The sequence below is a fragment of the Rosa rugosa genome, chromosome 1 (genome assembly GCF_958449725.1).
Source record: "Rosa rugosa chromosome 1, drRosRugo1.1, whole genome shotgun sequence".
Lineage (NCBI taxonomy): Eukaryota > Viridiplantae > Streptophyta > Magnoliopsida > Rosales > Rosaceae > Rosa > Rosa rugosa.
In genome coordinates this window covers 61,351,565-61,408,389 of record NC_084820.1, presented here as the reverse complement: position 1 = coordinate 61,408,389, position 56,825 = coordinate 61,351,565, and the positions used below count along the sequence as shown (strand labels likewise).

Sequence of the window (56,825 nt, the reverse complement as noted above, 5' to 3'; positions counted from 1 at the left end):
CTTTTTATTTATTTACCAAACACAATAAAATCTAAAATTTTAAACAAAAGCTGATTTTTTTAAAAGTGAAACAATTCCAAACGGGACCTAAGTCAGGCAACAAGGAGTGTTTTTCTAGTGTGCTTAGCATCGCTCTACTGGGTGCCTTTCGATCCTGGTGATGGTGCTGCTTGTTCGGCTGCAACCTGCGGCGGTGGCGGTTTGCTGGGCTGTGATGGCATAATTAGGGTGCCCATAACAATCTCGCCCTACTGGGCCTAGAGCTGGTTGGAGGGACTGACGCATGGCTGGAGGTGGGTGGGTTGGGTCCTACAATTGTTTAGGGCCTGGTCTGCCTTTGAAATGGGGAATGAGGGTAATTATTCCCTTTCTACTCCCATTTCCAATTGGGTCTCTATGGCCCATAGTATTGTTTAATTCTTGATTGGGTCTCAAAAACTAGTGCCTTAGTTGAACCTATTTTATGTCTGCTTCGAGGTTTCTAAGTTTTTGTTAGAATAATAGTGCGTGAATTCCTAAAAGGTGAGTGTACTGAGGATTTATTGGGATTTTATTCTTATTGAATAGGTATTTCGAGAGGTTCTGAGGAACGATTCTTTCTGTCGACCTCATAGGGGTGTTTCGTTTATGTACTACTTACTGAACTTAATGAAAGGGCTGACCTATTTCGATCAAAAAAAAAATTTCTCTATTTGATCAGGAAGAAAAGAAGAAGACAAAAAAACAAGAAAAAAAAAAACAGGCAACTGTAGTTTGGTCGTTTTCTCGAGTCATATGCATACATATGTTTGAATTGGTATTAGGTTGGAAAAGAATACATTAGTAGAAAACAAGACAAAACCGAACTCACGGGAAAGAAAGACTTTAAGGAAAGACAGAGAACAGTCTGAGATTAGTTTCCTGACTTTCCTCCTACCTATCGTAAACTGGCTGGTTGAACCAGTGAACCAACTCTTGACCCAACCAGCCTGCATTTCAATGATGAGATCACTGCTCTTCTTACAATACCTATAGGATCCAAATTTCTTACAGAGAAACTCAAGTTTCTATGGGATTAATACTGTTGCTTTTCGCAATTCGAACGGGAGCTTGAACATTTACACGATGCCTATAACCAGTGACAACCCAGCTTAAAGGTTTCAAACAAGTCTACTGAATATGCCAATCGAGAGAGATGACTGTATTTGCTGTTTCTTGGTCCGTTAGATGGTGACACTACAGTCAATCATGTCTAGCAGGCTGAGAACTCAGTTGGAAACAATGTCCCTCAGACTCACCCAACTTATGGGCCAAACACTGAATCAAGCAATTTTCTGACAGGATAGGAACTAAAGGATTCGAGAACTTTGTTGACTTGATAGAGTCAAGAAGAGTCTGAAAATCTTACATGCGTAACACTCTGGATCACACTAATGTCTATTATAAACACCAAAAGGTTTTTACCAAATACAATAAAATGTGACTAGATTCTCCAGATGATAAGAAGATTACAACAATAGCAAACAGGACCAGCAGGAGTAAGAAAATAAGTAAATTAAAAAAGGGTGAAAATGGATATGAGAAGTAACAGACAAGTTAGATTGATCTTCAATATGGGATTAAATGTTAGTTTAGCCCTAATGTTTATGTGTAGCCTGTTCAGTCTAGCAACCTCAAACCCTTTTGGCATACAAAGCACTAGGGTGACAGTTGATTTGATAATGGTATGCGAAAGTAACCTGAATAGGTAGGTTATTGACAGTTAGGTATGCATAACCAAGCTACCCATCAAACGCAGCAGCTCCTCATGCTTGGCCTTTGTTACATTTAGCTCCAATGTCACCTATATGTCCAGAAAATATGTTAAATTGGATAGACGGAGCTCCAAGACTGAATTAGTTTACAAAATTAACCAAACCGGTAAGAAGTTTTTCTCTTCCAGGACATTTTCCACTCTTGCAGATTTTACAGAAATCAGACAAAAACCAATTGCTAAAATTATCAAATACAAATTTGGGGAGAGAGTTTGATGACCAGAAATTGATACAACTTCACCCCTATACTCTATATGGTTCTTATTCATTTCACAACAAATACCAGGCCTTCTGAACAACACAAAGCTATTAACAAAGTTTTAATTGTGAAGCTACTGTATAAGATGTCCACTATCGCATTAGTCGGAGCCACTCCAAGGTTAGAATTGAAGTAAGAGTATTAACATGAGTATTCCCTTAACAATCCCAAGACAAGAGAATTAGTAGCTCCTAAGTCCACATAGACATCCCTCCAAACAACAAAAGTCTACATAGAGTTGCAGACCAACTAAAAGCCAGTGCACATTTGTAAAGAAAAAAATTCGGCTCACCTCTTTGAAGATTTCACTACGAGAAGTCTCCTCAAATCCCTACACCAACCATATGCAAGTTTAGTCAACCTTTCGGAAAAACAAGTGCATGTCTATTTAAGTATTTAATATTTATACTAGGAGAGGATAACATTGCATCATAATTTGTAGGTGTTTGAGAGAGACAGAGAAATACCAATTTCTGGAACAAGCTAAGAGATGCACCATTTGATTCTCCAATTTTAACACGGAAGATGTGAATCCCCAAATTCACAACTGCAAATGCCATCATCATCAAGACAGATTCCTTCCCATGTCCTTTACCACGACTATGCTAGCAAGAGCAAGATGTTCAAAAATTAGATCAAGATGGAAGACATATAGTTTCAAAAGTAAATTTAAGCAAGTGCTAATAGTTATAAATTTCAGATGTTGACATTGATTCAAATAAGCATCCACAATTATAAGGAAAGGGGATTGGCGACAAGTCAAGAACTCCAGACAGGTACCTTTTGGGTTCAGCTATCATTATTTCAACCTCTCCCATTTGGGGATCATCCAGGTCATTCATATATAAATTCACATCACCTACCATGGCTGGCAAAGAGCACAGCGTTACTCACTCATAAATCAAAATGCAAAACAAAGTCCAGCGTGCAAGAAAGCTAATCACAAATCTATAAGATGTTTACAGCTACAACCACACAACTCATTGGACAACATTTTCTTTCTCTTTGCTTTTCATTTGAGGCCTTGAGCTTCTAATACATAAGAAGTAACAAACATGTACTAGGTAGTAGTAATTTCATGAAAAAGCGAGAAACTTTAGCTAACCTTCCACATGGGCCTCTCCGTGTTTGAACTCTCCCACCACCAATTGCTTATCTAACACAATGAAAGTCTGCTCTGCAAAAAACAAGTTCAACACTTTAATCATTCATCAGACCAGAAATATAACAAGTTAACAATGCAATCATACATATAATCCTCAATCATTAATCCAGCTAAACACCCTTTTCACTATTGTCCTGAAAGATCAAACCTTTACTAACCCAACATTGGATTCTGAACTTTTGTACCAAAACCAAGATGACCCAGTTCAGTAATTGTTATTGAAAATAGAAATGAATCCGCAAACCCAGAAAAATGAGAGAGAGAGAGAGAAGTAACTGTTGGGGTCTTGGGTCCAGGTGAGCTGCATCTGGTATTCCTGGTCGAGAGTGAGGGGCTCAGAGCCGGTGGCTTGAAGCAGAGCTGGGTCTTGCATCCACTCATGGTATTTGGGAACATGTTGTTTCATGTAAGGGACAAGTATCACTTTCCCTCCTTCCAAGCTCACACTCTCCTTCTCTTTCTCCATCTTCCTTTCCTCTCTGCTCTTTCTTCCTGTTTTTAGACGTGTTTCCCTAATTCTCTTGCACAGATTCGCGCACACAGTCAATGAATCAGAGATATCAATAACGAAACGACGTCGTTCGGAGAAATGGTGGCAATCAAAACCCTTTATGAACACTTTTTTTTTTTTGTTAACAACTGTTGTACTAGTTGCTCTAAAAAGTCTTGTGAACACTACAGTGTGCCAGTGTTATACAAATGATCATATCGAGAATTTTATGCCATAAGAGATGGTTTGTGTCACAACTCACAAACCTAGCTTGATGGTGAGTATGGGTGCAATATAAGTTGTCAATTGCACTATATATAGACACATGAAACATCGTTCGGTGACTCTTGTAAAAAATATTTAATTTATCATATTTCGACTTTTCGAGTATGTATTTTTGTGAAGCAAATTTAATTGCGTGTACTTCATAACTAGCTAGCTTCTTCGATTAGTTTGGATTGGGGGTGCCTGTATGGGAATTTAGTCTCTAGCTAGTAATAGTGTTTATCTCGTGTCATGTTAAGAAATTCAATAATATGATTATTAGATGCTAGAACCCATCAAAAGCATCACTAAAGTTCTTTGCTATTCGTTGCTGGAGTAACTAATTAAGAGAATTTGCTGAAAAGAGGATATCTCCTTAATAAAGCAAGGTCTTGACTCTTGGCTTATATAGCTCCGATCCAACGCTTAGATTAAACTAAAAGCTGCATTAGTCATTCCCTTTGCTTCAAAGCCAAGCACAATCTTACAAAGTTACAAGAATCTATCCATCTTCAAACAAAAAACCCAATGTATGATGAAAATGTGCCAAATAATCCATCACACTTCACAAAAGACACTTCCAGTCCCACCTGAACCTTCATTTTCTACTCCACCAAACGAAACACTCAGCCTTGCCTTGCCTTCAAAGTTAAGCACACACTATCAGCCATGATGAACCAACCATCAGCCTCACATCATTACCAAACCCCATAAATATTAACAAAAGCCTGCCAACCAACATTAAGCTCTCCCTCTCCTACTCTCATTAATCTCACTCTTCTTCCGATTCACCATCAAAATGCTCTTCCTCTTCTGCCTCTTCTTTCTGTTTTCCCTCCCCAATGTCACATTTTGTGCTCATTGTACCACCACCACACCCACTAGAACCTTTGATAAATGTATCACCCTCCCAACACAACAAGCCTCCATAGCATGGACATACCATTCCCACAATTCAACCCTCGACCTTGTTTTCTTCGGAACCTTCATATCGCCTTCCGGCTGGGTTGGGTGGGGCATCAACCCTACGTCCGCCGAAATGACAGGTACGCGTGCCCTAATTGCCTTTCCTGACCCTAACACGGGCCAAATAGTCCTACTACCTTACATCATAGACCCAACAGTCAAACTCCAACGTACCCCTCTCCTCTCCCGCCCACTCGACATCCACCTCATTTCCTCCTCTGCCACCCTATACGGCGGAAAACTAGCCACCGTCCATGATGGCGCCGCAGTCCAAATCTACGCCACATTGAAGCTCACGCCAAACAAGACAAAGCTCCACCACGTGTGGAACCGCGGGCTCTACGTCCAAGGCTACTCCCCAACCGTACACCCAACTAACCAAAACGACCTCTCCTCCATAACAACCTTTGACGTCAGGTCAGGCTCAACCGCCACACGCCACACTAACATTCTGACCCTCAGATCAGCCCATGGCATCATTAATGCTGTTTCTTGGGGGATAATGTTACCCATCGGAGCAGTGACAGCTCGCTACCTTCGACACGTCCAATCACTCGGTCCCACGTGGTTCTACGTCCACGCTGCGATCCAACTGTTTGGTTTTGTGTTAGGGACGGTAGGGTTTGCTATTGGGGTCAAGCTTGGTGATATGTCACCTGGTGTACAATATAGTCTGCACAGGAAGCTAGGGTTCGCTGCATTCTGCTTGGGAGGGCTTCAGACTCTGGCGCTGTTGTTCCGGCCGAAGACTACGACCAAATTCAGGAAGTACTGGAAGTCTTACCACCATTTTGTTGGATATGCTTGTGTGGTGCTTGGGGTTGTGAATGTGTTCCAGGGTTTTGAGGTGATGGGAGCAGCAAGGTCTTATGCTAAGTTGGCTTATTGTTTGGGGCTTTCAACATTGCTTGGTGTTTGTATAGCATTGGAGGTGAATTCTTGGGTGGTGTTCTGTAGGAAATCTAAGGAGGAGAAACTGAGGAGGGAAGGTCTGATTGGAGGGTCTGATAAAGGCAGTGGAATATTCCACAATTGACACATATAATTTAGTTACACAGATTTATAATTACATTTTTGGCTAAAGTATGGTTTTAGGAAAATATAGGATTTTTCAGAAACTTTTGTTTGGGAACTTTGCTTTTTGCAAAGAAACTAAAGTTTTGATTTGCATCATGTTTCATGCTTATGTAGGGCTTGTCATCATAATTCAAAAACAAAGATGTATTATGTTCTGTTTTGAAACTTTTTCTTGATTTGAATTAGTACTTTTTCATTCTTTGTGCTTGAATGAGTGCTACATGGGTTTGATGGCAAACTAATGATGTTGTTCCACACTAACTTAATTAATTGAGGATTTTTTTAAAATTTGAAGAGAGAAAGAGAGATCGAGAGACTTATATGAGTGAAAATAAAAATAAAAAATAAAAAAAAGGAAGAGAAAACTGGGTTTGAATTTTGATGGAAAATTGATAATGGAACGACGACACTTAACTAATTAACACAATAGTAACTTTACAACGTATATTTTTTGCTAGGCGTATCGTTATGGGCTTTTTTTGTTTTTTGAGAAAAAAAAGAAAATTCATTTAATCACCGAAATCATACATTGCGGGGGCATAGACTAAAACCCCAAGAGAAGACAATTATAGGTATCATGAGCTGATAAGGGCTCAACTATAACCGCAATATGCTAATTTTCAAGGTTACTTAGATCAAATTTACCCGAGATTCTCAGTAAAATCTCGTAATCAACAGCATAAAAGACTACGTCCTCTTCAACACCGTGTCTCAAAAATGCCAAGACCACGTGCAATGATCGGATGTTAGCATATTGACAACAAAAGTAAACCGAACATAAACCTAATTGTCTCTGGTTTGACACCATAACTATGGCACCACAAAATAAACCAACTCTAGCTCAAAAGAGTGGGAACTTATTAACCCTAACAAAAACTAAAACCCTAATAAAAAAATAAAAACCAGCTGCCGCCCTTCCCTTCCTTTCTCCAAAGCTCCAACACCAGCCTAAGAGCAATCTTAGAGAACCAAGAATTGCCCAATTGATCTTCTCATCTCTAGGCACTGAAAATAGTGGGCATGACCACCCTCCACTCACCCAACCATCAACCCATTGTCATAGGGCCTGACCATCACCAACATGCATGCCCCATCCATGGTGAATTAACCATCGACTCTGATATCCATCACTGCACCACTAGCCATAGCCACCACACATCCAAATTAGAGAAGCCCGACCTTTGAATCCTTGTCTCCCCGTCCACCATCGTGCTCCACGAACCGCCTCCATCACCAAACAAAAGCAAAGGAGATCCCGCACGACACCACTGATGTGTTTTAAAATGTTGCTCACAAGTGCACGAATCAATTGTAGCACAGAAGTGCAAGAGCGAGGTCAAACCCACAGAGACTGTATGAAATAGGAAAAACTAATTTAACCGAAATTAATTTAACACTAACCTAGTTGAATAAAAGTTGGATGTGATTTAGCTAAACTTGTAAAAATTAAAACAAAACAAATAGAAAATGATTACCTTGATGACGAAATAACTAAGGTATCAGATTCCACCACATTATTACTCAATAAATCTCTAAGTACTATCTACCAATTCCTAAATTAGGAATAGCAATCTAGAAATCAATCTACTACTTGCTTAAGATTTAACGATGAATCACACATGAAATGGATCTAAAGAAGACTCTTCTTCGCTTCTTAATTATGAATATCAAAGCATTACATGTACACAAACTTATTGAAACTACAAGAGATCAAAGTGAGGGCTAAGCATCAAATGTGAACCAAGTTTGAATGACAAGAGATCAAAGGAGTTCATATTTAATATTTTACAAAGCCAAGCATGGATTAATAAAAGTAACATCCAAACTACCAAAAATGCATGACATTAGAGGTGAAGGAACAAAGATTTTATTAATGCATTTTGAAGCAAGAGTCATAGGCATGAAAAACATAATTATGGAATCGATAGATACCTAAATGAAACTTATTTCATAATGTGGTTTCCTCCTTAACTAAGGTTAAGGAAATTAGCAATACAGAGTACAAATTGAAAACATGCTTAAAATAATGCAATACATCATACAAAGGATAGCTAAAGAAAGGGAAGAACAAAGATCAACAATGTGTCTCTAATTATCCTTTCTCTCCAGCTCTCTCCCTTAATTATTCTCTTCAAGAAGGCTCTATTTATAGTGCAACCTTCATCTTCATTCCAACTTGATCTCCATGTGAATATGACTTGCCTTCCGTCCAAATTGTCAAGCTTGATGGCAAATTTCTCTACAAGCTTGACAATTTTTCTCCTTCCATACATAGCTTTTTTCCTTCCACTTTCCATGTGCAAGAGAAAGAAGTTACATACACAATTTTTGAAGGATTGAAAAGTTCGTTCCTAGTTTCATGCAAGCTTGCTTCATGCAAGCTTGTCTCATGCAATTCTTCATGTACTCTTCATCCATTTGTATCAATTGCTGCACATACCTATGAATCAAACAAGCATAAAGTGAATTCAACGATTGATGACCAAGGTGAATAATCAACACAACACAACTAACGTAATGGGAAAACATTGCATCAATTTAAAACGTGCATGTAGGCTACACATGCTATTGGAACAATAAGAAAATGTGTTGAACTTATTCAACTAATTAAAGAAAAATGACTAATGTTAAAACAAGGACTCAATTTAATTATTATATGAAAATAGATAAGTTGCTTCCATATCTTTAACATTGTATTTATTAATTTAAGACGAACACTTATAAGAACACAATAACGAACTACATAACTCAAACTAATGAAAATAAGTTACTAACAAATATAAATTAGAGATGTTAACATGATATAAATCAACCGCGCCCAAAGCAACTACATACCTACCCGGTTGTAGCCACTATACTCCGACTAGGCAGAGAGCCTTCGTCGGCATTGGGGCGCCGCCGGACTAGAGAAACCACCGCAACAAAGAAACCCAAAGTTTTACTCGGACTTTCCTGGAGCTAAACCCTCTCCCCGCCGTACTTAAAATGTTGTAATTATTGATAAAACCATATTAAAATCATATTGATCATAGAGAAAAAAGAAAAGAAAAGAAAAAAGCAATATTGTAATACATAAAATATACATATTATACATATAGATAGCACAATGCATGTACTCCATATGCTTAATTATATCATACAATATCGATCTGAGCATCTTGGTTTCCTCTTGAATCATTTCACTTTTGTTTCGAACCAGCAGCATCCCTCCTGCTCCACGCTACTAACTTTGTTTGACAAAGCTTTTCGGTTCTTCTGAAACTCAGTCGGGAGCTTAACGTCCGTTGCTAAACCAACAATCTCAAGAAACCTTATTAGATACCAAGTAATATCAATTTGCCACCATTCGAAACCCTGTCGAGCTGAGTACTCAAAAGCATGGTGGTTATTGTGCCAACCTTCTCCATGAGCTAGCAATCCAAATAACCTAAACAACACAACATATTAAATTTCATTGCATTAATCACCATCAGTAGCCAATAAACATATCATTAACTATGTACGTAGAGAAAAATAGTATATAGGGAAAATCGTCCAAACAGTGCTTGAACTTTTCTGAACTATTAACTTTTATACCTATATTTTGAATAATATCAAAATGGTACCTGACGATTTAAGCCCGACCCAATATTCATACCTAGGAACAGTAAAAACGTTACAATTTTAAACCCATACCTGACCAGTTCAAAACAATTTTAAAAAAATAAAAATAAATGTCAAGAATGGGATTCGAACCCATGCCCTTTCGGACCAGTACCTGAAACTGGCGCCTTAGACCAACTCGGCCATCTTGACATTGTTGACAGGCTATTAACTAAGAGTAATATATATGTGACACCTGAACCATTAAACTTCATATTTTGATCTTTCTGGTTTTTTGTCCCATCAGATTTCAAATCATATGCTTCTTTTCGCCCATCAATTTCAGCATTAGGATGACAGCAGTTCCTAAATTAATTCTTTTATGGATAGAAGACTTGGACTTGAACTTTACGAAACACCAAACCAATTTTTCCACCTTTTTTTTTTTTTTTTTTTTTTCCAAATACAGATTACGAAAATCGCTTCAGTTAACCAAAGCAGAACCTTATTGCTGGCCATTTTATGCCAGTGATTACATGCTTTACTAGTATGGAATTTGCATCTTGAATATTGACTGCAGCTCATAAAGGTTGAAATAGATTAGACCACACAGTTCCTTGTAAAAGTCTACAAAGTTCAAAAGGTCTCAGTTCCCATCCTATTCTATTTTGAACTTTTCGGGTGTTATATTCGAGTCTCCATTTATCTCCACTATTCCCATCAGAGAATGATGCAAAGCAAAAAGGAGCAAATGACAGTAGCAGGAATATTGGTCCGTCTTTAAGGGTTCTCTATCATACAAGATAGGGCATTCAAAGTCGAGTCATTGCTTCCATTTATAGTGCCTTCATCTCATGTTCTTAATTTGCCTGGCCACAATCCACCATAGACATATTCTTTGGTGGGAAAGAAGAGTACTGCATGGTTGCCCTCACTATCATCCTCTGAGGAATTGGTGGACGGTACCGGCATGCATTTCTTTTCATTTTCTTTAGTTCATTGAATTAGAACCTCCGCAGAGAAGCACGGAAGAATCAAACGCTTAATCTGGATCAATACAGAAATAAGTGCCCAATCACTTGTGCAATTACCAAGTGAGTAATACTCATACCTATTGAAAAGGAGGTGCAAAATAACCTTCTTTCTCTGTTCATTTTGAGAACTGTTGAAGTCTAGAATAACTGAACAGGCTTCTTTAGACACGTCTATATTCAAAAAGCCAAAGTACTAGATGTTTCTAATCTATTTCAAGTGAGGTAGTGACAAAGTGTCAACAAGAACCTGAAACACTATATCACCAGCCATTAGCACAGCAAGAAGATTTTGTCACTAAGACGACTAGTATGTTTGCCAGCTCCCGTTCCGTGCAAGGAAAAGGCTTCATTTCCAACACTATTCCCAAAGAAAAACAGAAACAAGAAAGAAAAGTTTTACAATGTTGCACAGAGAATCCTTAAAGACTAAGAATCAGAATATGCAATTACTTATTAATGGGGTCCCTAGATGGGTAAACCCTTAAATGTTTCACACTAATAAATCAACAGTATTCTCAGGTACAAAGAAGAACAAACCGGAATGATGGGAGAAAAGAATTAAAAAAGCATTCCCTGACCAGAACTCACATCTTTGCCAGAGATGTTACAGATAAAATTCTAAGGAAAAAAATATATATCAGTCTATTTCTTGTTTTTTTTTTCTTCTTTTTTTTTCCTTTTTGGTATCACCGCCTCACCGGAGATGCATGATACATGTCTGACTATATCCCGCAATCTGATTTTACATCTCACTCAAAGACCAAAACGAAAAAAATAAAAAACCTAAAATGATAACTCAAAACTCAAACATTAACACAAAATCCATTTTAACTTCTACTCTAATTTTAATTCTTCAAACGGGCACTCCAGTTAGCTCTTACTAACCAAATTTCTCTTATCTGAGCTATATGAATGAGGGTGGTGTGCAAAATTCACAATTCACCTGCTTCACCAGATTATCTTCACCTACAATGTCGTGATATCAGAAATGATATTCCTAGGCAGCAATTCCTGAAAGAAAAAAGGAAAGGAGTTTTTAAGTATTGATAATTAATCCAGTGAGCAACACATTTTCAGTTATAATCTAAACTATGAACTTTTCAGTGATGGCAAATTGGCAAGACAGGGTGGCAAATCTGACTTCATATGAAAGAAGTACGAGGATGAAGATATATATTTCAATCAAAAAAATTCTCTACCCCTATATCCATTTGTTAATTGCTAATTATCGTGATTTGTACTATAAAACTAACACAATAATCAAGACCCTACTACAAGTTTATGAAAAAATTGAATACAAGAGCAACAGTTGCTATTTTGGTGGAATATATAAAGATTAAACAAACAAATTTTATCATTATGTGAGGAAATGCACAGAAAGAACCCACACTAACAAACTAACAATTCACTAAGCTGAAATTTTATTTGCAGATTCAATAGTCTTCGTTTTGGAATTCTTTATATTTCTAGATTTCTCTCATTATCTTCCTTAAGTGAATTAAAATAGATAAAGAGATAAATCTTGGTGAATCATGCTAAACAGCACTCAATTTTAATTTACCATTGAGTATAACTGTATGTCTTGTGTACTCTATTGTGTCTGTGTAGAAACAAAGCTTATGATTAAACATGCACTGCTTCAAGATGAAATAATGAAAACCAAAGACCATTTTACTACTAAAACTATTCTAGAAGGGAGAAGAAAAAAGCAACTTCTGGCTTTCAAAAGCATATGCTGGGATTCTGCAAAGACACTGTCAAAAACTCCTTGCACAAGTGTTCTACTTGATATTTCAACCATTAAAATGGGAATTGCTGGAAAAAAAAAAAAAAAACATATTGCAAAGATATATAAAGTTGCTTACAAAAAGAACTTTTATAAGTGAAAAAAAAATATACACAATCTTCCTATCAAAAAGAGAGAGAAAACATTGGTCAAAAATGTGCAATCTTCCTATCAGAAACAAAGGAGCAAAAAAATCTGTGGCATCAAATAAAAATACGAGCACAGGAGACACCATAATGCCCCACAACACCATGTGACTACATGAACATGGTCGAACGTCTCTTTGGCCCTACATAAGCAATAACCGGTTGGCAGTTGGGACTGTCAAACCCCAGATTACCAAGAGGTTGATAGTCATATAAAGCTAACCAGACAAGAAGGCCACTGGCCAGCTGCAACTTCCTCAACACCATAAAGTGTTGAATCAAATGATTGCACCAATACACACTCGAAGCCTTTTTCTTTTACGACAAAGTTCCACTGTTTCTTCATTCATCAATAAACTCACATAACGCCTGATAACCCTACGACACTTAAACTGAACTAAACTCAGCTCAATCTTCCACTAACAGGATTGAACTCAATACAAATAAAAGGAACCTACCACATGATGTATACATTTTTTAAAACAAGGAACTGGCTGTGAAAAAGTTCTCTAAATGATGTGAAAAGGTTAATAGCCACCATCCCAGTGGTACAAAATTTAACATCCATAATAAGTGTGGACGTGCATGAGGTAAATAACCATCCCAGTGTGTCGTGCAACAATCTAAACTCTATCAATGTCACGTAAAAATCTAATCCTAAATATAACATCGAAAACGCATTTTGGTCAATATAATCATTTGGAAGGCTTCATAAGGTTAGGCTTAAATATTTAGATGAGCACAAACTACAGAATATGCATTATAATCCTTGATCCAGTGACACTGACCAACGACTTGTATAGCACAACCATGAACTTAATAATAGCTTCCCCCATTTATATTGTTACAGTTAACAACAAGAACCATAACCCAAAAATCTTATGTACTAGACTCTTGGACAAATTCTTCTCTTAGATTGTATCTTAAACCAAATTTAACATCCAATACTATAGTATTCAATGTCATGGATCAACAGCTGAGTAAAGTATATAAACACGAACTATTACTAGGATGCAGCATTTCAAATCACCTCATGCTTATGATGCAGTGCAGAGACACCACAAAGCAAGCAACTTCAACGAAAGGTTTAGACTATGTCATAAATTATCAGTATAAAATGGGGGAAGTGGAGTCCACACTCCCATATTACAATCGACACTCCTTTCCTTTTTTCAGTATACTTAAAAATCTTGGTTTTTTTTTTTTTTTTTTTTTGTGACTTCAACACAATAGAGGAAAGGAGTGTGGAATGGATCCAGATTATTCTGCACAAAATTAATTCTCAACACCCAACAGTATTTTGGAAATTAAAAGGTTTCTATGGACAATTTAACTATCTATATCTTTCAACCAGACAATGAAATCACAAAATATGAAAAAGATGAAAAACAGATGTTGAGTGAGATATTAGGCAGTTAAGTCGCTATTACCTGTATTTGACTGTCTCTTATTAACACTATATCCACCAACATAACCAGGAGAACTTTTAGCTGAAACGTCAGAAGCTGCACTGCCAAGTCCATAACCAAAGGGTCCAGGCCCATCTCGCTCGGAATTTGAGGATCGCCAAGTGGGATCTCCATAAACTGAACCACTACTGTAAAAGTCATTGAAGGCTCCATCAAAACCACCATTTGATGCATTAAATGAAGAAGCAGGGCCTACACTTGTACCACTGTTCCTTCCATACCCTCCCGTTCCCAAACCATAAGTGTTATCACCAGCTCCATAACCAAGATTCCCACTATTGTTAGAAACATTATTTCCTCCACCTTGAGGTGAAATTGCCGAAGACCGCCAGTTAACCCCAGTATTGCCAAATGTGCTTCCTCCAATGGTCCCACTTCCTGAACCCATGTAAGCACTCGAATTTGCAGAATTTGTATTAAGCCCCCCATTCCCCCACAAACTCCGAGTCACGGAGCTGAAAAAAGATGAGTTTCCTCCATTACCACCATCATACCCAACGGGACTGCTAAACCTATTTGAATTATTCATATAATAAGGGCTCACTCCACGCCCATAGCTGACATTACTATTATAATTTGCACTTCCTCCAAAACCTGGGTTCAAACCAGGCTCAAAATTCATTCCCACTCCATAACCTGAACCAAATGGAGGAAACCCACTTCGACCACCAGCAACTGGACTAAATCTACCAAGACCAAAGCCTCCGACTGTACTTGGAGTATATCCCTGAGTATAGCCATTAAGGAAGCTGTTGACCCTACTCAGACCATAGTTATATCCTCCAAGTGGGCTGCGACTGGGTCCAGGTGATAACTCTTTAGGAACCGCACGCTTGACTTCAACCATCTTCCCATTCAGTTCATGAAAAGTCTTGAGCAAAACCTTATCCACTGCCTCCTCTGAGTCATAAGTGATGAATCCAAAGCCCCTAGGCCTCTGCGTGTTATGATCATACATCACTACAACATCTGTGATTGTCCCAAACTGTTCAAAGTACTTCTTGAAGTCACCCTCTGTGACAGTGGATGCTAAACCTCCAACAAAAATCTTTCTTGTGCGGCCTGGACCTGGAGAACCTTGGATGCTCACACTGCTTCTACTCAAAATGTTCTGGTCATCCCTAGGGACAGCCTTTTTCGCCTCAACCTGAAAACAGAGATGCAATCTTAAAACCAATGATCAAATTACATAAGATCTAGGATTAACTAATCAGCTTAGATGAATACAGTAATGCATTACCCAATCTTACTTTCAAGAAAAAGTGAGTTTCTGCAATTATAATATCAGACCCTAACTCCTACATTTAGAATGCTTCAGACAGAAATGCTTAATCATGCATTCATTTGTGCGAACATAAAACCACAGCTGAAGGATAAAACTACATTCATTCAAAAATTCAAAGAAGAGCATTTTGATTACCATCCTTCCGTCAATGTTGTGCTTCTCCATTATGACAGTATCCGCAACAGTAGGGTCAGCAAATACTACAAAACCAAAACCACGAGCACGGCCTGTGGTCCGATCCTTCATGATCACTGCTTCTACCACCTCCCCAAAAGTACTAAAATACTCTTTCAGACGCTCTTCATTTGTGTCCCAAGATATGCCACCAATAAACAATTTACCACTATCGGATTGCATTTTCTCTGCAACACAAGCCACATGAATTCAAACCTTAGCAAAATTCACAAATGCAAAGCAAACTTTAATCCAACTCAGACGAAAGATGCAAACTTTATCAAAATCTGACAATCAAATTTAAAAAAGACGGCTTCTTTAATCATTGAACCAATATAACTTGATGATAAACAGAAAACTCGATGAATTCAACATAATCAATGCAGACATATATATCCAATCTCGTAGCTAGCTGAAGTAGAATCACCATAAACAGCCCAAGCTAATTGAAATCAAATGCGGATTAATACATAGCAAACCAAGCTAGACAGAACACTACCTTTATCTGAAGTATTACAAACACAGATTGTAATCCGATTCAATAACAGGTAATCCTGGATTCAATTATGAAGTATCCGATCCTTCACCGATCAAAAACTGGACCCTGAATTAAGTACACATAAGAAAACCCAGAAAGAATATCAATCAGAAAAGTTGAGCAGGATCCAAATCTACACACAATTAGACAAAAAAGAAAAGAAAAAAATAAAAATAAACATAAAGCAATCCAAATCAGATTCCCACAAATACCAACCGATTAAAGAAAACCCAGATGCCAAATCTTGAAGGAAACTAAGATCTGAGAGGAGGCACTGTAGGAATAAGAACAGAGGGCATGCTCAACCTCCTCTCTTTATATGCCCCCTCCAACCTTTTTATTTGTTCTTTCAATGGTGTTTATTTGATTACCAAATGCAAATTCAGTTACCAAACAGATGGGTAGGAGATTAAAAAAAAAATAAAAAAAATGTATATTTCTAGAGAGAGAAACAGAAATTATAGAGAGAGAAAGATAAGGTGTTGGGAGGTCTGGAAGGAATATATATAGGCACCCTGTAAATTGGAAGATGAAGATTTTCACCCTTTATATTTTCCTATTTTTTAACTTTTTGGTGGATTTCCTGATTTTGTACAATGTGACTTTGATTTCAAATTTGAGCAAAAATGTCGTCTGAAATGCCCAAACAAAGAGAGATCAGAGAGACTTGGGCAGTGAAAAATGTGGTTTTCTCCTCTGATCTCTGATCAAATGGGAAGATTTACTGGACCTTCTTCCCCCCTCTGTTCGTTTTATACTTGATGGAAAACATCACCATTAATATAGCCGAGTATAGGGTGTCATGTATCACATGAGGCTGCATGAAATTTGAAACCAGCTTAGCCCTTGATTTCCATCACTTTTGATATGGTTCCCATGATCTCAGTTTTGGTTTGTAGATTTATATATATTTTTTGCTATATAGTTTGTAGATTGCATGTGATCAAGTGTTATGATTCATTATTTCACTTTTAGTGGTGCCATTCAAACCAATAAAAGAAAAAGATATGAGTAGCTACTAGCTAGTACCATCCTTGGCCAAACCAAAAAAGGGAGGGGGGACTAAGAGTTAACCTAATTTTGCTCTAGCAAACATATCATTAAAAATGAGCTAAACAACAAAATTTTAAGAGAGAAAAAAGAAAAGTAACACGAGTGTCATTTAAACCTACTTATTCATTACGACTGAGGTATAATGACTCAAGTTAACTTTTGGGGGAAAAAGCCAATGACGTTTGGCTCAGTTGGTAAGGGCGGACTAGTGCTGGAACCCCTACCCGAGTTCGATCCCCACTGTCAACAAGCCTCGTTGGTTCACGATCTATAATTCCCCTACGGAAATCCATACATGTGGGCTGTGCAACAAGTACGTGTCACACGTAAGTCCTTCAGGGTTGAGGTTGTAAGCTTGCCCTGGCGATGGTGGTGTAGCGTAATTAAGCTCTCACCTAAACTTTTTTGTACAAAAATAAAAGTAAAAATACACTCCTCTTAGACTCTCTCTCTCTCTCTCTCAAATTTGCCTCCTCACCCAAACCACCGTCATCGATCTAGCAACAGCTTCCTTGGCGACTTCTTGGCCATCACCGCCGGCTACTCCATCATCGAGCCCTAGGCCGCCATCATATGCGGCTTCGTCACCTTCGTCGCTCTCGTAATTGGATTTGGATGACGCATTGGGGTCGTAGAGGGAGAGGAAGGAGAGTCAGGAGATGGCGGCGAGGAGGTAGGATTCGGGTCGGGCCTGGACCGAGCAGAGGTCCTGGACGGCGAGGCGGGAGTTGTTGGTGGTGTCGGCGTCGAACCAGAGGACGAAGACTTGTGGGGAAGGTCGAGGAGGGCGATGCGGCCCTGGCAGTCGCCGGTGACGAGGAGGAGACGGCAGTTGGAAGGATTGGTAGAGAGGAAGTCCCGGCCGAGGGGGAGTGGAAGGCTTCATGGTTTGCTCCGATTTGGTGCCCATAGCATTTTCTGGGCGGCCAAATAATTTTTTTTTTTTTTTTTGGTAAATTGTGAGCTCTGAGAATGGAAGGGAAAAAAAAATTGAAACTGATGGTTGGATGAACACTTGATGGTTAATTTGATAATGGAGTTAAGCTTATGATAACACGTGGAGTGAACATGTAGAATTGAACATATACATTGATCAATTGTGTTTGTAGTGTATTCATTTTGGTTTTGGGAGTTTATGCAATTCACTGGAGGACAATAATATGATTATTGGGGGGCAATAATATGATTATTGGGAGGCAATAATATGATTATTAGGTATTACTAAGAGGCAATAAAATTGGACGCCGGAATCCGGTCACCGGTCCGATTGCCGGATTCTGGTCACCAGTCACCGGAGTCCGACAAGGTCTCCGATGACTTCTCTCTCCAAGTGAGAAAGAAGGAGAGGGCAAAATTGTCCTAAAAATAAATAAAAAGCAATAAAAAAAACTTAATTGGGTATTAGGGTAAAATATATGTAAACTATTGGGTAAGTGAGCAATCTTATAAGATGTGGGTTAGTGTAGCTCAAAATTGGGTAAATGGATATTTTCCCAAAAATATATAAAGCTCTCCCAAGAAAAAAAAACCAACAGCCGGCGAGGATCGACTCTAAGATGCATATACTTGGAACCAAGTTTATTTATTTATTTTCTTAGAAAAGATGGATGTCAATTCATTAATAATGAAAATGTAGGTAGCATCACAAAAAAATGGCTCACCCAAAAGTTAGGCTACGACAAGATTGAGTCATTCTTACATAATCCTAAAATGCAACGTCGCCATGTGAATAAGTCCGAAAGTAACTAGTATCCTGACACTATTAGAGAGAGCTTCAAAATAGCTCAAGAACTGACCCTAATTCATGAAACCTACGACCACCCTACATAGAGAGGACATCCTTACGACAATCGATAAACCTACTGGCTCGAGATAGAGCAGTAGGCCCAGCAGTAGACGTAAGCACAACTAACTATTGGGTTAAAACATAGACCCAATAACAAAGACCAAAACATTAGCCTATACCCTAACCCTAAGGTGGGAAGCGACTGAACACCATAAAACAAATACCTAAGCCCAGCAGCACGAGGCCTAATCCCATCCATACCCTAACCTGCAATCATATCGTCTCTAAGCCGAAGATCACCGCCAGCATAGTCGTCGCCATAGTCACGATTAGTAGAGACACCGCCGCTATGAAAACCAACCAAACCCAAAACATCGTGCGCAAAGCCACCATCAACCACAACATGACCCACACCACCAAGCATCTCATTAATAATACATGTACATACCAGCCAAGAATCAAGATGAACTAGCACATACTGCAGTTCTTACCATGGTTAGCATCACATACAGAGACACTTAGGCCAGGTAGTGGTACCACGAGCAACAACAGCAAGACCTGTCACCAAGCTTGTAGACTTTAAGCAATAACAAGGCTGCCTGGAGATCGAGATGTTTCAGCCTAGATACAATCTCAGCTACGGAGTACATCTTCCTCACATCGAAAAAAGGAGAAACTCACTCTTACTAATGGCCATTTAAGGGTTCCAACCACCTTCATTAATAGTAACTACTCAATTCTTATTGTCGTTATTTAGTAATTAAATACAAGGTACTAACTTAGGCATCAGAGTGGTCTAGAGTCTAGACTGACTCGCTTGGTCTCCTCCCTGGCACCCCTTACATTTCTCTTGACAGGAAGTGGCATCACTACCTTCACCGAGTAACCTAACTCATTTGTGCTTCTACTATCTCCGGCAGCCCGGATATAACTTTAAATAACATGAGATTAAAGGTGTTGATAGCCCAAATCGCAACAACCTCAAACTGAGGAAGGTCCATGTCTCCGCCGCTAGCATCTACCTCCAAATCGAGGGTAGACCCATGACTCACAACGGAAGTCCACCACACCCAAGATGATCGAAAGAGCATCAGCAAAGTAACTTATCAGAGGCGGCACCGTAGTCTGGAAAACCAGCCATAAGAGAAGCGTGGTGAGGAGGCCGAGATGAAAACAACCCTCAAGACGAGAGCATCGAAAGCCTTCTCCATGCTCGGCAACTTCAAGGGGAGACATCGCCGTTAGAGTTCCCCCAGAGAGGTTAGAAAAGAGAGCCAATGTTTTTCATAATATAATTTGTTAGAATCAATTTTTTTAGTTACTAATAACCAAGATTAAGACCTCATCGATAAATTTCCATGAGATATGTTAAAGTTAGCGCATGTTGGTGGGATAGAATATTTTAATTTATCCAATTTAAAAATATTAATTAATTTAAGACAAAGTTCCTTCTTTTTTTTCTTTTTTTTTTTTGCTGGAAAAACGATGGTACAATTAAGAATTGTTTTTCCCTACTTATTGCTTCAAATAAGTAGGGGAAAAAATTCGTACAACAGCCACCGTTCTTAAGGGGGCAATTTAGAACAGCCACCGTTCTTAAGGGGGCAATTTAGAACAGCCACCGTTCGACCTCTACTGACCATCACAACGCCATTTCATGCGGAGCTGTAGGCCATGTTCGAAGTAGTGAAAATGGCCATAGGTTTGAACTATAACCGGGTCATTTTCCAAACTGATTGTTCTATGCTAGCAGCTGCACTGGAACAAGAAGAAGAAGATCTCTCTATGCATGGTTTTCTGATTGAGGATGTAAAGAAGCTCCTGCGCACTCAGGAGGAGTTTCAAATTAACTTTGCTTCACGTGAGGCGAACAAGGTAGCCCATAAACTAGCTAGTAAAGCATGTAATAGTGCCATCTAAACTTGGTTTGGTTCTGCTCCCGACTTTATACGGGATGTCATTCTAAACGAGTGTACTCGTTGATTTGTTTCAATGAAACTCATCTTTAAAAAAAAAAAAATCGATTAAAATTGAATGGTTTGATACAAAATATTCTTTGAGGTACGGGCAGAAAAATCACTACTTCAGTAATTTTTTTTTTTAGTTGCTCCACCTTCCTTCTTTTTCTTGGGCTTTTTATTCTCTTATGGGGACCTACCACGACATTTTATCATCTAACGATAAGAGCCACGCACAAGCTAAGTCGGGTGGTGACTATGTTGAAGAAACAAATATAATCGTTGCAATTCTCTAATTCTCGAAGTGTCTATGTTTTGATCGAAGCATTCAAACCGTAACCGCACCAAAAGATCAATCTTCCACCGCCAAAGCCATCATAACCACCAGAGACAAGATCTAGACCACCAATTAAGTCACGAAGTTACCAAATAAGAACAACAATCGAACAATTCACCTATCTACATAATTCACCACAACAATGTCTACAAACACCACCTGCTCCGACCAAATAACCAGGATACCAAGATACACCAACGGGGAACAAATTGGTGAAGCATATCACAAAGAGAATACATAAAAGGATCGAACCCCAAAACAAGCCCATATAGTTAAGAAACACAATCCGAAACAAGGAAAAAAAAAAAAACGAGTAAAGATAGAGACTTAAGAGACAAACCCTCCATGCTAGTTCAAGTTAAGAAAAACTAAGGATTCAAACAAAGAGTTTGATTCACCATTAAAAATTCTAAGAACACACTCAACAAGGTGCTTGCGAAACCTAACTCTAACAACAAGATAACAAAATTAATAGGGGATAAAAATGCATGTAATTTGTCAATAAATTACAGTATAGATCGAGTTCACCCTTTATGTGTATAGCTATAACTTTGAATAACTGGAATTTTTTATTTGCTTACGATTAATCAAATAAATCTAACTTCCACTTGTACGTGTTTCTTTTCTTACAAAAAAAAAAAAATTATATTTAACGTTCAATAGTAGTCCAACAGACCAACACTTTGAATACATATTTGCTTTTTTATATAAATGTACAACATTTGAAGATACAACCACCATTGGGTTCATCATCCGGAATTACGACCAGCATTATTTATCATTTAACGTTACCATCATCATCATCTAAGACTGCCATCCAACAACACCTTCAACCAACTAAAATTGATGGAGAAAAGAAAAGAATGAACAACTGATGGTTTAAAATCAAAACAATATTGGTCGTACCCGATCGGGCTATATACCCCTCCAAAGTCCAAAGTCCAAACTCTCTCATAAATTCGGTAATTAATTAATTTGTGGATGATTCATGGAAGGTGATTAACATTAATCGTGCGTGCCCTCCACGAAAAGAGAGTTCTGGTCTTCCTCCACTCTTTAGCTAAGGTAGCTGGCGCAGTAGAAACCGTCAGCCTTGAGCTACTTCTCACCTACACCCATATATAGGTTTGCCCTTTTCTTACATTTCTGCATTTGACCTACGTACGCACTCTCTTAGGGGGGTGTATTCAATTAGGAGTCTATTGGATTGTTTTGGATTCTGGAAGTCAAGAGGTATTCAATCAAGATTTTAAAAAGTCTTTTAAAATCTTGAGGTATTCAATTCAGATTTTAAAAAGTTAATATAAATCTAGTGGTATTCAACAGTCAAACGATTTTGAAGGATTCTATTAGGTGATGGATTGTGAAGGATTTTAGGACCCTTGGTATAAATAGCAAACCCTTTCAGAAATCTGCTCTCTAGAGCTGAGATTTCGACGTCTTTTTTTTTTTCCTCTCTCTCTCTCTCATCGAGAAGATGAAAATACGAACGGCAATCTGGAGAAGACGATCAGCCATGTCCAGCTCTGCCGCAGTCGACGGCGTCGCAGCTACCGCGCTCCGCTCAATTTTCTACCCCATCCATCTCAGCCGAAAAATCCAGTCGTTGCGCCGACGAGATCCAAGTGGTGGCAGTGAGCAAGACGAATCTGGCCGTTGTCCTCTACCAAGTATATGACGCCGGCCACCGCTGCTTAGGCGAGAACTACGTCCATGGAATCGTCGAGAAAGCTCCTCAAGTTTCTGCTCTAAGCAAGATAATTGAAATAGGTATGATTTTGATGACTATTGGTTTTGGGTTTTTCAGCTTTCTGAAGATATAGAGAGGCCTTTTTGTTGGGAATTTGCATAGCAATAAAGTAAAGACTCTTTTGAGTATAAATTTTTCATATCTAACTCTGAATTATAGTTGATGTTGATTATTCAGAATCATACATAAAGTTTGTGTATTAAGCATTGGTTTCTAGCGAAGGAAGGAGCTTTTTGGTCATGTGTGATTGCAATGGTGCTTTTGAGACTATCCCATTTAAATTTCATCTCAATGCTTGACAGTTTTAAGTGTTCAGAACTTTTATTGTACTACATTATCTTGTTTGAATCATTTTTTTTTTCAAGTGCAGTGTCTACTTGCTAGACTTGATTAGCTTGAGTTGAGGTTCTATCAAGGTCTTTCTCATTCGTCGAACTGTTTGCTTCTCCCTTTTTTCTTTAAGCACTTTGCCAAATGCTTCTGCTGTGCAGCTTAATGTGTTTATGGATAATGTGTAATCTTTCAGTTGAAAAGGAAAAGCATGGTTTGTTATGAGTAATGACTTTGTATTTGCCAATAACGTAATAGTTCTTGCACCAGTTCTGTTATTCTCATACTTGTTCGGGGAAGCAGAAACTCTTTTCTATAGGAGGACATGTAAAGCTCTAGATGCATAGTGCAGTAGATTTTGCAAATGACTGGTTACTATAGTCTTTTTGTGCCATTTTAGTATCTTCTGCCTAATTCTCCAATGCAATGCTATTTCCATATTGACTCTGATGTTGCTCCCTATTTTCTATGTGATACTTTATTTGCATAAGAGGTATCACTTCGAGCCACTTAGAATTCTCATCTAGATTATGTGGAACAATTCTTGATTTATATGCAATTTGTAGAAAGGGAACCCAAGAGCGCATAGTTGGTTATCTTTGTGCAAGTTTATTTATTTGTAGTTCATGACAATCATGGATAATTATCTTTATAGTTGAATCAAGGCCTTCCAGATGCCTTCAAATATTTTATACAGGTCCTAATCTGTATTATATCTAGCAAATTTTCAATTATAGTTTCTGACTATCTCTCTTGTGTTTAAAACCAGGATATCAGAGTTGATTAATTGAGTGGATATCAGTCGTAAATCTACATGATAACACACATTGGAGTATGTGGGGTGGCACCAGAATGCTGCAACAGCGAACAAATTCTAGATCAGCATTTTAGAAGCTTCAGATCTAACCCCTCCCTTAATAAAGCCTCTAGTCGTTGATGAGATTAGAATTAGGTTTAGATAATATTCTTTTCAATAAACCTATGACCTAACATTTGCGGGTTGTTGTGATTCATTGTGAGAACTTTATTGTCATTCTTCCTCATGTACCTTCAGAGCCATATTTGACTAAAGTGCTTACTACAAGTGTTACAATGATGGAGATATTTTGTTACTTATGAGAGGAGTACTTTGTTTCTGCCTTCCTGGTTCTACACTGAACTTAATTATCTTGCATATAACATTACAAAATAAGGAGATGCATTAACTAGTTCGAGTGTAATTAAAAAGGTAAATAGCTGGGTTGAAATGCTAATACATGTTGTCCAACAAATCTCATCAAGCTATATTGTTTATCTCAATCTCATCATGTTCAATTGTTTATCTGCTTCAAAATTTTCTTTTAGTCGAGCAAAAAAATGCAGGAGTTAAATTCTCTTTTGATGTTATGCAACATGCAAATTAGGAAAACCCTTCAAAGTAACAATCCATGAATTTATCAAAATCCAAACAAATCTTGCAAAATACAATACATTAGAATCTGTTTAAATCCATATGGAATAAAAACAATCCATGAATTCTGCAAAATCCATGACAATCCACGGATTATAAAAAATCAAACAGAATCATTTAAAATCTAGATTGAATACACCCCCCTTAATCTTTGCTCAATTTTTACACAAACAACACCCTTATTTTCTTAACAAGTTATAAAGGGTGATCGAGCTAGCGCTAGGTTAGTTACTTAGTTTGGTCATCGTCTTATCCAGATTTGATGTAATGGTTTAGGTGAGTGGATTAGATCGCTCCGTGCATATATATGTATATACGGTTGGTCTGTGCAGCTAGCGAGCTATAACCACTAGTTGGTGCACGTGCTGATCATGATCATGGAGCTAGATCGACCGAAATTAAGAGGGGCATCATGCTTGCACATGCAGCATGTAATATATGGATCATATGAAGAAATAAACATAAACTATTAGTTTTGTAGTTCAAAGAGGAATTAATATGTATGCATGCCTTGTGTTCCACTGTCCCCTTCATCCCATCACCTTCATTCTAATCACCCAATCATCTTCTTAATTATTGATTAATTACTTGCAGTTTACTTTCTGGGTTCAGATAGATCCATCAGCTATGTAATCTTCGAGAGCTTTTGCTTGCGGTTTAACAACAGTCAACAGAGTTCATAGTCCAAGTAATTCATTTGCGTATGTGGTTCTTTGGAGTTCGATCGGTAATGATACATTTGAATTAATTTTGTAAGTTAATAAATAAATAGAAGTCAACAATCGGTTGTCGATCTTCTTAGGCTCGTAAACCAGACTAGCCCTAGGTGGACTAGGCGTGGGCCTATGGTTCCCAACTCAATGAGCCCCAAATAGTTTATGTATAGAAAATGATACATCTTTATCAATAACAAATTTGTCGTTAACTTATAAATAAAAAAAATTGTCATTAAAAGCCTATATAAAAATTACCACACGTTTATTCATCGATAATAGTCTTCCATACAAAAATAAATTAGTGATACACATTTGCCAACAAATGTATTATACTTAAAGTCTCTTATAAATAAAATATAAAATAAAAAAAAGTCTCCCATAATGTTCACCCAAGGAAGATAAACACAAATAGAGGCAAATTTCTTCTGTTTTTTGTTCAAAAGAAGAAAAAATTGAGTCAAACATTTCGCTAGTAATATATCAAGTATCCCATGTAGAATAAAATGGAAAGATGACACACTATACCGACCGGTAAATAAATCATCATCAAAAGTCTCTCATAAAAAATAAAACAAAACATATATTGACCAATATTCAAGGTAGGAATCATGTTCATCAAAACTTAGGATTCACTGGTTAGAAACTTTCCATAAGAGAAAAAAGAAAAGAGGTTAGAAAAGGCAATTTCCGGAAATTTGAACAATTTAAATTCAAGACTGAATTTTTAAGAAGTGTGCGGAGCAATCTAACTTTACCTCCAAATCCAAAAATTTCAGGGTTTCCCTCCAAACCTTTCAAACTCAAATGCTCTTCTCCTCTCTCTCTCTCTCTTTATATTCCCACCATGAAACTCTTCCTCTTCCCATCTTCTCTCTCCTTCTCTTCCCTAATTTTCAATCCCTTTTCTCACTGTAACCCTAAGTCCATGGCCTCCTTCAAACCCTCAATCCCCCTGACCAGCGAATCCGCCCCTTCCAGCCGCCCCCCCTCCGGCGAGGTCCACGTCATCATGGGTCCCATGTTCGCCGGCAAGACCACCGCTCTCCTCCGCCGGATCAAGTCCGAGGGCGCCAACGGCAGGTAAAGTTTGAATCTTTGGGTTGAATTCTGGCTGATGTGGGAGAGATGTTGAGTAAATGAGACTAAAGGTTGCAACTTTGAGTCAGGAACTTATGAATTGTTGAATTTCAGGAATGTGGCGATGATAAAATCGAGCAAGGATAACAGATACGCCGTCGATTCGGTGGTGACTCATGATGGGGCTAAATTTCCATGCTGGGCGCTGCCGGATCTGTCCTCGTTTAGGCACAAATTTGGAGGTGATGCTTATGATAAGGTAATTTTGGAGCTGGGTAATATATAATCTTTCTTGGGTTTTAGTAATTTTTTTTTTTTTTTTTTGGTAATAAGTTTGTACTATTTGATCTTGATCTGGGTTTTGAATCTTTTGATGGTCTTGGAAGATATGATACATGTTCTGGGAAATGGGTCTAAGGAAGTTATTTAGTTAGTGTAATAGTGACTGAGGGAGTTATGTTTTTTGTGGTGATGTTATGTATAGTCATGGACTCATGGGTATAATGAAGATTTAAGGCTATTGAAGGTTGTGTTTTTGATTTGATTAGATGAACTAATTGTCTTCTTGTTGTTATTGATTTATGTTTACAGCTTGATGTTATTGGTATCGATGAGGCTCAATTTTTCGAAGATCTATATGATTTCTGCTGCATGGCTGCTGATCATGATGGGAAAACTGTGATTGTTGCAGGCTTGGATGGTGATTACTTGAGGTGCTTTTTTGGTTTAGAAGTTTGATTTTCTGTTTGGGCTTTTTGCTCATTGTTGTGTTTGTGATGTTACTGTGGTGAAGTTGGTTTTAAAATACTGTCTCTGATTCTTATTGACAGGAAAAGCTTTGGCTCGGTGCTTGATGTAGTGCCTCTTGCTGATACAGTGACCAAATTGACAGCTCGATGTGAAATGTGTGGCAAACGAGCTTTCTTTACCCTGAGGAAGACGGAGGAGACGAAGACTGAACTGATTGGTGGGGCTGATGTCTACATGCCTGTTTGTCGTCAACACTATGTCAATGGACAAGTTCTCATCAAATCTGCAAGAAGTGTTGTGGAGTCTCATAAATTTAAGAGTGGCACCATTTCAGAAGCAGCTCCAGTTATTTAGTAACAGCAGTTGCTCTTTCACTGCCTATTATATGTTATCTTTAGCTGTGTATTATAAGAGGCAAAAGTAGCTGATTGCCTGCAGTTGTAGTTTGAAGTCCAAACATGGGAAATCTGAACCTTACATTCCTTGACTTGGAGTTTATTCATGAACTCTGATGTATCTCTTCTCTTTATGTTTATACAAGTATTTTCTTTCCAAAAACCACTTCTGTAGTTGAGTTTAATCTAGAAATCAGATCATTTGTTAGAAGTTCCAGCATCTTTTTGTTCTGTTTATCAATTTTTATCCCCTTGACATTTTCAACGCTGAATATTTGAACATATAATTCCATGTTTTCTTGGCTACAAGCACGCCTATAAGTATTTTAACTTTTTCCAAGAAAAATTGACAAGAGCAATTATTGACACCATGTGTATGATCATTACTTGTTCTAATTTTCTTACATATTATTCTGATGAGTATTCTGCTGCTGTGGCTTAGTCCATGGGCTGGGGGCACCTGGTTTTCTCTTTAGCTTTCTACTTCCAAACAAGGAAATTCGGCAAAGGACCTTCAGTAGTCGACTGGCATACCTTCTTTGGGAAGCAAAATTCACAGAGCCAATGCAACCTGTTGTCTGTCCAAGTGGGTTTCCCTTTTTGCTCAGTGATCTACTATCCTTACCATATGATTTCGTGCTCGGTGCTGCAGTTAAAACTGGCTCTTTTGAAATGCTCTGCCATTGGAGACTCCTCTTCAAGGACACGAGCTCTTGCTCAAGATTCTGAATTCTGAAGCTTGTTGACTCATATTCTTTCCTTGACAGCTCAGGTTTCTGATTTACCAGGTCCTTCTGTAGCAAAAAGCTCAAGGGTCTGCTACCAGCTGGCTCATCTCCATCTGTGTATGGACTGGGACTATCCCTTAGATTCTGGCTCTTGGAGTTTGGGCATCTAGTGGTTGAGAGACTCCCAGAAAACTCTCCACAGTGCACATATCGAAATGAATCTGAGCATTCTTTGAAAGCTTGGTGGGTGCTGAGTTGCTGCACGAAAAGTGCTTGAACAATCAAACGCAGCGGCATCAACTCATTTTGAACAGCGTCAATGCATGCCTCTTGTGACAGTTTTTGGCAGTTGAGGTACTTGCACACTGCCCACTTCTCTTCTTGGCAGACTGTTGCGTGTGCCTGAACAATACAAATAAACTACTGAATCAACATCAAGTTTGAGAGTAATTCTAAGAAGATAAGAAGGTCCAATTATAGTAGTTACCTGCAAGAAGGTGTTCATTGCTCTGTAGAGTTTGTCATGATTGTGTCTGTAGGATATCGGTACTCTTTCGATGAGTTCCATGAATCTTTTAGGCTGCATGTTTGGATCAGTAGCTATGTGAGAAAGATATGCATCCCACAATTCTGCAACAATTGAGTTGCCTGCTGAAAGGCTATGATCCCTGTCCAAATTAGCTGATACATATGTTGAAATTATGCTCTCCATTGTAGCCAGCTCCATGCTAGAAGATATTGACTCAGTCCCACTTTTTGGAAAGATAAAGTCTTCCAGTTGGGCAAAGTGCAGTTGAGATACAATCTGCTCTTCCAACTTTGCCTTACTATCACCTCTCAAACCTACTTCAAGGGATGTAGAGAGAATTGCAAAGTAAAACCCAACGGGGATTGCTCGACTAGCCTTCTCCCCCTTGGGAAGCAAATCAAGAACACCTTGGAGGATAACTGAAACTTTATGATCATCCCCAATTCTGTGACCAGAGTTCTCCCAAAATTGGATTGTCTTCTTTGAAAGTACCCATTTGTTAGCATAGAAAACAATAATGGGGCTCAAATACTTTTCTTTCATACCTTGTCTTCTCAAGGACCCTATTATCCTCTTGAAGAATCCAAATGGTAAAGCAATGAGATCCTTGATCCAGAGGTCCTGACTCATAATCTCCTTCCCCATTTCACAGCTCCAATTTCTGGTGCTCAATGTGTCCAGTGTGAGTACCGGTGTGTCACGCCTTCTCTCTGGATCAAGAATCTCCATACAAGCCATGAATGCTAGGCACTCAATGCAGCGGCTCACGATCAACAAGTCTTCGGACCATGGAAGCAAAGTTTGGCACTTTTGGAGTACTATTAAGGTGTCATTCCAACTCTGCATGACCACTTGGTTTAAGTAGAGATCAAAGCGCTCGCAGAGGTTGCCAGAAGAGTATTCTTCTGTCATTTCTAGAAACTCAGCTGCACATCTCAGGGCTACCACATTGAAAGGGTCAATCAATGTGGAGGAGCCATAGATAAACAATGCAATCATCTCAAAGGTCTCTGGCCCTCCAGGGAAGTCTGGTGGTAGCTCAACCTCAGCTGAGTCATTCATCCTTTTCTTGAAATACCCACTTTTTGAAAATATTGGGTACTGAAAATCAAATGAAATAGACTAAGCCAAAATGGGACAGTAAAGTTCAAAACATAAAATCTACAAATTTCATGAAAAGAAAACCGCCAATATGAATTTTCTTACCTTGTGAAGGTTAAAGGTCTTACCGCCAACTCGAACACTAACAGAAACAGGCAAACCAGTCTCTTGAGTCCTGAAAAAAGACCCCGAACATCAGTAAAAGCATCTTGCAAAACATAAAAAATGCTCCATGAAAGTAAAAAAAAAAAAACCATCTTACCATGAAATTATCTTAATCTTGAGCAAGGCTCCAACATTTGGAGAAGAGAAAGGGCTTGAAGATACAGAAGAACTATCTTTTAGTGGGCTTGCAACTTCCATTGCTAGAGCTCATAAATTGCTCTTACACTGAAATTTACAGAAAGTGAAACTTAAGGAAGCAATGGGAGTCGATTTAAATCTATAAGCACAAACATGTACTTGCTTTATAATATAAGGACTTCTGTCTACCCAGTTGCCAGTTTGCCACAAATTGCTCTAAACTTGTCTCAAGAAAACGAAGAAAATAGTACAGCTTCTAGATTTCATGACAAAGCCAGTGGGATGAGTAAGGAAGAATGATTAAAAAGAGGTCGTTTGTAGAAATTTTGTCCACAAATACATTCGTGCATAGTGTTTCTGGTCAAAGTCAAATGCACACGAGTGAAACACTGATCAACATCCAAAATTTAAGGCTTCATATACGTTCTCGAATGATGAGAAGTTAATTTAATTCAACTTGGGTCACTACTATAGTAGAAGACGGTAAGTTTTCTACTCCCTTCCATGTGGTTTGCTTGCGTAACAAGTTTTGTGCCTATGCATGTATCGGACACAACCTGTAAACCATCAAAAATTGATAGGAAATCCTTGTTCATTTGACGCTCAAAGTTTTAAAGTTTTACTTCTTGTTAATTTACTTCATGTATACTTCCTGCAAAAAAGTTTTCTCGTCTGACGATCTAACATGTTATGTTGTCAGATTGTGTATCACTTAAGTACTTAAATAATGAATATGTAAATTCATGTTTTAGTGAATACTGTTAGATACAGTTGATAATTTCCATAAACAAGACATGTCACCAATGAAAAGGTTAATTACATCGGATGGCTATTGTCCAATTTTAGTGAATCCACGGTCTCCACCAAAAAAATAAGGGCCTTATTGATAATGGGTTTAGGCTTTTAGTAGACTATACGATTCATATAACAATGGTTCAATGCCATGTCCCCATGAAAATTCTACTTAATTAGAGATGGAGATCTGCAAAAGAATGTGCTGGGAAATAGAAAAGGAAGGAGACATGTAAACTAGTAAACTAGTAGTTGAGAAAAAGGACTAGAATATGATGAAGGGGGAAGATGGAGTGAAGGTGAAGCTTGGTGTTTACAAATGATGTAGCAAAACAAACACCCAAGACGGCACGTTTACTTAATTTTGTGCTGCTTTGGATGAAGGGGCATTGCTTGCTTTCTCCCAATAACGACTTTTGCTTAATTAGTGTACCCTCTGCAAGTTTATATATACTTCATTTTATACATCAATATGTTAAACCATGACTTTATCTTGAAAGCTTAAGTAGTCTTGATTGAGTCAACAACAATGTAATACTTCATTTAGCCTTTAGCATCCGTTCTTAATCTTTGCAATTATATCATATATATCGAGTGATAAAGTGGTGCATATTTTCGATACCCACAATGAGAAATTCCCCAAATATGCTTCGAAGAACCGACTCAAAATTGCTTCCTCTAGCTGAACCCTACAATCTTTAAAAACCTTGAAACCTTTAGTAAATAGCCAGATAAATAACGTAAGGGGAGCAAACTACGCCTCGCAGTTCTTACTTACCTGTTGTTAAAAATTGAAATATACCGCAATGTCAACAATGTATACCACTCTTATGTAATGCATACCATATGTATAATTGTATAATCTGTAAAGACAGCAGACATAAAATTCTCAAGGACTGAAGTACAGCTATGGAAAACAAAAACAAAAGAAAGTACAGCTATAACCCTTTAGGCTGAAGCAATACATTCCTTTAAAGTTGCAGAAATACATATTTATTTTTTATCTGTCAAGGGATTGCTGCTTTATTCTGAACCAGAAAGCATTAATGTGATATGATAATTACATGTGGGAAGTAACGTGGGAGTCACTGATTTTGCTAAAACACTAAAGTACTTCTGGCTTCCACTTTTATAAATAATTTGTGAAATAAACCTCTATACAAATTAATAATTAACTGTACCAGAATTCAATTTTAGGGTAATCCAATTGCACGGGTTAATAATAACTAATGGGACCTCGCAATACTACCATCATTTACCTCAACTTAAGGAGATAGAGAGGCATATACTCGAATAAAGAAACCTCATCTGCTGGTTCAGAAATGAGAGCTAAGCCCCACAGCCAAGCATGTTTCGTCTCAAAACACCAGTAGTTTCAAAAAGCCATCAAGAGCTTGGATCAGGCTCTTCAGCAATGACTTCAGAAAAGAAGGGGTCTCTGAGTAGGTCAGAGGCTGAAGGTCTTTCCCTCGGCTGGCCTATGGATTTCTCAATAAATGCCTTCACCTCTGGATCAGTCACCTTGGACAGGGATTCAGGCCTTATACCAGCTGTGACCTTCCTGTATATCTTGACAACAGTGTCACATTCACTGTACGGTATCTCCCTCGTTACCATCTCCAGCAAGCACATCCCAAACGAGTATATGTCCACCATCTCATTGTAATCCTCCTCGTAGAGCTCAGGTGCCATAAACTCAGGAGTTCCTAGAACAGTATGTGCTTTGTGGCTCCTCCCCAGTATTGCTGCAAATCCCAGATCACCGATCTTCACCTTTAAATGAAAATCATAATGGTTAGAGGCCATAAACTTATGGATGGTTATGAGAGAAAGCCAAAAGTGACTTGGATTATGTATTGTTCTATTGCTTACAGTAGAGGTCCAACTCTGCAGTCAAAACATGCAAGGGACCAGGAAAACTAGATATTGGAGCGGATATCAAAGACCCCAAATTACAATCAGTTATGATAATGCAGTGCAGAATGTAGATATGGAAAATGTCAGATTCAAAGATTAAGATGCAAAAGTCTGTTAACAAAAAATTTAGAATTCTACCTCATTATTCCCCATTTCATTTTTCATCTGAAAAAACTAGGCCTAACAGAACCCTGAAGCTCATAGGTGAGATGGGATTGCAGGAGTAAATTTCTAGAAAGTAATTAGCACATAGAGGCCTGGGGGGATCAGGGCCACCTCAGGCCACTATATAGCTCCGCCACTGCTCATTTAACTTATAACCTAGTGCTCGTCATGTTATGCAACAAAACAATTGAAACACCATCAAGGATTAGGGGAGTGACCGGTTAAGAAAAACTACTTCAATTGCTAAACAAATATATTCTACCCTAGTTTGGGAATAGAACAGCAATTTCCACAGTCCAATGCAAGTGTTAAATTCGTATGAATTATAATTACCTGGCCATTATTCCCATTGACAAAGATGTTGCTGCAATTGAGATCTCTATGAATGATGCATGGCTCATGTGTATGGAGGTACTGCAATCCCTCAAGCACCTGCTTTGACCACTTCTTCAAAGCCTTAATATTCACACGGCGATGCTTCTTCCTATAATCCCTCAGGTTCCCAGAATTGCACACCTCCGTCACAAAATTCAAAGCATTCCGCTCAACATCCTTCCACACACTGTAACACTCGATAATATACTTGTTCTCCAACTCTCTCAATAGCTTAACCTCCGCGTAAAGGTGATTCAACAGCATTGGATCGTCGGTAAAGTTCTTCAACCGCACCTTATTCCATGCCACCTCGTTACCTTGCTGCTGATCAAATGCCCTATAGACCTTCTTGACAGCACCCTGACCAAGGAGAACATCATACCTGCCAAAACGTCCGGTTGGATCAACCTCCACAAATGGTTCGGAATCTGGATCAAAAGTATTAGGATAAGGGACTGCCATCTTCAAAAATCAATCTGAAAAGGTACAAAAACCAGTTAAGGCTAACATTGACACTACTATTTTCCACACTTCCAAAGAGACATTAGTTCATTACTACTACTAGAACTTTAAAAAAAAAAAAAAAAATCTAAAATTGAAAAAAGCAGGAGACACATGATTATATGAAAACTGGAGGTGAAGAAAAATTGAAACTTGAGCATCATCAGTAACAGATACAAAGTAAATTTCATAACTTTATACGATTATAATTTGAAAATCAAATTAGAGACTACACCCCAGAAGCAGAAATCAGTAAAAAAAAAAAAACAAAACTAAGCTAAGCAAAACTTTGATTGATACAAGATAGAGAATTACGTAAAGACACAAACTTTCTTAGCTTACACAGCAGAATGCGAATCAATTAGGGCTGAAATTGAAGCGATGATTAGTATTTGAAGCCAATTCTAAGAAAGTACATGGTGCATATATTGAGAGAGAGAGAGAGAGAGAGAGAGAGAGAGAGTACCTGAGTTCAACGCGAAGCAAGTAGCAAAGCTTTGAACGTATTCGATTTTTTTGTTTCTTCTTCTATTGCCAATCAGAATTTGTGTTTGATTAGGAGAAGAAGAAAATGCCGCTTTTTTATAGGAACCGCGGTCAGTTTCACTAAAACGACGTCGTCAGCTGTTGCTTACGTCGTTCCAAGTTCGTCTGCAGTCCGCCGCTATTGACCAAACAAGCCCCTCAAATATTTGTGTTATATATATATATATATATATATTTGAGCAAAATTCAAAATATTTAAGAAATTAGTTTATAGGAGTCGAAAGGTTATATTCAAACCACAATTTGACATATACTTTCTTTGTGCACAAGAATTACGGATATATTTTGACCTCATCGATTAAAATGTATTCTTTTTTATTCATGTTTTGTTATGTAAAAACTCATTGCAAGTAGGTTTCGGTGGATACCAAACAAGAGATACTTAGTTAGGAAGGCATTGAATCACTTGGCAATTGGCTTGTGAAGCTTGTGAAAGTGTCAAATTATACAGAACAGTTAAAGTGGGGGTTGGTGTTTTTTGATCGAGCCCTGGTTTGATTTGAAGAGTATGACGGCGTCAAACGTCTTCATGAAGATCTTGCAGCTATTGGTACTGTTTCTAGCCCTAGAGACAAGGGCAAGGGAAAGTTTTAAACTTTCCTGGTCTTCTTGCCTAATACTAGAAGTATGGTCTTCTACTACTTTCATCTTAGTTTATCTAGTTGTATACCAATTGAGGTATCTAGCTAGGCGACTAGGTTACTGTTCAAAGGGAGGTCAGTAGTGAGGATTTTGTTTATTTGTTGTTAGGCTCAATAAGTGAGCGTATGTGTTAACAGTGAGAGTCACCTATCTTTTGCTTAGCAGCTCGTGCCATTTATGATTTTGGTATGAGACAGCATCTGATGTACATGCCTTCTGGCCATGGATAAGTAATGAAATTATCTATTCTTCAAAAAAAAATTAAGAAATTAGTTTATAGGAGTCGAAAGGTTATATTCCAACCACAATTTGACATATACTTTCTTTGTGCACAAGATTTACAGATATATTTTGACCTTATCGATTAAAGCGTTTTCTTCTTTATTCATGTTTGTTATGTAAAAACTGATTGCAAGTAGGTTCCAGTGGATACTAAACAAAAGATATTTAGTTAGGAAGGCATTGAATCACTTGGCAATTGGCTTGTGAAGGTTGTGAAAGTGTCAAATTATACAGAACAGTTAAAGTGGAAGGTTCAAGATTTTTTGAGATTTGTCCGTGGCTGCTCATCAAGTGCTTGAATCAATGAGCGTCTCTTATTCCACAACTTCATATACTACCCGTGTCCCAATCAAAGATCTGCAGAGCTAGGATACCACCCTTCTTTTCCATAACTATGACCTTGTGATGCACATCAGTATGAGCTTGTATCTCAACGGCAGGGGTTTGATTCTCTGTATTACAAACACGGCTCAGATGAATAGTCATGTCCAAGCAGAGGATCCAAGTCCCAATTGTGAGTTGCACTGAATGCAGATAGGAGTAGCACGGATCTGAATTATTTGAAGATAGGGACAACTGGAAGAGAGGTCATCGTAGACAAGAACCCAGTAGATCAACTCGTAAAACACACTTAAGATGAAACAGAAACTTTCTCAGTACAAGCATTCCTATTCCCTTTCTATTATCCTGTTGGAGCAAAGGAAGCACCTCAACAAAGGGTTAAGATTCTAGTTGCTTCATTACAAGTTTTAACGCCGAAATGTCTAGGAATCACATATAACATGAGGTATAAACCAGCCTTTCCAGGTAATTGACCTTAAAAGCAACCAGTGAGATGACATGTGAAAAGAATCTATACTTAGAACCTGTAAAAGACTCGGTGACACACGAGTAACAGATGCAAACTTCAATTTCCAGTTCATGCAAGTAAATGATCCATACTTTGACCACCAGTTTGTGGGGTTGAGATTTTTCAGGAAGCCAATATTAGCAGGTTGATTTCAATCAAAATGAGTGTGGGCAATACTTAAAGTCTAATGTCCTATTCGATGGTAAGATTATGTCTCCCATAGAGCAAGCCTTATGAATATACAGACTGACCATACAACTCACCTTTACGATGAGAAATAAAAAAAATTAAAAAAAAAAAAAAAAAAACTAAACTTTACGATGCACTTAAAATGAACCCCACCCAGATATGACTATTCACATCAACCAATCCACATAACCAGTAGGAATCAATACCGACAATACTACTAATATCAAGAATTCAATGCAAGTATTGTGAAACTACATCCACTATGACTTTCTGATTCATGCTATGCAGTCATGATACTAAATCAATAACAGAGGCACGGTTTTGATAAATATGTTCCCTGAAACACAAATATGGATTGGACCTCAATGATATCAGAACTTGGATCTTTTGAACCAAAAAAAGAAAACACTATGCAATGCAATGCCAAATTACTTTTTATGTCCAAGGCAAAGCAAAAATATGAGCTAATACTAATGGGGCTTAGATAAGTAGTGAATTATGGAGCAGCAACAAACCAACATAACTCACACTGTTGGACCAAACAATTACAATTACTCCTTGTCAGCAAAAGGAAAAACAGCTGAATTTTTACATATATAGTTCAAAACAGAAGGCTTATTAAGTGCCAAATACAGTACTAATTGCTATGATGAAACATCACACAAATAGCACTACAAATTACCAAGGTGAGCCCTCCCTTGCAGAAGGTGATCTTGATTTCATAGTGCTAAACCTTGACACACTCCTTCCCCCTTTAGGAGTAGCCAGACCAGGACTTGCACCTCGGTAACTGGCTCGAAGAGTTTCATCAACAGTAGATGAAGACTTGGCAATTGCATTCCTCACAAACTTCTGGGCAGCAGGAGAGAGTGTCCGCACACTTGGACTGGCACTGCCAGCTCTAGAAGGCGATGGCAATGGCGGCTTTGGAAACAATCTTTCCCTTTCCCTCAGTTTCCGTGCAGCTACTCTTGAAAGTGAGTAAGCCTTCTCGTCTCTTGAAGCCGGGCATGGGATCCTATACTGAGGTCCTTCACTCCCACCAATATCAAGAGGAGTGTCCTCAAGGTCCAACCTCAGTGGCGTCCCTTCAATTTCACCCCATGTTATAAACGGCGATTCATCAACACCTGGTGCAGGGGACGGTGTCTTCACAAAACTATACCCATTGTCCGCTTTCTTCTCTGATTCCACATAAAACGGATTCGGAGTCTTCCTCAAATCATCCAAATCATACTTCTTCAACTTATCCCCATCTCTATCCAATATAACCGGGGTCCCCCCTGCAACCGGAGGATAAAGCACCTCATAGCCACCTTCCTCTTTCGGCCTATCCATCATCTTCCCATGAAACCTAGTATTCGTCCGACTAATCTCCTTCTCCAAGCTCTTCATCCTCACCGACCTTTCCTCCAAGGTCAACGGAGCCTCACCCCGATCAGCAGGATGGTACATTAACAAATTCTTCGCCGTATACTTCCACCCTTCCAATGTACTGGGCGGCTGATCAGAAGTCCCATACCCATCAGTGATCCTATCCCTCTTCACATCCTCGATGGCCTTCACATCCTCCTCCTTTTCGCCTTCCAACAAATAATCATACCTCTCTTTCCTCTTCCTATTCTCCTTCTCTATAATCTTCGTAAAGCTATCATTGTCCTCACTAGTATACCTCCTCACAAACTGGTCCAAGCTCAACGACTCCTCAACGCCACCACCGTCACCGTCGCCGGAATCAACCGCACTAGGCAACCCGGCGTTAGGGGTTTTCGGGGTTTTTCCATCGAAATCATCTAAAGGGGTACAACTACGCAAGAAAGTGGAACCGGGGGTTTTGGCATTAGGGTTTGAAGTACGGGGTACCTTGTTGCCGCGGCGCTCGATGATCTGTAACTGGGCGTCTCGGATCCGGACCGGGTCGCGGGTCTTGATGGCCTCCAGCCAGTCGTGGCGGTCCCGGAGCTTCGCGAGATCGGGGAAGAAGTCGCGCTCGATGATCCGCTCGAGCTCGGCCACGAAGGTGTCTTCGTCGAGGACCTTGGGGCAGGCGGCTCTAGGGTTTTTGGGAGCGGCGACGGCGGTGGAGCTTTTGGGGGTTTGGAGGGTGTAATCGGAAACTGCGGACGGCGAAGGGGAGGAGAGGTGGCGCGGGGAGCGACCCGGAGTGCCGAGCATTGTTTTTGTTGGTGTGGAATTGGGGATTTAGGGTTTGGGAGGGAGGAGAAGGTTGGGATTGAAATCGAGTGGGGATTTTGGGAAGGATTAAGGACCAAGATTTGGGTTTTAGGGTTTGAGGTAAGGAATTGGGATTCCAATCGGAGACTGACTTCAATGTATGGCGCGTGGAACATGTGGGATGCGTGATGGTGTATATAGACGCGTCACACCTGATACGAGACAGCGCCAAGTTACCAGAAAATAAAAATAAAAAATAAATAAACGATGTGAACTTACCAAAAAATAGGACACGAGAGATTGGTAAAGATACACGCACTGTTGAGATTGAACGGTTTTGAGTGATAAGTAATGAACCCCACATATGAACGGCTGAGATTGCATAGTTAGTGTATGTGTACTTGCACCACCGTGTATAGAAGAATTTTCGAAAGTTGTAACTCAGAAAATTGCTTGATGTTTTGAACGTGATTAAAAGCATTGCCCAAAAGAAATATTATACAAAATAAATATAGAGTGAATCAGATACTGTTGCTTTTATATTACTTTTTATTTTAAATAGATAATGCGTATTTATTTACTTGAAATGAGTATAAAAATATGATAAAAATTGTAATATTGTTCTTATATAAACGAAATTTGAGTGAAAGTGGGCCCAAAAGTATGGAAGCTCTCTTGTTCCTTTAGAAATTTGAACACCTAGTGAGTGAAGGTAATCAAATCCAGCACATTTAGAAGTATGTTCTCATTCTCATTCATCTCGTAACGAGCTTATCAATTGGAATCTATGTAATCACTTAGCTTTGAGTTTTGTACCTCCTTTATATGTTCGAGAAAAGTTTTATTTAAATACGAATTAACATGTCTCAGGATAAATCTATTGAGTTCATATTGTACATAAATATCAATGTAGTCATATAGTGAAGTTATTGTTGAAACCGTGTAACAATTGTAAAGGGAAAAGATATCTCAAGATTGATTGAGGGTTTCAAATTTTTCTTCTTTCTCATTGTAGGATGAATCTTTTTTTCTATTCTCGCACTTACCAAGCATGAAAACCGAAACATTCAATTACCCAAACTCTTGACCTATCAACAAATAAAACAAGATAACGTACTCAATCTCACACTCAACTTTCACTAAAATACTATGTAAATAGTAAAAAAGGTGTAGTTTACCCCAATATGGTCAAGTTTAGTAGAAAATCATACACCAGAGCGACAATGTCGGAAACGCCGCTTCAGAATCATAACACTGAATCGGCCATTTCCGAGCAAATTAAAATTTCTTCGAGAATGAAATCGAACCCAAAAAAGCCCAAAATAAAAAAAAAAAAAAAAAAAAAAAACAAATTAAGTCTTAGGTGTACATTACCAAATGAAGAGAAATGGAATGGAAGAGGAACATCGAATCATTTATCACGCTTTTAAGAAACAAGGAAATGTTGTGAATGGAGGTCCAAACCCCATGGTCCACATGCTGCTCCCTGTAGTAATGATTTCCACGGCCTAAAAACCAATCCCAACTAAGCTCCACAGATTCCTCCCTGCACCTCCTCGCACCCAACACATTTCACCTCCCCCCTCTTTCTCTCCCCCATCGTGTTATGGATTAGACTCTCAGAGCTTCTTCTTCTTCTTCGACTCTCACCTCTCTCACTCCAGCACCCAATTCCCACCAACTCTGCTCAAATCCCCCACCGCCGCCGTGATCTCCGCCTCTGATTTCATCTCCGGCCGCCGCTTTCCCTCGTAATCCGACCACCCTGATCGCCAAATTCATAGGGTTTGTAAGTCTCAGCTCTTGAATTTAGAGTTTCGCAGATTATTATTTCAGTAATTTTTTGTTTCTGAAATTTACATAGACTTGTGTGTGCTTGGGATTTATTATTTTTGGAAAATTTATTGCTGAAATTAGACCTGTTTGGTTGCTCAGAAATTGTGTAAAAAAAAATTGTGCCTTTAGTTTCCATTATGTGCTGTCTGAAACCCTAGTCAAGTGTTCGAACTGAGCTAGTAGGGTAGTACTAGTAGGATTGCTTCACTTAATTGTTGAATTTATTATTTATTTTTTATTAAAAAAAATCGCCTTTTTTCAGGTTTTAATCTGAATTTTCTATCTGGGTGCTTTTTGGGTGGTTATTTAGTGGTGAATTTTTTTTAACAAAATTTGGAGTATTGCTTCTGTATGAAAAGTAGCAAAATTTTGAAGTAATACTACTGCAACTTGTAATGTAATCTGCAACAACCGAAGATATGGTTATGGCGGTCAAGTGACTCATAGGAGTGTCGATTTCAGTTCTGTTTCTTTGTTTTTTTATTGCTCTGATTTGTTCTGAAGCTAGCAAGTCCTGACCTTGCTGTTCTTGTACTTGTTTTACATAAACAGAGTGGAACAACGAGCGGCATGTGTATTGTTTTGAGGGGAGGTCAGTTGTGTGACTGCATTGTGAGTTGAATTGCAAGCTTGTCTGTGTCTGATATAAGAATCAAGGTCACATGGTTTCGCTAGGGAAAGATGTAACGGATGAAGTTGCATCTGATAATGTACCGAAGAAGGAGAATATTGATACTGAAATCCATGTATCGCCACATCAAACTCCTACTAATGGGGTCTGTCCACTGAAATCAGATGATAAAGGAAGCGCTCCATCTAAAGTACCTAATAAAGCATTGCAGGTGCCTGATGGTGGTATTACTGCATTGCAATTGCAATCAAATCAAGAAGGAAGTGTTTCCTCATTAACATCTGAGAAGGCATTGCTGACCCCTGAGACTGGTGCCCTTGTCTTGCAATCTGGTCATGAAGGAAGCACTTCATCTAGAGTGCGTGAAAGACCGTTAGAGGATGGTTATAACTGGAGAAAATATGGCCAAAAACTTGTTAGGGGAAATATTTATGTACGAAGTTACTACAGATGTACACATCCTAAATGTCCTGTGAAGAGGCAAGTGGAACGCTCCCATAATGGGCAGTTAATAGATACCGTTTACTTTGGTCAGCATGATCATCCTAAACCTCAACTTAGTGTCCCAATAGCTGTTGGTTTTGCTGTGTCCGTTGGTGAAGAAAGAGCAGAACAGCAGTTGTTAACCAGTGGTGAAGGTGAGAAACCTTACTTAGTTATATCTAGTTCTGTTTTTTACATCCAGAAATTTGGTTCATTTATTTATTTGATAACCTCGTATTTGAAGATAAACCATTGGAGGCACATGGCGACACACCTAAACAAACTGAGCCAGTAGATCCCCTTCAGCATTCAAATGTTGCAGAGAATGAAGCTGTGCAGGGTGTGCTCTCTTTATCAAATAGAACTAGAGATGGTGATCCAGACCCAAAAAGACAGTATGTTAATGCTGCATTTTCTATATATATATTTTTTTCATACACGATATTCTGGTCACCTCACCTTTGTTTATTGCCCTCGGCCAAAAAAAAAAAAAAAAAACAGGAAGAAGGAAAAACATAATGGAAACTCCATTCCGGTGGATAAGCCAACTGGTGAACCACGTGTTGTTGTTCAGACTATGAGTGAGGTTGATATAGTCAATGATGGGTACAGATGGCGCAAATATGGGCAAAAATTGGTAAAAGGCAATCCGAATCCCAGGTATAAATAAATTTAATGTCTACTTTTTAATTTTTTATGTTAGGTGTATACCTGATCTCTAGTTCAGTAAGGCATTCTTTTTCTTTATTTAACTTGCACATAGCCTATATGGTTCGGTCTAATTCAGTGGGTTTGTCAGAGAAGGATGCGAAGGGAATCTGTTTATTTGTAGTTTGGAATTTCTTTGGTAATAACTATTACTTTAGAGCTTTTTCTCACTCTGCTGTACTTTTGCAATTGCATTGTGTAGGAGTTACTACAGATGCTCAAATCCTGGATGCCCTGTTAAGAAACATGTAGAGAGGGCGTTTAATGATTCAAAAGTGGTTATAGCCACATATGAGGGGCAACATGATCATGATGTACCCCCCTCGAGGACTGTCACCCCTAATACTGCAGCATCAAATGTGTTGCCAGCAGCCCACAATGGTGACTCTGGCACCAAAGTAGAAGCGCATGCTGTCAGCCGTGCTAGTGTCGCATGTACCAGCCCAGAACATGAAGGTAAACCTATCGAGCAACCTGATTTTGAGTCAAAAACTAAATCACGAAGAATTGATGCTGCTGCCGCTGATATGGTTGTCGATTCTGATCTGGGTCCTGAAAGAAAGATAAATGAAGAATTGATTGGTAAAGCATGTGTCCATGAAGAAGGTGATCCCCATGATACAATTGTTTGTAGAGCAAATAAACTGCAGAATGGCAAGTCAGAAAGTATTCCATCAGAGCAAGAAAAGCGAAAGCCAAAAGCAGAACCTGTTCAAGGTTAACTTGCCATGCTCCATCGAGATTCATCTAGACCCTAAATAATGTATTCATGTACCGGAACACTTCTGCCGCTAGGGGGTTTATCTTATTCTTTCTTCCTCTTTTTATGTTTTGGGAGAGGATGACCTTTAGGGAGGTACTCTTGGCTGGAGGGTAGGACAGTAGGAGTTGATGAAATGACATTGATGTTTGACAGTGTCATAAGTTGTGTAAATTATTTATCTGGATCAAATAAACTCAAAGATGTAGGTCATTAGGCTGGGGACTCAGGAGTACCTAAATATGATAGCTGTGTTTGCTAGTGTAGTAGTATTCTGTAAACTGTTTGGCTCGAGATTCTGTACCTTCAAGGCTTTGAATGAATGTATGCTAAAGACGGCAGAGTATGCAAGATTAGATCAGATTGTTATCAGTCGAATGGGTTTAACTTCCAATGCCATGTCCTCCATTATACAATTTTGAATCACTTTGAAAGACTAAAACCCAGACAGTTATTGAGAAAATTTGGAAGAGGACCAAACCATCATTTTCAATTCACTTTGTTTATTGGTTTTGAATTTAAAGCATGGGTGCCAGTTTCTCGACAACCATGTACAAACGCCTGAAATCAGTTCTCCCCCACCCAATCAAACCAAGAGGTTCGAGGCACTAAAATGGCCTCGAAGAAAACAGCTCACTCCAGTTTATGAAGTGTACACAGCAGTTAGCAGCTAACAAAAGTGTAAAAGCAGATGAGAAAAACATGCTCTATTCTAAGCTTGCCTTGCCTCATTACAAGAAAGAACCATCAATTAGTGCCAGGTTTGCACTTCCATGCACAAGAAGCAACCAAATCTCTGTTCTTCCAGCCGAGATAGAGCGCCCCATCTCTCTCTTGAAGCCTGTACTTGTCAGAGTAGTTCTTGAGCAGTGTCTCGATGGTTGCATTTACCAAGGAGCTTAAAGGGTATGGAGTAAATCCTGCCATTGCAAACCGAGACCTCCACTTCCCGAGAAGCTCATGTCTTTCCACCCTCTCAACCCCCTCACAGGCGATTATGTTCACAATTTCCCTGGCCAAGCAGTGTTGCTCAACATTGATCCTCTCCTTGTGATTCCTCGGAAGAGTTACATCAATTGACTCAAACATAGCCGTGTAGTAATTTAGTGTTTCCACAAACCTCGGAAAAAATGCAGCAGTGTTTGTGTTCGATTCTTGCTCAACAAGGGTCACAACTTTTGGAGACAAGCTCTTAACCAACCTCAATAGCCGATCACGATGATTCTGAGTGCTGACGCTCTCATCTGGCATGTGATGCAGCATGAATGCAAAGTTCATAGCCAAAGCCTCCCCAGGTTTAACCCCAAGATTCTCTAGCTGAACATCACAACCGGAGATAGCAGCGGCATGGAACTCAAATGGCACCTTAAACATCTCTGCAAGCTTAGATAGCCTCTTCCCCACAATGCTGAGTCCTCCACCTCGGGCATAAGCTGACATCGAATCATCAATACCAGTTATTCGAATATGGGGTGGTCCTCCAGGTCTTGCTGCAAAAGCCTGGATTAGAGTCAACCACTGACTCCCCTGACCAATTTGAAAATCAATGATGTGGACTCTATTTTCATCCTTCATGGCTTCTGCAATGGCTCCATTTGCAGACATATACCCAAACTTGAAGTAGGGACAGACCTCATAAAGAATATGCATGTAAGACAAGAGTTCAGAACTAGCTGTTTCATTGCATCTCAGTGCTTTACAGATGCTGCTCCCTGAGGATGCTCGACGCGCAACTAGTCCTTCCAACATGTATGCTCCCAACCTTTGAATTGGTTCACCATAAACCGAAACCATCTGGTACAGTTCATCCATCATCCACTGTGCCATCAACAGATCATTATCTGCTACTGCTTTTGCACAGAAGACAAGGACTTGATTTAAATCCTTCTTAGATATTGAGTCCATAATCTGTCCCCAGCTGTCCACTTCTGGCCTGGTATTGCTTGCCCCATTCTGAAGGGAACTGCAATAGTTGTCAAAGTTATTGGAATCGCCAAGCATTGCGGTTTCTAATTCTTTCAGCTTGTACTTGAAGTCGGTTGCATCATCAGTAATGCAGGAGCCACTTATTGAAGAGCCATATGTATGATCAGGAGAATGGTACTGGTAATGAGAATCTTGATCATGCTGAGACACCGGGCTTCCATTGGGTGAAAAACTGACAGTTGATGGGGAGTTATAAAGAGTGTTGTAGCTGCCATTTGCTGAGGACGACTCCAAAGTGCAGTACCTCTCACGGAAACTCTGAGCCGTGGAGTGGGTACTTTGGCTGCTCTCATTATATGGTGGCTGGTGGTCCAAGACCCGGAATGGAGGCAAGCAGTAGGCTTCTACTTCTTGCATCGGTTGATAGTGCAACCGTTTCGACATACCTGAACTTCTGTGCTGCTTTGATGCTTGCATTGGACAACAGCTGCAGCAACGAAGGTAATACTTCTTCTCTTCTTGCCAAAAGGTGGCTCTCTCTATATGGGTTATTCGGTGTTCATGGGAGCGGTATAGGAAACCTTGACAGTACCTTTATGACAACAAAGGGCCTTGGTTGCACCGATATCTGGGACAAAGAGGTCACAGCCTACTATAGAACGAGCATACAGCATAATCTGCATCAAAGAATGAGGAGATCTGTGAGTAATCATACCATAAAGATAATAGGTAAAAAGCCACTTAGTTCCTATGCATTTGGGAAAGTGAACAGAAACTTCGAATCTCTAGCTAAGACTGAATTGAAACTGTCATATATGGCAAAAGAGGAGACACCCACTGGATCAACCCTTTTTGCCTCTATATCTTGTATACCCAGCTAGTGTAAGATAGCTTAAATTGTTCTTTACATTTTTTATTCGTTTTCGTGACTTCTTGATCTTCATTTCCTTCAATTATTTGCACTGACCTGTGAAACTTGCAACAATTTCTCCTAAACCTATTAACCTCCCAACTGAAGAAGGTAAGAAATCCTCAAATTTTCATCCTAAAAGAAAGTAAAAGGCACAAGGCCCTGCAAGTGATATATCTCAACCAAATGAATGATCTTAGCTAATCCAACCTCACACATCATTTCCATCACAACAGCCAAAAGAAGCTTTGGATACAGAAGACTTAATATCAAGAACATCAAATTCAAAAAACAAATCGGAAGACTCTCAAGTATTCTTCTTCATGATTAAGTCAGTATCAGATAAAATAAACAATTGCCACATTTCATCCAATAAATCATAAGAGAACAAGAAAAGTACTGATCTTTGGTCTCACACAATCAAATTTTCATTCCATGAGAAACCCATTTGTTTAAAGCCAATGATGAGTTTAGATACACAAAAGAACAAGAACAACCAACCAATTTCATGGTTTTGAAGCTTCAAGTTTGAGTCTTTCCAGCAAAAACAAAGAACATGTGGAAAACAGAGCAGCATGAAACCCACTGAAAGGAACACAGAGTTCAAACATGACATACCTTGAAGAAGCATCAGTGCATCACAACCCAATTTTAGTAGTAAACAATCACACATGATAACACAACTTAGACCTCCAACTTTCCATTTAAGGTATTGATTATCACAACCACTCTACCATGAGTGTAAAACTATAGGAATTTTCGTGGGTCTAAAACCTTAATGAATGATATAACTTTGGTCTAAGAAAAACTTCAACTTCAACATCAAGTCTTGGTTTGACAAGAATACCTTATTGGGGGGATTTCAAGCTTTGGAATTCCACTCCAAGACCAGAGAAGCCTTCTGAGTGAGTGAGAGAGACGGAGAGGAACAGAAGGGGAATCCACCTGTGGACTATAAAAAATTCTCCATTAGATAAAGCCCGGCAATTGCTTTGAAACTACATCACTACCACTATATGTTTGCAACTTTGGGTCTTAGTGGAAATTACCAAAATACTCACCATGTGCTCCACAAGATAGTTCAAACCTAACCAGCACCTTGATAACCATAGCACACATTCTTTATTGTCATTTTAATAATAGAGCTTTTCCCATATTAGCAGCTAAAGCTGGCTTGCTAATTTAATTGGGAGGGTTATGAGTTTGATTTTTAGCTTTAAAATAGTACAGCTAAGATCTTTTGTGGATACTATGGAATCTTGGTTTGATTTGAAGACCAGTATTTGATTAGCAATGTGCGTTGGAAAAACTTGGAATGTATGTATCTAGAAGACTAGACCTAGTTGCTTGATATCAAATTAACATAATTCATCTGTTATGTGCTTGCAATTTGAATTGATTAGAGATGAGCCGAAACATTGTCCATTTGAGCTTTAGACTTTCAAAAATGTTTCAATCTCATGTGATATAGTTTTAAAAATATTAACACAAAAGGCAGCTCGATCTTTAACTGATTCTTTACGAGTATAACCTAACTACCAAGTTCATTGAAGATGCTACATGACCATCTGACATAATCAAGAATCTCTGGAAGGTACCTAAGAAACTTGGTACATGTATGTACTTGTCTCATTGGTCCTTCAAGCAAGGTCACTTGCAACTTCTAGTTGAGTCTGCAGAAGGTACCTACGAAACCCAGTACATAAAACTGATTTAGCGTCAATTAGTATGATTATTGGCAACTTTATTGAAGGACAAAATACGGTTCAATGTGGTAAATAAGACCTAGAAAGAGAAAGTCTTGGAGTCAATGGAGGGTAATAATATGGTAGATTTGGACCGTTTGGTAGAAGTGGGATTTGGGTTTGGAACCAGATATGATCTACTTCATCCGGGAAAGTGACATAGATGGTTTAGCAGAGGAGAACCTAATAAATAATAATGGTAAAGCGATAAATTTAGAGATGACGTTGGAAAGTAGTGCCTTCCACTTCAGATAACATGCTCTGCCTTTCTTGTCATGTCATTCCTTCATTAAAATCCGATGATTCCTATCTGCAAAAAGATCAAGTTGCCTGTTGCCCTTATGTTAATGATTTGAGAAAGATATATATCAATATATGCTGGAATTATTTGAACTATATTCTATAATGGGTGTTCAATAAAATATTAGCCATTTTATTCAACCCACTAAGGGATTAGGAGTGCCAGTAAAGGCAATCATCCCTTTTTCAAATTCATCTTCAATGAAGTTTAGTATACTATTTTCTATTTGTTTGATTGAAAAGGACCTCTAATCTTCACTTGAGCTCAAAATTTCTAATTTTCTATACAAAGGCTTCCGAAGTAAGAGAACGCATGCTGATTAAGTAAAGTATTTGACAAATTGCTTAAAAAATAGAATCAAAGATAAATGACAATCGAAACCAACAGATCAATTGTTGAATTTATATATCTTATCGCTAAAAGTATTTCATAAGTCCACCACTTAACACCTAGGTTTAGAGTTTGGTGAAAATTCCAGTACTCTAGAGAATACATTGAGTATCGATTGAAATATTGAAACTTAAAAGCTAGTTTTAAATTTTAAATATCACTTAAATATCGATAAAATCATAAATCCACCACTTAACACCAAGATTTAGAGTTTTAGTGAAAATTTCAGTACTCCAGAGAATATATTGAGTATCGATTGAAATATTGAAACTTAAAACCTAATTTTAAATTTTAAATATCTATAAAATCAAATTATGAAAATTTAAACAAAAATTTCAATAATTTTGAAGAAATTTAAACTCTCATTGTCTTTGCTCTCACTGTTGGGACGTGGGGTATTTGAAGTACTTAATTATTTTTTGGTCATCAAAATCACTTTATGCGCATGCAAATATATGATACAATATATATATAAACTTTGAAAGTTAGAACAAGATAAGGACTGCAGAAATCGTCATCAAAATTCTTATTCTAGAAGAAGCATAAATTAATGTTAATGAACCATTAACAAGGATTTATTTTGGGACCCCAAGAGAGAATTTCAGACCTTAAATCCATGAATGTATGCATGCAAAAGTGATTCTAAACGCTTAAATTATGTTAATTAATTAGTAGAATCAGATGTGCAGAAGAAACTATGTTAGAAAAGGAAATCTTGTTGCTTCCTTGTCCCCTCTAAGTGAGTGTAGTTAGTGGCCCACTATTTAATCTCCCATCACCCTTTCTCAATCCCTAATTGGCATCTTGTGTTTGTTCTTCATGCAAAAGAGGAAGACAAAGAGACAGAGGAGCATTTTGCTTCAAGGAAGAATCAAGTATGGATTAGGGTTTAAGTTAAAAGGACCTCTAATCTTCTCCGATATTGGTGTTTATGGAGATCTCAAATGCTTGGGATACAAGACATGTACTCTAAGTTAGGCCAAGTCCATTCTTGTTATGGGTTAAGAATTGAGATTGAGGAACAAAACAATGTAGTTAAAAGATGAAATATGTGTTCAAAATTGTTGTTTTTAGTTTTCGGTTTAAATTACTAACTTATTTTTGAATAATTTAAACAAAATTTCAAAGTTATTTTCTTCTGTTCAACTTGGTGATGGTGGCTCCCAACTATATACTTAGCTAGCAACTAGTAGCTTATAAAACAATTGGTAGTTAATTATAATAGTCGAACTCATGATCACATAGCGGTAGATAACTAGTAGCTAGCTTATCATTTCTTGTCATTGGTTGGAATAAATCTAATCAAAGCCAATTAGTCACCTAATTAAAACAAAACTTAGTCTAGAGGCTCCCAAAATTAGCTAGGGCTCAGGGTATGCAATAAGGAACATGGTCCCTCTCAACTAAGACATACAAGGTCTACAAGACTAGGAATCTAGGATGTTTTCACAGTTACCATCAAAGCAAGTCTAACTATGCTTTCCAAAGTTACATGAAGTGAAGCAAATGATGGAAATTAAATGAGTGAAGCAAAAAGAAATGATGAGAGGGCTTGACTTCTTGAACCACAATTGTGAGTTCCCCTATCATCACGCCGACCATGTTTTCGGCTTTTTTGGGAGATTAGGTTGATAGCAGCAGCATTTAGCTTCTTCCTGCATGCTTTGTATTTTCTGATTTTTTGTCATCTTCTTCTTTTTCTTGCATGCTCTCTCTCTGCTCTCTGCAAATACAAAATTTTGGGTCCAAACTCCGATCTTGTTCTGCATTTGGGGTTACATGTAGGACCTTATTGCTATCGTCTCCTCTTCTTTTTGGTAACACCCCCTCTTTAGTCTTTACTACTTATTATGTGTCTAAGTTTTTGGACCTAAAATGTTGGATTGATAAACTGTTTACTCGATTTCATGAGCTCTTTGTTTGTTTAGTGGTCCTGCATGGCTCGTGTGATGAGGACAATGTAACAGTCTCATTACCGATAGCTTGTTTTCTCGAGAAATGAATAAAGAGATGAATAAATTAGAGGATTCAATACAACGTCAGATAATGATTGAATTGAAAAACGTAAATTTTTAGATTATATATGCAATATCTATGGAACTTACTATCAATGTGTGGAAACTTGTAGTTTCGAGCAGTAGAAAATATGTAAAATCACATTTAATGTTAAGAGTTTTAATCCCCACGGTCCTTTTGGTCTATAGTTGTAACTTCAAAAAGAAATTAATGGAACAGAAGTAACATGAGCCCCGTCTAACCAGAAAACTGTGAGGAGATGATAGCTTCCAAGTCTCCAACAACAATCATGAACAAATAAAAATCCAACAAATAATTAGATACCTGTTTAAGGACACCTAATTTGTGTGTCTGGCCTAAACTCTAGTTACTTATCTGAGTTGTAATAGGGTTAGTCTTACAGATATTCTCAGAGATATCTTCGTAGGTATCAAAATCATTGTACGATTATGTTTCCTTGTAAGACTCTGATTCTATGCTTGTAATCCTCTATATAAAGAGGCCCCTATTATCAATGAAAGCACAACTCATTCTCCCAATTCTCTCTGCTGTTCTCTGCATCCCTTTTTCCTAAAACACGTTATCAGCACGAAGCCCTAACCCTTAAACAAATAGCCAAACCCTGATTCAAGAAGCTAAAAACCTAAATCCGAATACAAAACCTTGAAACCCTTTCTGCCTCCGCCACAGACCTTGAAGCCCTCTACCCCAGGAGTCCAGAATCGGTGACAAAACCACCAGAACCGGCCGGAAACCTACCGAACTAGCCACTGGAAACTCCAAACCGTCTGCAGAAAAACCTCCGGCGGTTCACCGCCTTCCTCACCTCCAATTGCCACCAAATTTTGTCAGTGGCGGCACCTCAATCCCAGGATTCAGGAACCGAAAGCAGAACCTCAAGAACTAGTCTAAAAGTTACCGAACTGGCCGCCTAAGTGACTGAACTGCAAACAAAGCCGGACAGAAGCCATTTAGTGCAGTTTCGGCCAATTCCTACCTCCACCGGCCAGAAGTACCTTTTTCCGGCCACCTTCCGGCCAAAAGTTCCGGCAACCCCCTTTTGTCCTTTTCAAGATAATTTTTCATTAACGTTCCCGTTTTCCGTACTGTCAATTTCTTTTATTTTTCTCAGGGACTTGCAATCTCCCTTCTTCTACCCCCCCTCCCCTTTCTTCTTTCATGGGGAGACCTAAGCCGAACTGTGGGGGCTCATGCTATCTCCAAGCTTGGAGCTTGTTGAGACCTCCAAACTTAGAATTTGTTGAGAGGATATGATCGACCATACACATCATTGTTTCGATCTAATCCAATATCTCTTGGAATCGAATTTCTTGGGAGCGACTACGCTCAGAAATTCTTAATTTCTTGGGAGCGATTACGCTCATAAATTCATAATTTCTTGGGAGCGATTACGCTCAGAAATTCCTATTCTTTTCGTGGTAGCCTTTGCTCTGAAACTAACCATTTTTCTTGTTCCTTTTCAGGATGAGTAACCTGAACAAACTGGACTACGCTCCATTTAGAACAACTGGCTCTGGATATCGTAAGTGGGTTCGTGATGTCCGCCAGCATCTCAAGGCCCAAGGAATCCTGGATACGATTCTTGAGCCTAGCCAGGACGTGCTACCTGTTGAGCAAACTAAAGCTTTGAAAGAAAATAGAGCAGTCTTGGAGGAAAATAAGGCGAAAACCGTCATCCTACTGACTCAACATATGGATGATTCGCTCCAGTACGAGTATATGAATGAAGAAGACCCCAGAAGGCTGTGGGTCTCACTCGAAGAACGCTTTGGCAACGTCCGTGACTCCCTGCTTCCTGACCTAGAAGTGAGATGGCATAATCTCCGCTTCTATGATTTCAAGACAGTTCTTGACTACAACTTGAAAGCACTTCGCATTAAATCCTTAATGGAATTATGTGAAAAAGATATCACAGATGCGATGTTGATTGAGAGAACTCTCTCTATCTTCCTCGTCTCTGCTTTGATGGTAGCTAAGAACTATCAAATCTATGTTACTGCAAGACGGATCACAAGGTTTCATGAGCTGATTGAAGTCATAAATGTCGCTGAAAAGCATGACAACATCCTTGTGAAGAACTATAATTCAAGGCCCGTGGGAACATAACATATTCCGAAGTCCAATTATAGTCGCACCCTTAAGGGAGGGCGCCAAGAGCGAAACTCTAAATCTAGGGACATTTCTGGACGTTTTGGTCCATATTCTCGCTCTAATGAGGAAGATAACCGCCAAAATAGGCGAACACGGAACCGAAGAGGTCAACGTGGAAAGAGAGAGGGAGGCAACGCTTCTGGCCATGTTGGTGGCGCCACCAACACTATAAGAGTCATCCAAATGACGCTTTCGAAGTGCCTCAATCAATGGAGTTTGAGCACAGAGATGTATGTTCTCAATGTGGAGCATCCGGTCATTGGGCACACATTTGTAGAGCTCGTGAAGATATTGTCACCGCCTATAAAGCATATTATGAAGCAAGAGAAGCTCACTATGTGGAACAAGAAGATCAAAAAGGTGATCTAGAGTGAAGGGTTGAAGACTTCAAATCTGGCTGGGATCAATAGATCGCCAATTATTTTTAAGTCTTTATTTTTCCAAGAAATGTAATAGGCAATTGTTATATATTTTGTACTGAATGTCATTGGTTTAGTTTTTCTTTAACTAGGCTCATCCAAAGTGAGTATGATATCTAGGACGGTTTTGAGATAAGTGGTATTTAAGTGAGCTTTGCTCCACCGACATCTCTCTACTTACCTGATCATATTTATTTTGGAGTTACCGAATGAAGTCAAACAACTACCATTATTTTGCATTAGCTAGTATTTGGATTAGATTTTCTTAATGGTTAAGAAACAATGATGTACTCTGTTGGCTTATGAATAAAATTTGAGTCCTTTTCATTATGACTCCATTTCAATTCTAAGCTTTTGAGGAATGAATCCTAGAGAATTTCATTGTCTTGTGGATAGTGCAACTATGCACACCATTCACTGCCATAGGCAATCATTCTTAAGAGATGTTGCGTACACATTCCTTCGTGACTACGATAGCTGGGTCATCAAGTTTAGTTCAAGGACATGGAATAGCCCAGATTCCTCTTGCCAAATGGCATCTTGATTACTGTCACAGAAACTCTCTACGCTCCTAGGGAAAATCGAACCCTATTGAGCTATTCGAGCCAACAGATTCCATGTGAAAATGCATGTAGAGAAAAGAAAAGAGTTCCTTTGCATTTCCTCTAATGATTGCGAATAAAGGCGCATCTTAGAGAAACTTATGTGTCTCTCTAGTGGATTTTTATGTCACCACTATCGAGCTATTAAATCCAATAAAGTTATGAGAGAAGATCTCTTAGATTTAGACACATATTGGCTTTGCCATGACAGGATAGGTCATCCTAGTCATGATATGATGATCCGTCTACTAAAGACTTCACATGGACATCCATTCTTTCGAGCAAAACGAAGCATGAATCAAAGGTTGATTCCTGGACTAAGTGTGATCGCCGCCGCTTCCTCTAGCGTCGCTGCCATCCACCGCCAGCCTAAGGCTGGCGCAGTCCATATCCACGACGCCATGGATAGCGTCCATCATGGTAATGGCGCCACAGGTGATGCTGCAATCACTAACTTTACTTCAAATAGCGTTTCAGACGCTTAGGCCCAACCAAAATCCTCATTGGTTGCTTCTAAGGCATCTTGCTCATTCTACAAAGCATGTTCCTCATGGACATTTGGACTAAGACCGTCCTATGCAAAAAATACGACAATACTCCTTCTGTTCTTACTTAGAATCAAGGCGATTCTATGGACTGATTCAACCAACTTGCGGACGTTTAAATATTTCATGATGTTGGTTGACACGCAAACACGCTGGTCACGTGTTGCGCTATTGTCCACTTGTAATGCTGCTTATACTACACTCCTAGCACAAATCATATGGTGACGGGCTCAGTCCCCGTATCATCCCATTTAGTCAATTGGACTTCACAATGTTAGAGAGTTTACATCGAAGACTTTCGATGGTTATTGCACTGGGACTGATGTTGGACATCATATTCCCATGTACACACCCAACTGGTCTTGCGAAAACGACTACGATGGTAGTCCGGACATTGGTAATGTGCACCAATCTCCTTATATCCGCTTGGGTTTCTGTAATATCGCATGTAGCTATGCTAGTTCGTCTACGACCCACCGCCACTCAATCTATCTCTGCGTTACAAATAGTGACTAGGTATAAGTATCTCATACTTACGCACATTTGAGTGAGCCATTTTTGTGCCTCTTGCACCACCATAGCGCACTAAGATGGGTCCTCATAGACGAATGGACCACTACGTCGGATTTGAGGCTCCAACAATCGTCTGCCACTTCATATTCTTGCTAAGCGATCTCTTAACCGCATGTCTTGTGGATTGGCACTTTGACGAGATAGTCTTCTCGTCATTAGGGGGAAATAAGAACACGGATATTCAGCAAGAATGGCATAAATTTTCGTGACTTGTCCCTACTATGTCTCATCTCGATCCCCGCTAAAGTGACAAGATCACATGTATCTGCTGCAAATATGTTTGCAAGGATGGGCGTTCCTACGAGAGGATGTAATGCCACCCTACACAGAGGTAGGTATGGCACTAACGCCATAGAGAGTGACACTCTGGCATCATAGGCCATGGCCCAGCTAGAATGCGTGGGAGGCTCGTGTGTTCGAATGATATTTTGGCACAATCCAATCCTTTGATCATCGACACTCAAAATCCGTCTCATGAGAATGTTCCGGATTATGGTTATCGTTGGGGGACACCGTAATGTCAGAACCTACTCCTAAGAATATAGAGCTCTCTGAAAATTACATAGTGTACATGAGACGTGGGATAAAAACTCCATCATGATTGATGATGTATTCGCGCTTTTCATTGCGCATGAGTTTATTGAGTCCAATGATATCGAACCACGCTCTGTTGATGGATGATGCCAACGTAGAGAAAATTGGCCTAAATGGAAAGATGTGATCCAGGTTAAGTTGGATTCTCTAATGAAGATGAAGGTTTTTTGAGACCGTGATGCCAACACCTCCTAACATAAGACCTATTGACTAATCGGTCTTCGTTCAAAAGCTTGATGAGAAAAATATATGGTAATCTTGCCTTATGGCGCAAGGCTTCTCACAAATGCCTTGGAATCGACTACGAGGAGACATATTCTCTCGTAATGGATGTCATTGCACTCCACTACCTTGTCAGTTTGGTAGTTTCCGAATAACTGAACATGCAGCTTATAAATGTGGTCACTACGTATCTCTATGGAGATCTAGGTATGGAATATACATGACGGTTCATGGTGAACTTCATTTACCCAAGTCAAGTGGCTCTAGACCACGGAGCGCGTTTGCAATGAGGTTGAAACGCTCACTAAGTGACTACTTGATTAGGAAGGGATATGTAAATGCCCACGCGTTTTTATGACAAGTTCCGAATTCTATCGCGGTTCATGTTGGTGACATGATCTTCATTGGAAGCCCTTAAAGAGTTAACGGAAACCGCTGAACACTTGAAATTCGATTTTGAGATGAAGGATCTTAGGAGAACACGATTTTGCCTCCGATTGGAACTTGAGCACCGTGTTGATGGATGCTTAGGCGTTTTGACAATGTCAAGCCTTCAAGCACACCCATGATCATCCATAGTCTTGATCCTAAAAGAATGATGACGAAGATGTGCCAGAGGCGGAAATGCCTACTTGAGTACAATAGGCGCATTATTGTACTTAGCTCAATGCACAAGACCGGACGACTCATTTGCAGTGAACTTGTTAGCTTGATATAGCTCTGCGCCAATGCGACGCCATTAGATTGGTGCAAAGGATATCTTTCGATACTTGAGATGTACGATTGATATGGGCATGCTCTATCCCTACAGAGAGATGATGGATTCAGATCCATCCCATACCAGGAACGCCGCCAACACTGGCCTGCATCCTCTATCTCTATCCCAAAACGATATTAGTGTTTTGGAAGGTTTTGTTGATGCTGTGTATCGCTCTGACCCACATAAAGGTCATTCCCAAACTAGTTATGTGTTCACCATGAGTAAGACCACGATATCTTAGAGGTCTACAGAACAAACCCTAGTTGCTATATGCCTATATCTTCTAACCATGCAGAGATTATTGCTCTTCACGAAGTGGTTCGTGAACATATATGGATTGGATCCATAATTACGCATGTTCGAAGCAATTGTGGTTTGAAGTCTACCACAGATAAGCCTACCAGCATTTATGAGGATAATGCTGCTTGCTTTGAACAAATGAAGCAAGGCTACATCAAAGGCTACAACTCCAAGTATAATCAGCAACAACAGACTCTCCTCAAGATC

General features: G+C 38.9%; 9 protein-coding genes, 1 long non-coding RNA gene and 1 other non-coding gene across 16 annotated transcripts; 4 read left to right on the top strand and 7 right to left on the bottom strand.

The window, feature by feature from the left end:
* Window positions 1–1,388: 1,388 nt before the first annotated feature.
* LOC133743792 (GCN5-related N-acetyltransferase 9) lies at window positions 1,389–3,973 on the bottom strand. Of its 2 annotated transcripts, none has more exons than XM_062171826.1 (6): window positions 3,494–3,973; window positions 3,158–3,229; window positions 2,833–2,920; window positions 2,520–2,652; window positions 2,345–2,383; window positions 1,389–1,822 (listed from the first exon to the last, which is right to left on the bottom strand). In XM_062171826.1, the coding sequence occupies exons 1-6, from the start codon at window positions 3,681–3,683 to the stop codon at window positions 1,742–1,744; spliced, it is 603 nt and encodes a 200-aa protein (XP_062027810.1). In that variant the 5' UTR covers window positions 3,684–3,973; the 3' UTR covers window positions 1,389–1,741. The 2 variants fall into 2 exon arrangements, with proteins under 2 accessions (XP_062027810.1, XP_062027817.1); XM_062171833.1 differs by having other exon boundaries at window positions 3,158–3,224; window positions 3,494–3,632.
* Window positions 3,974–4,707: 734 nt separating this feature from the next.
* On the top strand, window positions 4,708–6,210 carry LOC133743782 (cytochrome b561 and DOMON domain-containing protein At2g04850). Its single transcript, XM_062171817.1, has one exon. It carries the CDS (start codon window positions 4,771–4,773, stop codon window positions 5,971–5,973), a length of 1,203 nt encoding a protein of 400 aa, XP_062027801.1. The 5' UTR covers window positions 4,708–4,770; the 3' UTR covers window positions 5,974–6,210.
* A 3,518-nt stretch (window positions 6,211–9,728) lies between these two features.
* TRNAL-CAG (transfer RNA leucine (anticodon CAG)) lies at window positions 9,729–9,809 on the bottom strand. Its single transcript has one exon. It is a non-coding gene; the product is annotated as a tRNA-Leu (tRNA).
* Window positions 9,810–10,664: 855 nt separating this feature from the next.
* LOC133725910 (heterogeneous nuclear ribonucleoprotein 1) lies at window positions 10,665–16,504 on the bottom strand. Of its 3 annotated transcripts, XR_009854589.1 has the most exons (6): window positions 16,245–16,502; window positions 15,990–16,094; window positions 15,452–15,678; window positions 13,993–15,178; window positions 11,574–11,641; window positions 10,665–10,988 (listed from the first exon to the last, which is right to left on the bottom strand). XR_009854589.1 is itself a non-coding variant. In XM_062153316.1 (5 exons), the coding sequence occupies exons 3-5, from the start codon at window positions 15,671–15,673 to the stop codon at window positions 11,628–11,630; spliced, it is 1,422 nt and encodes a 473-aa protein (XP_062009300.1). In that variant the 5' UTR covers window positions 15,674–15,678; window positions 15,990–16,094; window positions 16,245–16,501; the 3' UTR covers window positions 11,050–11,627. The 3 variants fall into 3 exon arrangements, 2 of the variants coding, with proteins under 2 accessions (XP_062009300.1, XP_062009299.1); XM_062153316.1 differs by lacking the exon at window positions 10,665–10,988 and having other exon boundaries at window positions 11,050–11,641; window positions 16,245–16,501; XM_062153315.1 differs by lacking the exons at window positions 10,665–10,988; window positions 11,574–11,641 and having other exon boundaries at window positions 13,955–15,178; window positions 16,245–16,504.
* A 5,844-nt stretch (window positions 16,505–22,348) lies between these two features.
* LOC133743776 (uncharacterized) lies at window positions 22,349–24,382 on the top strand. The gene is made up of 2 exons (XR_009863261.1): window positions 22,349–22,932; window positions 24,012–24,382. It is a non-coding gene; the product is annotated as an uncharacterized LOC133743776 (long non-coding RNA).
* Window positions 24,383–26,025: 1,643 nt separating this feature from the next.
* On the top strand, window positions 26,026–27,796 carry LOC133743759 (thymidine kinase a). The gene is made up of 4 exons (XM_062171792.1): window positions 26,026–26,488; window positions 26,600–26,744; window positions 27,077–27,198; window positions 27,316–27,796. The coding sequence occupies exons 1-4, from the start codon at window positions 26,253–26,255 to the stop codon at window positions 27,587–27,589; spliced, it is 777 nt and encodes a 258-aa protein (XP_062027776.1). The 5' UTR covers window positions 26,026–26,252; the 3' UTR covers window positions 27,590–27,796.
* Window positions 27,797–27,938: 142 nt separating this feature from the next.
* Window positions 27,939–30,562, bottom strand: LOC133743750 (BTB/POZ domain-containing protein At5g48130). The gene is made up of 4 exons (XM_062171784.1): window positions 30,251–30,562; window positions 30,094–30,163; window positions 28,846–29,988; window positions 27,939–28,760 (listed from the first exon to the last, which is right to left on the bottom strand). The coding sequence occupies exons 1-4, from the start codon at window positions 30,349–30,351 to the stop codon at window positions 28,032–28,034; spliced, it is 2,043 nt and encodes a 680-aa protein (XP_062027768.1). The 5' UTR covers window positions 30,352–30,562; the 3' UTR covers window positions 27,939–28,031.
* A 1,468-nt stretch (window positions 30,563–32,030) lies between these two features.
* LOC133743766 (probable serine/threonine-protein kinase WNK11) lies at window positions 32,031–34,586 on the bottom strand. The gene is made up of 3 exons (XM_062171800.1): window positions 34,508–34,586; window positions 33,499–34,016; window positions 32,031–32,856 (listed from the first exon to the last, which is right to left on the bottom strand). Exons 2-3 carry the CDS (start codon window positions 34,000–34,002, stop codon window positions 32,470–32,472), a joined length of 891 nt encoding a protein of 296 aa, XP_062027784.1. The 5' UTR covers window positions 34,003–34,016; window positions 34,508–34,586; the 3' UTR covers window positions 32,031–32,469.
* Window positions 34,587–37,082: 2,496 nt separating this feature from the next.
* LOC133725909 (uncharacterized) lies at window positions 37,083–38,905 on the bottom strand. The gene has a single exon (XM_062153314.1). It carries the CDS (start codon window positions 38,723–38,725, stop codon window positions 37,229–37,231), a length of 1,497 nt encoding a protein of 498 aa, XP_062009298.1. The 5' UTR covers window positions 38,726–38,905; the 3' UTR covers window positions 37,083–37,228.
* Window positions 38,906–40,250: 1,345 nt separating this feature from the next.
* Window positions 40,251–43,504, top strand: LOC133725907 (WRKY transcription factor 1). 2 transcript variants are annotated; one of them, XM_062153313.1, is made up of 5 exons: window positions 40,251–40,510; window positions 41,114–41,830; window positions 41,920–42,070; window positions 42,177–42,335; window positions 42,586–43,504. In XM_062153313.1, the coding sequence occupies exons 2-5, from the start codon at window positions 41,224–41,226 to the stop codon at window positions 43,103–43,105; spliced, it is 1,437 nt and encodes a 478-aa protein (XP_062009297.1). In that variant the 5' UTR covers window positions 40,251–40,510; window positions 41,114–41,223; the 3' UTR covers window positions 43,106–43,504. The 2 variants fall into 2 exon arrangements, with proteins under 2 accessions (XP_062009297.1, XP_062009296.1); XM_062153312.1 differs by having other exon boundaries at window positions 40,251–40,514.
* A 122-nt stretch (window positions 43,505–43,626) lies between these two features.
* Window positions 43,627–46,980, bottom strand: LOC133725906 (scarecrow-like transcription factor PAT1). Of its 2 annotated transcripts, none has more exons than XM_062153310.1 (2): window positions 46,827–46,980; window positions 43,627–45,746 (listed from the first exon to the last, which is right to left on the bottom strand). In XM_062153310.1, the coding sequence occupies exon 2, from the start codon at window positions 45,544–45,546 to the stop codon at window positions 43,891–43,893; it is 1,656 nt and encodes a 551-aa protein (XP_062009294.1). In that variant the 5' UTR covers window positions 45,547–45,746; window positions 46,827–46,980; the 3' UTR covers window positions 43,627–43,890. The 2 variants fall into 2 exon arrangements, with proteins under 2 accessions (XP_062009294.1, XP_062009295.1); XM_062153311.1 differs by lacking the exon at window positions 46,827–46,980 and adding an exon at window positions 46,598–46,806.
* Window positions 46,981–56,825: the final 9,845 nt, after the last annotated feature.

Excerpts from the sequence above, each read along its gene's own strand:
- LOC133725910 (XM_062153315.1), bottom strand. The coding sequence starts at position 15,673 with ATGCAATCCGATAGTGGTAAATTGTTTATTGGTGGCATATCTTGGGAC. Across the intron at positions 15,179-15,451 it reads ACAACATTGACGGAAGGATG|GTTGAGGCGAAAAAGGCTGT; the intron begins GTAATCAAAATG and ends CTCTGTTTTCAG.
- LOC133743766 (XM_062171800.1), bottom strand. The coding sequence starts at position 34,002 with ATGGCAGTCCCTTATCCTAATACTTTTGATCCAGATTCCGAACCATTT. Across the intron at positions 32,857-33,498 it reads TCAATGGGAATAATGGCCAG|GTGAAGATCGGTGATCTGGG; the intron begins GTAATTATAATT and ends TTTCATTTAAAG.
- LOC133743759 (XM_062171792.1), top strand. The coding sequence starts at position 26,253 with ATGAAACTCTTCCTCTTCCCATCTTCTCTCTCCTTCTCTTCCCTAATT. Across the intron at positions 26,489-26,599 it reads TCCGAGGGCGCCAACGGCAG|GAATGTGGCGATGATAAAAT; the intron begins GTAAAGTTTGAA and ends GTTGAATTTCAG. Across the intron at positions 27,199-27,315 it reads TTGGATGGTGATTACTTGAG|GAAAAGCTTTGGCTCGGTGC; the intron begins GTGCTTTTTTGG and ends TCTTATTGACAG.
- LOC133743782 (XM_062171817.1), top strand. The coding sequence starts at position 4,771 with ATGCTCTTCCTCTTCTGCCTCTTCTTTCTGTTTTCCCTCCCCAATGTC.
- LOC133725907 (XM_062153313.1), top strand. The coding sequence starts at position 41,224 with ATGGTTTCGCTAGGGAAAGATGTAACGGATGAAGTTGCATCTGATAAT. Across the intron at positions 41,831-41,919 it reads GTTGTTAACCAGTGGTGAAG|ATAAACCATTGGAGGCACAT; the intron begins GTGAGAAACCTT and ends TCGTATTTGAAG. Across the intron at positions 42,071-42,176 it reads GATCCAGACCCAAAAAGACA|GAAGAAGGAAAAACATAATG; the intron begins GTATGTTAATGC and ends AAAAAAAAACAG.
- LOC133725906 (XM_062153310.1), bottom strand. The coding sequence starts at position 45,546 with ATGCAAGCATCAAAGCAGCACAGAAGTTCAGGTATGTCGAAACGGTTG.
- LOC133725909 (XM_062153314.1), bottom strand. The coding sequence starts at position 38,725 with ATGCTCGGCACTCCGGGTCGCTCCCCGCGCCACCTCTCCTCCCCTTCG.
- LOC133743792 (XM_062171826.1), bottom strand. The coding sequence starts at position 3,683 with ATGGAGAAAGAGAAGGAGAGTGTGAGCTTGGAAGGAGGGAAAGTGATA. Across the intron at positions 3,230-3,493 it reads CTGGACCCAAGACCCCAACA|AGCAGACTTTCATTGTGTTA; the intron begins GTTACTTCTCTC and ends TGTTTTTTGCAG. Across the intron at positions 2,384-2,519 it reads TTAGCTTGTTCCAGAAATTG|GGATTTGAGGAGACTTCTCG; the intron begins GTATTTCTCTGT and ends TGGTTGGTGTAG.
- LOC133743750 (XM_062171784.1), bottom strand. The coding sequence starts at position 30,351 with ATGGAAGTTGCAAGCCCACTAAAAGATAGTTCTTCTGTATCTTCAAGC. Across the intron at positions 29,989-30,093 it reads AGACCTTTAACCTTCACAAG|TACCCAATATTTTCAAAAAG; the intron begins GTAAGAAAATTC and ends TTTGATTTTCAG. Across the intron at positions 28,761-28,845 it reads CAATGAACACCTTCTTGCAG|GCACACGCAACAGTCTGCCA; the intron begins GTAACTACTATA and ends TGTATTGTTCAG.